Raw genomic sequence first — 71,061 nt, forward strand, 5'->3', positions numbered from 1 at the left:
GAGGTGCTTACTTAAAGATAATGATGCTGGCAGACCTTTAGTTTGTGTAAATTAATCTTGGCATCCTTTAAGCTGTTGCTGAATGTTAGTTAGGTATCTGGTCTATAAGCAACAAGAATAAATGATTCAGATCCTTGAAATGCTTCCCATTTCTTCTACTCTGGCTGCTAATTCATGTAATGGTCTTGCTTCTTCTCTCGGCATCAGTTGGTAGCAGTGCTATTACTGCACTGTAATACCAAACCAGTCTGCAATTACCTGTCAGCACCGAAGTTGCCACAGCCGTATCTATCGCAGCCCCGGATCTTGTTGGTGGGGTTCCCACTGCAGATAGGGGCCCAGTGTCTGTGTTGTTGTTGGGGCGGGTGTGCATCCAACTGCTTGGCGAAAACTGCATGTGCAAAAGAGGAAAATGGGGAAAATTTAACCATATTCTTTGCATAGCACAAAAGAAAGCGTTAAGGTGCAAAACAGGCTGTTTGAAGTGGAAGACATGAGCTCATCGGAGTTTATAATTTCAGTACATAGGTAAGAGAACATTGTATAACCTGCTCTATAGATCTGATTGTTTTTCTTGAGATCTTATTTTAAGGTACACTAAAACCAAAGCAAAGCTGTGGATAAATGTTTTGAATATTAGTTTGTGAAATAAGCTATTTTCACTTTCTTCATAAAACCTCTCAACACATCAATGTAAGACTCTAAAGGCACACCTAATTCAGTGTTTTATAATAGTCATAACTGTGCACATTACCATAATTCTTCATAAAACTACATTGAAAGCCCTGTAGAATTATTTATGTTTGAGCAAATGTCATTAATTCTTTAGTGTCTACCTAAAACCAGTCAAGATCAACTGCAACATAGAGATCTCAACTCACCAGTGGACACCAGGCTGACCAGGGCGACCAGGCTGAGAGGTGGCATCGTGTGGCTGGTTCACCAGTGTTCTTTGATCGGGTCAAAGACGTTGAGCACTTGCTGCCTGGGGTATTTATGTGTTTTTGAAAGCCCAAGTCTGTTGTCTTGGCCAATCAGTCTTAGGTAAAGTATTACAGCTCTGGGCAGATGCTGTTGCCATATTAGGCACTGAGGATGTCTACAGCCAGCTGTTAGAGCTGGTTGGGAAAGATGGATAAAATAACTGGTGTCTTAGCACACAGTAACAGATGGAAACGAACAGTCCCACATTTCAGGAAGCTCTGGGTGAAATGTTTCTTAACACCTTTTCTTTTCCCTCTTGAAGAAAGGGCTCATTTAGGCCAAAAATGGTAGGAACCAAGAATATGGTCCAGAGGATTGAGTTGGAGGGAAAAGATGGGCAAAACTCCATAGTGGTGGTAAGCCCTTCATCCTTCTCTGCTCATTCCAGTACCTTCTCCCAAGGGGTATGTGCCATTAGAGCTTCTAACAGTGACAGAGAGCACATGAAGATGTAATGTTTGCTGTAGCATAAGTATTCATTGAGGCTGAGAAATACAGACACTTCTACATGGAAACATGTCTTTTTTTCCCTGTTCAGCTGAAATCATCACCTAGCCTGGACTTAAATCCAGGAAATCCATGAAGGCTTTTCACCGAAACCATAGGTTTTGACAACTAAATTCTTATTAAAGCATCTCCAAGTTCTGAAACAAACAGTTGCAAACCCAAGTTGCATAGAATAAGGTTCTGAAATGATTGATTTAATATCTGCCTGATTTCAGCTCTTGCACTATCAAACAGGCTCCTTAATGTCTCTCTTAATCCTCCAGTTTGATTTTCTACACTTCTTGCAGAAAAGCATTGGGTTTCCTTTACAGACATGTCTTAGTTAATATGAAATTTAAATGAATCATGGTGCTTTCTGATGCTGTCTGATGTTCCAAGTTACAGAAACCTCTGGAAATCCTGCGGGCTTTATTTGGAGGACAAACAGATGTGTCCCTGCCCAATTCCAGTTTGCAAAGAGCATCTGTAGATTGTGTCTTCTGCAAATCTCCATGGAATAAGCAGTTGGAGACAAATTTTCTGCTTATGGTTCCAAGTTTTTTTTACTGACAGCCAATATTTAACCCCCAAACAATCATTTAGCCCTCCCTGGGGTTACTGCAAGTGGCTTGGCTGATTTTACCCCTGCTGCTTTCTCCCGAATCCTGCCAAGAAAGGGCTGCTGTTATTCACACTCATATTTATATATGAGTCTAGTTTTGATGGGGATTTTGGTTGTAATTTGCTCAATGTAACAGGGTCTAGGCTGACAAAGGTGCTGGTAAGAGCTCTTGACTTGCGGCACCTCAATCCGCTCTGCATCGTCTTGCCAAGGAAAGGCTGGGTGTAAAGCCAGCCAAGCTGGGAGGCAGGAGGAGAGCAACTCTGTTATAGGTGCAAAGCTACTGAAAGCTCTTTTGAGTTCTGTTTTGCAGCGTGGTGCTTTGTAAAATGGCTTTAAGCTACCTGTTCTTTACCATTTTTATTTCATCTCATTTGTGTTAGAGCTGACTCCAAATGTCTCATAGCTGTGCACAATAAGAGATCTTAACAGCATTGTTTCTAGCTCTTTTCTCTCTAAAACTTGTCAAAATGTCATTTGCTACTATAATATATCTAATGCACTTCTGGTAAAGTATTCTTAACAAAATAGTTTTCAGGATATTCCATTCCCCATCTTCCCTGGGCAAGCTGGAAGTTGCAGACCTGCTTGGTGAAACATTGGAACAAAGCTGGTGGGATTTCTGTGTGGGGCAATGGGGATGTTAATAGAGCAGTTGGTAGGTGCAGTTGTGAAAGACCCAAACTGGCTGCTGAGCACATTCTAACAGAAGGATATGGGACAACCAGCCGGTGTTGCATCATTTCCTTTCCTGTGGTGGGGAGTGGATGAGGAGATGGAGGGAAGCCAGCACTGCAAGGAGCACAGTGAGAGCAGGTGAGTGCACTTGGGAAATACTTATGTGAGTTCCCCATTTTGCCCTTTTCGTGTCAGTAGCAACTTCCCTGGCTGTGTTAAATCCATTGGAGGTCTTCTCATGGACCAAGCAAGAGTGCAGCAGGCAAATGAGTGCTTAGGGTCATCTTAACAGGCAGTGAATGAGTGAAGCCTGATGCTGCCCAGGAGAAATCCCTACTTTGCTGTTGAGTCTTTCCAAAGGTGCTGTGATTGTGCTGTGTAAATGATGTGGTGTTTCATGAAGGTATGCTGCCAGTTACCAGTGCTTTTGGATGTATGGTAACTGCCATGTATGTGTCTATAAACCTTGCAAATGTCAGACTGGACCCTCTTATTATACTAATTATCTTAACATTATTTCTTAATAAGAAAATTCAGATGGTAAAATGATGGAACAAGGGTTTTGGAGGAATAGAAGCCAGAAAACTATGAGACACACCTGGGCAGTGGCAGTGGACCCTTGGAGTAGAAACATCAGCAAAAGACAGGGCCAAACCCCAGCCCCAAGGCCTGTGGCTTACTTCCATCTTACTTCTTTACATCTCTACTTGCCATCCCCCTTTGATTGCCCACAAGGGATGGCTGGTTTCTCCATCATTTTCTTTACACATGTTCAGCCAAAGTCTAAACCCTGATGATTTGGTCCATAAAGTTCTTCCTCTGTGGGGCTGCAGCCCCAGTGGATTGGATAAATAGGTGCTGCACATCTTACTTCTTGGTCATATCATTACTGTAGGTTGGCCAGGCTTGTTAGCAGGCCATTGGAAAGGTAAATCCTGTTCCTAAATGTATCTTACGAAGTAATTGACTTTGTCTTCTTGGCTAGTGCAGTGTGTTCAGTGTGGGACACGTCAATGCTGAGTCCTCACCTCCCAGCTGATATGTGTGCAGCTTTTAAAGGACCTTAAAAGGTTTCTCTGAAAAGCTAGTAATATTTGTGTTAATTATTATAAGGCAAAATATGCTCTAAAACTTAACTGTAGAAGTATTCACTCCTGCAATTAGCAGCACAGGCTTTCATGGTGAAAATCAAGCTGGCACAGCGTAAGCTAAGCTGCAGTCTCTATTTACTCAGGCTTCTGATGATGGACAAGGCTGAGTGAGAGGAATTTTGCCTCAATGATTGACTACGCTTCGTGTGCACGGTTTCTATTGTAGCATCGCTGGAAAGACAGCAGGTTGCGCTAGCTGATCAGCCAAAAGGCATGGCTGGGCATGTCATTCCGAAGCAGGTAGCAGGCTGTAGGAGACCTGAGTATGTTGCCTTTCTCCTTTGCAAAGTACGAGCTGAAGATGCAGCTGAAGTTGTGCTGGTGCACAATTCTGATTGAAGGCTCCATCTCGGACTTATTTTGCCTTTATTAACATCCTTGCTAAGCCTGAGTTAGGCAGGTTTTAATGAGGATTGAGGAACACAAAATCTGTTTGCTACCTATGTCCTGTCTTATGGGGAGGCCAAAGCTCTGGCTGAACCGTTCAGGAGTCCTTTAATGCTTGGTGAAACAGAAGGGAACAGTGGAGGTTTGGGTTGCAGCTTTAGGCAGTGGGACCTTGTGGTCCAAACTTATAAAATAGAAGGGATAACAATGGGAGGATCCCTGCAGAACTGGTGCAGAAGCAGGGCAATTCTGCATGGCTCTTCCTTGAAAGGCCTTGTTGCACAGGTTACTTCCCCAGCACCCTCTTCCCTCACCCTGATTATTTCTACATCTGTGTATTTTACCAGCCCTTTATTTCCTTTCCAGAGTCAGCTACAAACTGTCCTTTCCCTTCCTCTACAGCCAGTGTTTTACTAGAGTGAAAAGATAAAGCAGGATTTACTTATGCTGTTTGCCCCAACTGCTCTGTAACCTAAACCAGTGAGTGTATTTGCTTTTCCCTCCCAGCTAAACTGGAAGCTTTAGTGTTTGCCCTGTACCTCTTTCACTAGCATCCTGCATCCCAAAGCACTGCACCTCCCTGTGCTGCTGCTGGAAAAGCTCAGGTTAAATAATAGCTCCCTGCAGAAGGTTTGTGAAACCAGCCTGTGGGGAACACCACAAAAACACTGAGCTGCTGTCCTTAATGTACAGGAGGAAATGCTTCTGAAACCGAAATGTTTCTACTTTCAGTGTAAGGAAAAGTGCTTTTTCACTGCAAATTCAATTGTATTGACTCTCCTGCAGTGATTGGTTGCTCTCTGCCCCTGCAGTATATTTATAGGGACATGCTGATTTTTCACTCATAGCAAAATTAAAGTGGTTCCTGTGGGAGGTGAATGGGACATGGCACATTAAGCACTTCTCACAGATGCAGTGAGTATCCTTCTGTAGTTTCTTAGGAGAAACAAACCTGCTGTCAGGACACACGCAGCTCCCACTGAAGCAGCTTATCGGAGGCTGCAGTTGTGATGGTAAATACACGAGCCTGCAGCACTTGTAAAGCCATTTAGCTCTTGAGACTCCCAGTAGCATGTTGGTAGTCTCGGCCTCGAAAGCCCTGTCCTGTTAACAAGAGCTTGTTGTCCCGGGAAAGTCTCCAGCTGATTTACTAATGGAAAGAAATGCCTCACTTGGACAAAAGGCAGCACGGGTTTGCCAAGGCAATGCTGAAGCAGGAGTCTGGGGAAAAGGAATGAGTTACTTCATTAATGGTGGTTTATGTTTTTGGTGATGGGCCCCAGGAAAGACTGAGGTTTCAGCTTTATACATGGGTTTTTCTCCCCAGCTGTATTGAAAAAGCAGAACCCAGCCCAAACTCTGTGACAGCACCGAAGAAACTCAAAGCCATTTGTAGTGAAGCAGCCCTTTAATAATGTGATTTTCCATATGTTAGTACAAGTGATATTTCTGGCTTATTGAAGAAACCTTCGTGTTTGGCTGCAAAAAGAGCAGGGAAGTCCAAGAGGAGAGAGCTGCAGCTGAGCATCAAGGGTCCATCACCTCCCAGCCATCCCGTTCCCCACTGCTTCAGCCTTCACCTGTGAGTGCCGTGACATGCAGTATATGATAACAATGTTAAAGCATGTGTTATGCCTTGCTCTGAGTCTCTTTATGTTCAGATGACCACCAGCATTTTGCTCATGGATAATTTTTAGGTGGAACATCCATTTGAGGCTCAGTGGCTTCCACTTTACTAGAGTGGCTACCTATGCCCAAGCAATTTAATGAGTACAAATAGGGGGCTGAAGGCTTTGCCCATGATGTGCAGCCTCCCGTTTACAGGTTGGGAGTAGGATCTGTTGAGTCACAGTTCTGGATGTGGACATGGGATATAATTCCTCGGTAGACCCTCTGCATGGGCAGCAGGACGCCGATTTTCTCCCCCTTCCTGATGGGGCCGCTGTACTTGATGGGTTTGATGTAAAACATCTTAATGCAGAATCCTGTTAAAGGGAGAGAGAAGAGAGAGAAACTTGCTCCTATGAAGTGGTTTAAGAGCCTGGCAAAATCATGATGTTCAGTAGCAAAATACAAACGGTAATAAAATTATACGAGATTGAGCAGCAGGAAAAGTTACAGACAATGATGCTCCTATAGCATCAAGAAGAGAGAATAGGAAAAGAAATAACAGGGAAAGGGAATTAGGTTGGGTTCCTTTAATTATCCAAAATGTGCAAAGGGACCAGCTTCATCCTTTGACTTTTCTAACAGAGGTGGCATGCTGTGACCCCTTAAATCAATTTTCCTGCATTAACAGAGCTTGGATTTCCAAGTTAGTTTTCACATGGATTCACTTTCAAGCACATGGGGTTTGGGTTGGGGCCGTGATTTTCGGGTTGGTTTAAAGCTCTGTAAATGAATCGAAGCGTTTTGCAGTCAGACTTTGCAAGACACCTGTTTTAGCTCGGTACCTGATCCTGATAGCTGGACTCCATTGTCGATGGTATTGTTGTTTCCATAGGGCCTGGCTCGCTTGTCAATGTTCCCTGTGAAGGGTGCGTACACCTCCGAGCCGTCCTCACACACCACGTCCACTCCCTTGTGCTTCCTCCCTCCTCTGCAGAAGAAGAGCAAAGTGGTTAGCCCACAGCAGAGTGCTAAAAACCCCCTCTTGCCCATTTTCTCATGCTTGTTCCTATTTGAAGGAAGCTTTAAGCACATCCATCTCCCATCATCTCATCCCAGGACCTGGGGTGGTTGTATCTGCCACAGCCATGGGAGTCGCAGCCTCTGATTTTGTTTGAGGGTTGACTGGAGCAGATTCTGGCCCATTGTGCTGCAGTAGCTGGAAAAGAAGAAAAGAGGAGAACAGAAGATGAAAGCCACAAGCTAGAAAGGGGATTTTTCAGCCTGTGTTGTTTGCTCAACAACAAGGTCCCTTTGGACTTTGCTGTAATCATGGATCAGGCTTCTGGGAACATTAAAGTTGCTCATCTTTTAATGTAAGTTAATATGAGGGATGCAATGAAACAGCATTCTTTTGTTTCATGCTTTTTCCAGTGATGTTTGAGGGTTCTTAAAGCAACAACCTCAAAGCAGAAATGCAGAACAAATAGATCTGGAGGGGATATCACAGGGTGACCCACTCATCTCCTACTGCCCCATGGCAGATGGGCTGTGCGGCACTCACAATGCCAGGCATGAGGCCGGAGCTATGGGATCTCTCTGCCTGAAAGGTGAGCTGAGCCACCAGGATTTTGGGATATTGAACTGTAAACGGGGCTGAGGGAGACCCACCAAGTCCATTCCTATTCCCTAACATGGGACCCAGTCAAAAATATGAGCTGTCATCCACCTTTTACTAATTGCATTTTCTATCTCCCAGTGTTTCTGTATCACTCTTTCGAAGTAGCAGTCAGTAGGGGATTAGAGGAACATCCTTCTAGTGTTTACTGCAGACTCCAGCTATCACCACCCACGGTCAAATCCATGCTGATGCTACAGCCCTGATGATGTCTGACAGATGGAAGACACAGGAGAGAAGGGGGGAAAGGCAACCCCTGCCTTGGTACCTTCTACAAGCATCTGACAGCCCTGCTCCCCTCCCACAGCTACCAAGGCTTCCCATGGGATGCTTTAGCACGAAGGGGGCTGGGAAGAAGAAGCAATGAGTTGAGGCTTATTGGTGTGCATGGACAGCTTGGCTTGGGAGTACACACAAACAGGAGAAACGATGTGCTGGCACTGAAGGTCTGGTGCTACGAGGGTGCAGGAAACCTCTAATGCCTTCCTCAAGCAAAACAGCCCTTTGTTCTAGGTCGTCTTCATTTAGTTTAGTGAGTTGTGTATTCTTTGTGAAATCAAACGTGATGACATTAAACACTGCAGCATCTAAGCTCAGCGGGCTGACTTTTGAGGGGAAGGCTTGTGAGAAAACATGCATGCTGTTAGTGATCGATGTGCCTCAGCTGATTCTTTCTTAGCCATTCAGCATTATTACTCCAACAAAATCTTGCCACAACTCTTTACCTTACCTAAAAAGGATTTTCCCATGGAGGTTTCTATGCAATGGGAGCAGGGTTGTTTTCCAAAGCAAGAAAACAGCAGAGAACAAATCAGTCCCTAAACCCTTAGAGCTACCCCTCATTAAAAGCACAACAAGGAGGGCAGGTTACAATGAGCAATGTTCACTACAACGCAGGCAACTCACCACTGGAGATCACAATCACGAGGATGACTGCTACCACTCTGTGCATTGCCATGTTGCCTCGAGAGCTCCGCTTTCAAAGTGAAAGGTCCAAAATACTCTGTTTTCTATTTATACTCTACAGAGGCTGTATCCAAATCTTTCCAGCCAATCAGGGAATTTATGTGGCCTCAGTTCTCTTGTTTGCAGATGCAGGCCAAGAGCAAGAAGTCAGAGAGGCCCTCGAGGTGTGCCACCAGCCCCGCTAATCAGTGGGGTGGAGGAGCCAACCTCTTGTGCAATAGCAGCTGCATGTTTTGTTTGTCTTTCTTTGCGATGAAACCATGACTATTAAACCCAAATTTAAAGCTCCGTTTGTTACTATTCCTGCCTGTTGCACAATCCTGACGATAACCTGGGGGGAGAAGGGGGAAAGAGCCTACATGAACTTAACAACATATCTGGGCAGATGGAGACCTTGCCCTCCCACCATGGCTGTTGCTTCATGGAAGGAAGGTGGACACAGCACTTGAGCATCACAGCCAAGCTCCTACTGGAAACCTCTGATTAGGCAACCCATGAAATGAGACCTTTGTACCCCAGTTTTATTAGCCAGCTTCATTAATGCGTCCCAGATATTGCCGTGTGCTGCTGCTGACCCTTCAGGATTAACAGTGGGAGAGGCAGATGTTTACAATCTTCACTGGGCCTGAACAGAAAGTGTTATAAAGCCTATAATGTTGTGGCTAAGGAGGATTACGGGAAAAAGGAGAAGAAGAGAACACTGGAGCATGAACAAGGCCACCTCGAATGTTGTTTCTGGGAAGGGAGGGAATGTGATGCCCTGGTTTATAGCCAGGAGCTGGAAATCCTTTGTGTTCTCTGCTCTTTGGCCGCCCGGTCTGTGCTGCTGGGAGCCACTGACCGCTTTGTTTCTCTGTGCAATTAAAAGCTGGGAACCCAAGTTAGATACAGCTTTGGGTCAGGGCTCTCAGCCAGGATGCTGTGCCCATGCTATCTCTCTTTCTGGGCGCTAGATGGGTGAAGACTGGTTTCACATCCCAAAGGAGAACCAAGAGCAATTCTGTTCCACAGGATTCAAACCTCCTCTTTGTCATAGAATCCCAGCCTGGTTTGTGTTGGAAGGGACCTTAAAGCTCATCCAAACCCCTGCCACAGGCAGGGACACCTTCCACTGGAGCAGCTTGCTCCAAGCTCCTGTGTCCAACCTGGCCTTGAACACTGCCAGGGATGGGGCAGCCACAGCTTCTCTGGGCACCCTGTGCCTCAGCACCCTCAGAGGTGTTCCCACCACGCTGCATTTCATGGGGTTTACAGCGTTGTTCTGTAAGTGAACAACAGCCCAAGGACTGAAGCAATGCATGGGACCTGCCAATTACTTCACATTTTGCTTGTTGCCAGCTGTAGCCAAGGGTGGGTTTTTTTCCTTGGCAGAAACTCAGGCTGCAGAAAGGTGGCAGCAATTTGCAGTTGGTTGATTTTGCATTGATGGCAGGTGAAAGAGTTAAAGCAGGACAAGGGGAGAAAAGCCAAGGGTAGAGTTTGTTTGATGCACGTGATGAAGGGCTCCTTCCTTGGGCAAACCATATGGGAGGTAAGTGAGGCAGGGGAGAGCTCATCCTCATCCTCTCCCTCCCCATGGTGCTGGTAAACCACTCAGAAATAGAGGTACAGTGTGTGCATTAGGCAGTGTGTATGTCTGGAGGGGAATAAACCCCACAAACCCACCCCAAGCACTGCAGCTTTGCAGGATACCTTGTGGCTTACAAATAACTATTGTGCTGTGTAGGAATGATGCTGGGGTTAGGGGAGGTCTTGCTTGCAAAGGGATGAGTAAGTAGCAAAATGGTAAAATGCAAGTAAGCGCCACAGCACAATCAAATTAAATGTGGTTTGAATGAGATGGAATTGAAAAGACAATGACTTAAATCCTAGCTCCCAAACTCATCAAACTCCCTAAAAGCAATTTCCAAACTTGTGCCCATGCTGGGATCTAATAAAGTGTTCATTAAAGAGGAAGTGTTTGACTCAGCCTGTCACTCTGCAATGGAAGGGGTTTTTCCTCCCCCCTGTTATGGAAGGGATGCAAATAGCTGTAATATCTGTAATAGTTTCCTTTCTGTTTTACCAAGGCATAACTGAGTCTGCTGGCAATCCTCTAAAGGCTGTGAATTCCTAACTGACTTAGGCAAAAAGTGCTTTTTCTCCTCCCTTCCACCCCTTCAAATTTGAGCTTTTGCTAACCCAGGTATGCTGCAGCTCACAGCCTGCTCTCGTTTTTGCTTCGCCAGAATTACCCAACACATAAACACAACAGGAGCTTCTCATGTTCTTCTATTCTTCTGTTCAGATGTGGCTGCCCCATCCCTAGCAGTGTTCAAGGCCAGGTTGGACACAGGGGTTTGGAGCAAGCTGCTCCAGTGGAAGGGGTCCCTGCCCGTGGCAGGGGTTGGAACTGGTTGAGCTTTAAGGTCCCTTCCAACACAAACCAGTCTATGGTTCTATTCACCAGTTAGTACAGCCTGAAACACCTAAATATGCTTTAAAAGCCTTCGGATGCAAATAGAGTGAAATCCCTGGGTACAGGTAGGTTGCAGTGGAGAGGAGAGCGCGGTTTGGTTACTGAAATGTCAGGTTTTGGAAGCATCCAGGTTTTGCAAGATCCCACTTAAATTTCTAACGTGAAATTAAAGGAGTGAGCCCTGAGGCACAGTACTGCAGATGTCTACTGCCAGCATCTTGGTTTCCTTCTCTTTTGTTGATGGTAGCAAATGCCACACGTGAGCCATTTGAGGAGGGGATGAACTGTAACCCCATGTGCCAGCATGCTTTCCCTCTTGCTATGCTGGCTTGTGTTGACCGTACCCATAGAGATGCTGAGTGCATAAACCAGGGCTTGGATTAGTTAAAAAGCTGTTTGTGTGGATGACAACTTATTGCTTCTGTTCATTATGCTTATTAAGAGCAAATATATTGGAAGAACAGGGCATTCTAGAGAGAACTGTGGTGTCCAAAAGCAACTTTTCCATCTCCCTCCCCTTCTCCTATAGCATCCCAGACTTTTAAAGATATAGGAACCAGTTTATCACCAACAATTCCTTTTTTACATTGTTCTTTCTATTTATTTTAAGAGGAAACATTTCTGTTGTTAGCATGTAACGGATTCCTGAAGTGCAGCACCCAGCTGGTGTAATGGGCACTGAGGGAACGTCTGCTAATGAAACCCACTGTAAGTAATGAGTGTAATTTAGAGACTTTATTGCAGAGTTTCGGGGGGGGGGGGAAGTTTAGAAACATTCAGCCTGTGGAAAAGCAGGGCTTGTGGTTCCTCAAAGAGCCTTGCTTCAATCTGTGGAAACACGTAGTGGGTTTTTATTAGCCAACGTGAGCAACTGAAGATGCTGTGTGCAATCATAAACACACACTTATCTCCCAGCGCTTCCCGAGCTGATGGAGAGCTGTCCCACAGGGTGCTCCTCTGTGTCACTCTGCACCCAGCCTTTAATTTAGCCCATTTTTAGCTTGAAGCCCTGCAGTTTACTGGGCAAAGCTGCCTGTTCGCTCGTGCAGAAAGGAATTCCTTTGGGTTTCTGGGTCCCTCTCAGTGTTGGGATGCGCTGGGAGGAGCCACACAGCCCCATGTCCCTTCCTTCCTGATGCAGTGCATCCCTCAGCATGATGGATGCTCCTCATGCCCCAGAACAGTGGTCACTCTCTGTGTATTCTCCATCACTGGCCTCTGCTCTTGTTCTGTTGCTGGGTTTGGGAGCATTTTAGGATGTCTTTTCTTGCAAAAGAAACTCTATTGAGCAAGAGCTGATCTTGGCACAGCTGGAATCATCCTGGAGAAACCAATGGAAACCTGGTGCCAGCCAGGTTTTGGCTTTGGACACCTTAGAACCAGGGAAGGGCAGTGTTGGCCCTTCAGAGCATGCAGGTGTTCACAAGATGAACTGGACTGTGCAGGGGATGGTGAAAATGCCACTGCTCTCTGGTGGAAAGCAGGTGAATATGGTCCTACCAAGCAGCATGTCCTTACCTTCCTGGGTCTTTATATCTGTGTATATAGATAGAGATAAAACATCTCTGTGTGTGTATATTTACCACCTGTACTGCTCCTTCTCTCATGAAGGGAAGCCCAGCTCTGTGGTGGGTTTTATGGGGATGCTCATCAGCATCTGCCCACTGGGACTGAGGTGAGCTGGGGTGTGCAGGTCCCCAGGATCAACCCACAGACAACTTCTCAGTACTTTGGCATTAGCAGCACGGAGAACTGCAGTGTAGTGGGTCTTTAAGTATAAAAGCACATAAAGATGACTACAGGATAAGTGGTACAGATGCAGCGGTGATTGCTACTCCTTTGTGTCCAGCAGATCTTCTTTTACCCTGTAAGAGGAGCTGTTGTTGGGTTTTAAAACGCAGCAGGCAGAAACTGTGGTGCAGGCTTGAGGCCAGTTTTGCTGATAGGCAAAGGGTGATGCCCCCTCTCCCCCTTACCCTGCCCTCACTAAAATAAAGACTGTGTGGGAATGGTCTCTTGGCAGGTCTCTGAATGGAAACCATATAATTATAAACCACTGTCTAGCCTAAAGTACTGCTCAGTGTTCGAGCTATCGTATTTCCAGCGCTCATGCAGAGGTATTTTTAGTGTTGGTGGAAAAAGTTGCTGAGTCCGGGTCAAGTCAAACCCCTCCTGAAGCCCATGGTCCTGATTCGGGAAATTAACCATGTGCTTAAATGGTGTGAAGCAGCCTCTCTGCCCTTCCCCTGCCCAAGCCCAAAGCTCAGAGTTGAGCTGAGCACAGCCAGGGTCCCCCTTTTTGAGGTGTAATACCTTAAATCCCACTTCCAGCAGCATCAGCCCCATGCTGCTGAGCACGTACCTCAGGTTTGATAACCGCGCTGCACTTATTAAGAGAGGGTTTGTAAATGACTCCTCTTTGCACCATTAAATCCCTGCCCTTATATTTTATTGCCTGGTTGCTGATCACTTTCCTGTATGGCTTCTCTTGGAAAACAGCCTTTCCTGCTAAGCATTTCCTTCCGTTGGTGCAGGGAGTTTAATTAAATCCTCCCTAGGATTTGCTGCTTTGCAAGGAGGGAAGCTTTCCTTTGCCTTTTAAGAAGCAATCAAGTGTCTGCAGGTAGCCTGCACACTCCTGCAGTTCTGGTAAAGGAATTCCTACTTGTTTGCAAGGTCCTTTTTGGACACACGTCTTTGTTTAGTCAGTTCTATTGTGAAATGGGGGACATGTGCTTCTGCAAAGCTTCACGGGCTAATGGTTTGTTATGGAAAGCCACTTTATCTCAGGGGCTGGATGATGCCTCTCTGGTTTGCCCCATTGCCCTTCAGAAGTAGCACATGTCCCACCAGGAGATGTGGGCTGAGTCCAGCTCACACAGGGCTGTGGATCCCCAAAACCTGGTGCAGGGGAAGGATGCCCATTTGGGCTGACTGATGGCTGCACATAGAACAGCAAGAGGTGCTTGGCCCCTCTCTGGCCTTTCTGACCTATACCAGCAGTATTGGATCCATCTCCCCTATTTGCTCCTGGATGCTGCTGCAAGGCTGTCCCTGAGCTGCTTTGGATGCCTAGGCTAAACGATGTTTAATTATTGCTGGGAGCAAAATCAGCTGCACACTCACTCCTAGTGGAGACTGATGCCAGCTGTGTCATTCTTGGTACCCAGAGCACAATTTGCACCACTGCTCATCTCTAAGTGGGATGAGAGCTGCTTTGAGCCTTGCTGTGGTTTCATCTGTGCTGTACAACTGGCAAGATACCTCCAGGAAAAACTAATTTCTCTTGTATAAGACAATATAAAGCAGCTTGTCTGAAGGAGTCCTTCGGCAGTGGCCGGCAGAGGGTGCAGTGGCTTTTTGCATCTGCAGAGCTGGCTTTTGGGGAAAGGATGCCCTCATCCCTCACTTCTGGTTGGTTTCGAAGGGAAAAAGAGATTGCAGGGCCCTTTTGCTGCCTGAAAACTGAAATTATTTTATGCCCCCATCCAAAACTACTCAGTTTTGGAGAAAAATATAGCAGAATTAGAGCTCCTTCGGAAAGCACTCTGATAAGCAGCTGCACGAAAAGTTGTCAATATGCAATGAATGGGTGGTTTATAAGCGTCCTTTTGCATTGAATTTTATATGTGTTGTGTTTGTTAACATTTGATAATGGTTTTCGGGGTGTGCTCTTCCCAGTGTTTGTAGCAAGGGCAGGATGTTGCTTTCCCCATGTTACAAGTGCTTGGTATCACAGATGCCACTGGAGAACATAACCCGGTGATCACCTGAATCTTTAGATTGATTCTTGGCTTCAAAATGCACTGTGCAGAATGAGCTCTCCTGGAAATCAAGTACAAAACTTCTCCCAGTGCTCAGTGGCTGCTTCTTCCATATAGGCTGACACGAGCTTTTCCCCCTGGAATAACAATAGCTGGGCAGGAGGAACCTGACGCCACATTTACAAAGCCCTCCTTTGTAGGACTGGGTTCAGAAGTCAGTTGGTTGTGATCCTTATATCAACCAGTTGTGAACAATTTCTCTGCCACAAAGGTCAGCCAAGCAGTGATGGAGAGTCGCCAGGGGCCAAGCAGTCGCTTTGGCCAGCAAAGTCTGGTTTTGGGGGGTTATTTTAAGCAAAAACCAACAACAAACCCAGCACTGGTCCTGCAAAAAGCCAGCAGGCAGGAGCAGCACTGGTGTGAGCTGGGCAGCCTCAATGCACCTCTATATGCTGACACCCAGTGAGGAGAGGATAATTTCACTAGATTACAGCCCAAGGCTTGATGCTGAAGGCTGAGTTGATCAAGGCCTTGTTATTCCCATAGCAATGAGCTGTTGTGCCAAGTTCACCCACTGGTGAGCAGCACAACACAAGTGCCAAATCTCCAGAAGGTTCCCAATCTCTTTGCAGAGGCATGGGGATTTATTCATTTTATAGTGCCAGCTATGATTGACAGGAATTGGCATGGGGATAATGAGAGCTGCTGCAAAAATGATCTAAGGGTTTGCAAACCCTGCTCTTTGCAAGCATCCAGCAATGTAAACTGTATATCTCAAATGGGATTGGGCTTTCATGGTCTTTTTAAGACCTGGAACATCGCATCTCAGCACAGCCTAATTGGATTCAGCCTCCTAAGTCAAGTCTATAGTCTCTTTTTAATGAGCTGCAGATCTTGCACAGATTATTGATGGGATATCAGTGACTGTGTTGAGTAAGGCACCAGATTTATTCCTCTTGCAAAGGGAGAGAGAGCCAAGACCTTGGCAATGCTGTGTGCTGGCTGCACCCAGGCTGAGCACCCCTCATCGCCTCGGCGGCTCTAACAGCCATGTGCACTTATCTAATGAGGGCCAAAAAGTGATCTAATTCCTGTGGGATCTGCACTGAGCAATTCAGCTCCCATATATCAGACCTGCTGCTCCCACTTAAGGCTGCGCCAAGGACATCCGCTCAGGCCTGGGTATATGCACTGTCCTGCTCATGGCTGTTTGATTTATCTATTTAATTTGAGCTGTCTCTAGACATCACTAAAGGGCTTGATCATGCGTTTGGAAAGCCCATTATTTCTCTAAAAGGAGAGAATTCCCTCATTGAATTGTGACACTTCTTTGTGTTACTGCGTGCCTTGTTGTTACATCAGGGCTTGGGCAGCTTCCACTGAACCTGCTCAGATGTGTTGGGTTCAGACAATAAGAGGCACAAATGCAGCAGCTTCTTGTCCTCCCCGTAGAAAGAGAAAATGAGGCTTTGTTCATTTCTGCTTCCTCCTTTCCTTCCCAATGAATGGGATGAGAAACTGGGTGGTGAACTTCCCATATCTCTGAAAGAGGAAACCAGCCAGATGCTGGTCAGTATTGCTGCTTCCCCATTACTTGTGCTGTGATCTCTGCAGGAGGATGGTGTCAGGGCAGGTTGGGATGAATTGATGCGGAGGGCAAGACGAGACCATTTCACCCATTTCTCAAACACTTGTATTCCTTCTTTTTCACCTCCCCTGACCCCTTGGTTCAGAGCAGAGCTGTGGTGGATGGGGGTCTCAGCAGCTCCGTTTCAGCAAATGACCATGAGATGCTCTGTGTGATTTGAGCTCCCCCAGCATTTCCAATGGAAGAAGGAACCAACAAGACTACGAAAGCCCCTGAGAAACCTTCCTGTGAGGTTTGTTACAGCCCTGAGTAAACTCAAAACCTTATTCAGCCATGGGGAGGAAGAGGAGGGAGTTGCTAGAGCTCTTCTGCAATGAACTGGAGGTGTGAGTTTGCTCTGGGCAAAAGGCTGCCCACTGCTCAGCTCTGATGGTCAACAGTCCTGAGTAACCTTCAGGCAGCTCTTGCTGGTAATCAATAGGTTACTAATTAGTACTCATAGGTTAGAGTCCATAGTGGGTATTTCCCTAATGATCAAAGCAACCTGAAGAGATGATGTGCAAGCTCTGCATCCTGTACCCACCATCCCTCTGAGGGAGGAAGTCTCTCTCCGTGCTTCTTAGCAGGAGGTTCAGATCCTAACCTAACTGTATGTATATTCTTCAGATATGATGAAGCAACGTTTTCCTATTGGAATATTACTCCACTCCTCCCTGCAAGTAAACCTTCATTTTGGTTCTCTGAGGAAAAGGTACATCTCGTTTCAGCTCTACCTTTGTCCTGGTCTCAATCTTTTGCATTTGCAGCTCATTTCCTACTTCAAAGCAAAACAGAGAACCTCTCTGATTTACTAGATTGGCTAAATCCAAGGTCTTTCCCAGAAGCAGTGGCTCAGTGTTTCCTAACAATAAGTTCAAATAGTTGAATGATATAATTTCCTCACTTCTGACACTCGACAAAAGCAGCATATTGCATCCACTTTGGTCTCCTTCGTATCCCCGTGGCAAGCTGAGCATAGATTTCATCCACTTTAAACAACAGTTGTGTTTGCCACACAGTGTCCTACAGCTTCGAGGTCTGAGTCGTGATACGAGTAATATGCACAGTTGGACACCTACGTTAAGCATGTATGATGAGATCACTTCCAGTAAAAGCTTGAAATGCAGTAATGTGAAAAACATCTGGTTGTTGTGCGCTTGATTTAAAGTTGGAAGTCTTGGACAAAAGGACTATACGTTTATTAATGAGTTCTGTGCCTTATGGAGGTTTCCGTGCAATTTACTCATTAGACTTCAAAAGCAGGGAATTATACCACCTCTTGATTGAAATTAGTTTGTTAAACATCAAAAGTAGGAAAATATATGATTTCTTGGTGGAAATTAATTGCATTGTTGGGGTTTCTTTAAGTCTAAATTTAACATAGCAATTCCCTTCTATTAACCCACCACCAATGCAATGTGTGTGTGCATGTTTACGCCTACATGTGCCAAATAAAAAGGGGGGTGTGTGGAGGAAAGGTTTAGATGTTGGGAGCTGGCCACACCAAGCCATGCAGGTTCCTTGGCTGGTGCATGTACAAGGGGTAGGGCCAGAAAAGGGGATCTTTGGCCCTTGCCAAATCCCTGCCCCATCCCTGGCAGTGTTCAAGGCCAGGTCAGACGGGGCTTGGAGCAAGCTGCTCTAGTGGAAGGTGTCCCTGCCTGTGGCAGGGATTGGAACTGGATGAGCTTTAAGGTCCCTTCCAACACAAATCAGTCTGGGATTATATGAATATAAGAAACATTTAAAGCCATGGGGGGGGGGGGGGGTCTGTGTGATGGCTTTGCCCCAGAGGGAGGAGAAGGCAGGATGAAGCACCATCTCATCCATCACCTCTCACCTGGGTTAGTCCCTACGCTCACCTTTGTGCCCTCAGCAGGGACCAGGGCAGGCTCGGCTGCAGCGCGCTGTTCCAAGCAGCCGTGCAGGAATGACTCTGTGTCTGCGTCTCCCCAGCAAGAATGTGCAGAGTGTTTGAGACGTATCAGTAGCGAGCGGTGGTAGCCATGGAAATCCAGCTGTTTAGCAAATTGTAGGGAGGAAAATTCAACAGAGGTGGCCAAGGGGATGAATTAGAGCTGCCCCTTGGCAAGCGCGGCATAGAAACTAGTGGGGTTGTATTTATTTCTCTATAAAGCATGTACACATGTGAACTCTCCAATCTTTCATTCATTGCTGACTATCTGCTCTGAAACGTGGAAAGTATTTGCAGGGTGTTGCACTGTCTCCCACGTGGCGTTTGTGGTCCTGCTGCAGTGCAACGGCCTCTTCTTGCTCTGTGGGTACCAGTGTGATGGGTGTCCCTCTGCCCCCCCATCTGACATGGATATGCTCTTGGCATCCCCAGATTCACATGCTCTGAGGGAAGACTTCCAAATACAGGGAAAATGTTGCTGGAAGTGCTGTCAAGGGGCAAATCATCATGCAGGGGGCTGAGGGTGTGTGACCCCTTTGCCCATCACAGCTGGAACATCTCTTTCTCTTTGTATTTGAGCTCTATGTCGCTCTCCTGTTGTGCCCTGTTCCTCACTAACACCCAGTTATGGTGCTTTGGTCATTTTTCAAGTGTGGGAGCTGTGGTAGTAGATTGTGTCTAGACTGGAACAATCTAAGAAATGCTGCTTATAAGAGCTATTGGTGTTTCTGAAATGGTTTTGCGCTGCATTCTCTCTGATGCTACTGAAAGGTGCATTTGTTTCTCTATTTTATGTGGTACTGCTGAGGATATTGCTCCATTAATCTTTAGTTTCTTATAAATTGCTATACATAGAGAAAAAGTTTTATTTTAGTCCCTATAACCTTTGCTGTAGAGAAACATGGATGGTAAAGTGATACATCTCTGCAGCAGTCCCTGTATTGTCCTTAGAAATATGGGCAATCAAGCATAATTTAAAGCCATTTATTGCAAAGAACAGCTATTTTGATCTTCAGGCTGCCTTTTTAGGATGCAGATACACAAACCTCTTGGCTTGGGCACAGTGGGGATAAATAGGAGTAGTTTCCACCCAGTGTGCAGTTCCCCACCGCAAGCAGAGAGTTTTAAACCACTTTCTGACCATTCTTTTTTAACACAGTCTATTCTGGCCTTTTATCTTCTGGGTCCAGCAGTGTTTCAAACACAGCCATGGTTCTACCCACTGCATCCCTGTGTATGGGGTGGGGAAATGGCTGGGGAAACCTGTCCCCTGGATGTACAGACACTTACAAATCCCCAGTTACTGGAAATTACTCCTCTAACGAAAGCGTCTGTATGCAGTCTGAGTCACCGAAAGGCAGACTGCGAAGACAAGTCACCTCGTGTTTATACAAACTAGGTTAGCCTCATGCATAAATACTCTTTCCAAGTAGCCCCATTACTCTATACCTGAGGCATGTTCTGAGCTCGCTGTGGGTCGCCTCCCCTGAAAGCACAACCAAGGCACGGTAATCCCGGCTACTACGGAACATCTGCTCTACGTTTTCACATGAGTTATAGCAACATATTGCAAACGTATATGGATATTTGTGTGTGTGTGTATCTGAAAGGATAAGACATTAGCACTGATCAAAAATCCTGCTTATACTCTAATGCCAACAAATGTATTTCTTACAGTCCACAAACCATCCCTTGTCCCAATTCCTCCATGGCACACTGGTACAATAAAACAAGAAGAAAGTAGCAACTCCGTTTGACCTTCAAAACCAACTGCCCTTAATTTTTCTATATGAAAGGATCATGGAGAGATTTATAGACAATACTTCTTTATTCCTAAAGTCACCCAAGGACTAAGGTACTTAGCAGGAGCACAGATCACCTTTGGACTATATAGAATCATTTATCTTTGTGTAATACCATTGAAGGTCTCCAATTATTGAAGAGCCTACAGGATTTACAACATTAGCTCAAGCATGAGCCTCTTCATTTGCTTTGTATTCTGAAAAACATGATAGCCCTTGGAAGAAAGGGAAATCTGAGCTGTGACATAGCAGGAAATTTTCCTGTTGGGTGTCTTGCAGACCAGATTTCACTATTTCTGCACTTTTGGGTTTGCTTCTCCTCACCCTACCTTTCTTTCCCTTGTTTCCTTTAAACGGAAAGGACTTTTTCTTCCTTCTTTTCTGCTTTTTATAGTCTAAGCAGAACCTGAGGCAATAGCAGTGGGGACTAATGTCAGCGCCAGGCTTCTCCCAGTGGGCAGGCAAAAATGGGAAAGTTAAATCCTAACTGTGAAACTGAAAAGTCCTCAGTGAAGATGTCCGAGGGTCTAGGGCAGCGCTTGGGCCAGGTACTCAGCTGCCATCAACGGCTTGGCCTATGCTTGCAGGTGACAATTTGATGTAATAGGTTAACTATAGATATTGCATGGCAATAAGCAGTTGTGATATTTTCCCCTCTCTCTCCTCTCACTGTTCATGTTAACCATGATGATTTCATCTCCCCATATGTAATACCCAGAGCTGCTGCTTCGGGTCCCCTCCTCGCCTCCTCCGGCGGCTGGGAATGAGAAGCAGCCCTCGACAGCAGCAAGGAGTCTACTGTAGGTACCGGGATGTGGATGAATCATGGCCTGCAATTATGTCAGGCTCCACAATGTGTTTCTCATTTGCTGAACTAAGGCTTTTATGAGACAATAGTGCACTGTGTGCTGTGTAAAAGGCAAGGGAGCTGAAGGACAGCGGGGAAACCAGAGCAGCAAGAAAGAAATCTACAGAAAACCTCCCTAGAAACCTGGAGAGGGGCTTTGGACAAGGGATTTAGGGACAGGCCAAGGGGAATGGCTTTAACCTGCCAGAGGGGAGACTGAGATAAGCTCTTAGGCAGAAGCTCTTCCCTATGAGGGTGCTGAGGTGCTGGCACAGGGTGCCCAGAGAAGCTGTGGCTGCCCCATCCCTGGCGGTGTTCAAGGCCAGGTTGGACACAGGGGCTTGGAGCAAGCTGCTCTAGTGGAAGGTGTCCCTGCCCGTGGCAGGGGTTGGAGCTGGATGAGCTTTAAGGTCCCTTCTGACCCAAACCGTTCTATGAAATAGCCCATGGTAGGTATGGACATTGCTGACTTTTCTAACTTTTAGTTTAAATTCAGTCACTTCTATGGCATTGGATTTATCCTCTTTGTAAAATCAGTGTTGCCACACATCCCCATTTCTTCCTTTAGGCTACTTAGAGCCTTCCAAGGTATAAGGAAAAAAATATTGTTATTTAATTAATCATTCTTAATAATAATTGGCAGTCACGTAATGGATTTGTTCATTAATCCAGTCATCAGGACATATGGGCACATCTGGCTATTGCTACTACAGCCGGGGACTCCAAGCCATTTACTCTGTGGAGGTTTTCAGCCCTCAGCAGGTAACAAGATGTGCTTCAAACCTGGGGGCTGTGGTCAGGACCTGCCCCAGGGCTGGCGTTCCTGGTGATGAGCAGTCCCTGTCTCCCCACACATGGGTGCTGAGATACAAACACTTCGCATAAATCCTCAAGTGCTCGCGTGCCATTCTTTTGCACTGACTGCTTTGGTTAAGAGCAGGATAAAGTTACTGGAAAATGAATAACCACTGCTACAAGTGTCAAAGCAAAGCATTTACTGAGAGCTCTGCTCCCTGGTTTCACCTATCTCGTTTTTCACTCTGGTTTTCTGTTCTTCCATCCCACCTCGCTCCCAAAACTGAAGCCAATGCCTGGAGCGTGCTGTGCTTTCTGGACCAACTGTATCATTTACTGGAAAAGAACTGGATGGGGTTTTTTCCTTTGTGGGGAAGGATTAAGGTTACACTCGTGTTTTCCACCACACTTGTCTACACCTCAGGAGAACACTGGGTTGCAATCAGGCTCTGAGATATTTGCTCTCCATCAGCAGGAAGGGAGGAGGAGGAGGCAGTTTGAGGTGTAGAGAGACTGGGGGATATTTGGTGCCAGGTTTGGGTGGGTGCAGGCTTGGGGATGCACAGGGCTCAAAGGAAGGGAAGAGTGCTGTTATATTGGCCCGGGGGGATCCCAACATTGCAGCTTCATGGGCTTTTGGTGGGATTTTCTTGATGTCCATTTGCTGTAAGGAACAATTTCAGTGAGAGGCATCCCCCACGGCATTGAGGAAGGGAACAGGGAGCATGGGGCATGGCTGTGGGTTGGAGAAACAAATCACCTCCTGGGTGGAGAGACGAGGAAGAAGGCTCTGGGAGCCTTATTCCTCTTATTTGGGTTTCTGCAAATTCCCTTTGGGAAAACATGAAGCACCCTACTTCTGAGTGCCCAGTGAATGTGTGTTAACGTGTGCTGCAAAGGAGAGACAGGTCTTGTTTTGGAGAGAGCCTGTGGTCCTTTCCTGGGGTCAGTGATGTGATAGTGGGGGAGAAAAGGGAAATCAACCATCACTGGACCTGTATGAGAGGCAAAGAGCTGAGCCGGTGCTTGTGGTCCTGCTGTCACACACAAGCAATGCTCCCCTGGGCTGGCCATGGAGGGTGCACGTGGATGACCTGAATCTGGGAAGGATTCAGCCTCCAGCTGCGTTTCAGATGGCTGTGATGTGAAACGGGTGGGTTTGACTTTGAATGAGGTGCTAGTGGCTCTGAGGAGACACCTGTATGCTCCTTTACCGCACGTATTTGTGTTGGTTTGCAACCAAACCTCCTTGTTTGGAATCTTTGCTGAGTTGCTCTCTTTTCTGCTTCACCCATAAATGACACATTGCCATAGAAGCAATGCTGATGCTGGTTTCACACCAGGCATCTTAACCCACAAGCTCTGCAGCATAGAAAGGTGAGCAAGGTCTGACTTTCTGGTTTATCTAGCAAATACCTGGTGCTTGTCCTGAGGCTCTGCTCAGGAGCACGGTTCCTAAAGGTGCTTGCTAACCTTCCTCAGTGTTTTGGGTGCCCAGATCGGGCACCCTGTGCCTGATAACAGAGGGTCCCACTGAGCAGGGAAGGAAGGCTTCCACCCAGGCTGTGGGCTGGATGCTGCACAGGTCAGTGCTGAACAACACAAGGAATAAAGCTCCAGGACTTGAAGCTTGCATGTTGTCAACCTGGGAGAGATTTGCCCAGATGACTTACATTAATTTTAATGGAAACTGTGTGCGGAAACCACAAGTTTAAATCAAGAAAAGCATGTCAAAAGAGCAGGCTTTACATTCATAAATTCAAGTGACAGACTCCAAGTGGGTTTTTCTGCTTACTGCAAAGAACCCATCACTATTTTCAGCTTCTTAAAGCTGACACGATGCCCAGCCTTCCCGTGGATCAAGTTTTGAAATGGTTTTCGTAGTTCAAAGGATAAAGGAAGAAATCTTCCCAAGTAGGGCCGTGTTAATAAGCAGCTACATTAAAAGAGCAGTTCTCAGAGACTTCAGCACAAGTTTTGGCTTGGCATCTCACTGCAGTCTCTGTGCCAAGGTGGGACGAGCTGCTGAATATCATTTCCCTGCAGTGGTGTGGTTGGGAGCATGGCGAAGGATGTTGCATCAGACCATCCCGCTGCCCATCCCAGCAAGGAGACTGGCACTTTCCATGGAAGAAACAGCCTTTCCTGGCGAGCTGCACTTATATTCTATCTGTTAACTGAGATGGATGAAAGGGAAATACCAACATCAGGAACCTCCACAGTGGATAGTATGGATTTTCCTGAGGACGCTTTTAGCTTGGAAAAGTACCTCCTGAGGATCTGGGGATATAACAAAATCCAACATAGCAATCCCAGACTGATCAAAATGCACTTGAAGAAGGGTGGAACATTTAATGTATCACAACAGGTTGAGAAAATCATGACCATGTCTTTGGGCAAGCAGAAAGGAAAGGACCTGGCTTCCAGGAGCCAAAATCCTGTTGCATCCTGTGCTTCAGAGAGCTCCTTGACCTTCTCCATTAGCCTCTGGCCTTCTTCATTAGCAAGACAGGAACATAACCACTGGCTCTCCCTGCTTAGGAGAAAGAAGTAGCCAGATGATTTCCATCTCTTCCATCCTGAACTGCTTCTAAAAAGCCCTTATACCTGCTTCTTTCTTCCAAAGCCATCCTGACCTTGGCATCTGCTTGAGTTCATACCTGGCTCCTTGTGGCTGGCAAAGCCAACGTAGAAAAAGCACTTTTTGATGCCACCAAGCTTTTGGAGAACCTCATGGCCTGGGGTTTGTCCAGCCCCACTGGCTGCATCCAGGCCTGGCACTTGTTTCTTTACAGACCCTAATATGATGCCTTATGCCCAGTTTTCTGTTGTCAGTGCTGGGCGAGCTGAGAGCAGCTCTCGATGGCAGTTGGGATGGGGAGCTCCTCATAAGCCATCAGATCTCAGCCTTGATTCTGGGTGAGGAAGAAGAAACCCTCCCTGCAAAACCTGCTTTCAGAGGAGGGAAGATGAAGCTTTTCTGCTGGGAAACAGTAGCCAGCACTAATGAACAGGGAGCAAGCTGTCATTAGGCTCATGTCAAGGACTGACATGTTTGTGGCTGTGGACATCTGGAAGGGATTTAGCAGAAAGGTCTAGTTCCTGTGACACCGCTAATCTCCCTGGCTGGTGGAGTCAAAGGAAATGAGGTAGAACGAGAAAAGAAAACTGAAGATCTGATTCTTGCCACATGCGAAATAAGGGACCTGCTCAGGGAAGGTAAACAAGCGGCTCTGCAGCATCAACCACTTCTCTTGCCTTTCTCTTCTTATTTATCAGAGGTGACTACGATGTGCTGAAAGCAAAACACACTGGGCCCTGCAGGGTCTGGGTTCCTGCAGGGTGATGGGGTCTCCCTGGCCACTTTCCCCAATTGGACTGAGCACTGGGGGCTCAGCGATGCTCGTCCTGGGGAGTTGGTGAGCAGAGATTTAACTAACCCCTAAACGACCACCCGGTACAAACCCTCATCCAGATCTGGGCAGTACCTTCGAGGCTCAGCCTCTGACCCTGCCTTTGCCCCAGTAACCTTGTGCATCTGCTCAACAGCACAACTCAAGCAGACCCCATCACTGATGTGAGACAAATGGGGGAGTCCTCCCACTGCTGCAGACATGGGGCAGAGACCCCGAAACACAGAGGTTTTAATGGCGGGTTTCATTTTGGTGTGGTGTAAACCTCAAGACTTCTGGAAAGAAACTGTTCAAAGAGACATTTCCCAAAGCCAAACCCAGTGTTAGGTGTTGGGGCTCACCTGGGCTGTGGGAGACCCAAGCTCCCCTCTCAGGATTCACTTGGCTGCAGCTAAATGGGCTGCTCCACATTAGCTGCGCTTAGAAATGACTCAATCTGACATAAAATAACAAAGCCAAAGGCTGGTTCAGGACATAACCTGACTTTCCAACCTCCTTGATTATTTGGCTCTTGGATTCTTCTGGGAGTGACCCAAATCTCATCTTGTCTGAAGCCTGGGAAGCCTTCCAGCCGTAAATGCAACACTCACTGCATTGATTGTGCTCTTTCCTTGGGTTCAGCCCTGCTCCAGATAACTCATTCCTATACATCGTGTACTGATGAGCAACATATTTTAAGGTATTTCACTTAATATTCCAAATATTGTGTGCTTTTCTCATATGTATGGCATGTTTCTCTTTATGTAAGGAGAAAATGGAAGGAATTTAGCCGGTCTGCGTATTTAATGTGCAGTCCTAAAATACACCATTGGATGTCTTATGGTTTTGAGATGGTCTTTTTTAAGTACCATCTGGGCCAAAATAAGGGTCTGTCCAGGAGCCATGAGCTAATCTGTTTGCTCAGACCTTGGGAGGATTCAGATACAATTCCTAATTTGGACAATTCCTGATCCAAACAGTCCCTGGAGGAAAACAGCCAGGGAATTCCCTGGTTCTTCAGTTTGAAGTGTAAATCACCAAAAGCAAGTGAAAGGTTAATGAGCAAACCAAAGATACCGCAGCCACCTGAAAAAGTACTCCCAGCAGTAATCAGCTTAAAAGCCCATTTTATCTTACTCTTTTCTTCACTTTTGAGAAGGGTTTTCATTTAAAGGGGCTTTGAAAGAGTTTGACAACTGGATTTTGACAAGTTCTGAACACTCAGAGCAACAAGTGCCCAGTGTCAGTGCCGGAAATCAAGCATTGCACCCTGGCAGCCCTGTCATGCTCTGGAGCAAGTCTTTGTGCATGTTCATGGATGTGTATTTGTACATCATGTCCCTAAAGCCCTGTGGTTGGCTCTGGGCAAGCCTCAAGCAGGGTGAAGCGCGTTCCATCTCCTACCTACCTGATCCGGCCTCTAGAAGAGAAGCACAGTTTGGGATGAAACAGCCATGACCTCATCCTGGGAGTCTCACATTGCCGTGGGGATTAGGACCATATGACTGGAAAGCCTGCCTGATAAATGTTTGTTCCTGCTCATGGACGCAGCATCTCTCCTGCAGCACTTGGAGCGAGGCAGCGCTGCCTTCCCGCTCCTCCCGGCGTCTCAGGACTCCTGGTGTGAATTAGCCCATCCCTCTGCTAGAATAAAAGAAGAAAGCAAACGTGTCCACTTGCCAGCTTCAGAGTCAGAGAGTGACGGGTGCGGACGGTGCCAAACCATTGTGAAGAGCAGACGCAGAAGAATTAAAAACTAATAATGAAGAAATTAGCCTGTCTTGATTGCGCTACGACTGCCAGGCTAATCCCGCTGGAACCCTCCCAGGCCACAGCATCACTTATTCACTTCTCAGTAGCTGGCAGCTCTGCTCTTATAAAAGTAGTGGTGGAAACCAGTTGAGTTTTAAGAAGCTCTTTATTTGTAGTGAGGTTTCACTTCATTTGAATTCCAGATTTCCAGGCACTTGGGGCTAATGCTAATACAAAGTCCTATTATATCACACTAAGGAAATGGCTTCTCTGATTCTTCCCATAAAAGCTGAGTTTCTGTTTACCTTGCCCGAGTGAGGAGTGCCACTGAAATCAAAAGGTCAGTTTGTCTAAACAAGAGGACCTGGATTTGACCCAAGATATCTTGCTTTACAATGTGCTGTGTCTCCTATAAAGATCCCTGTCTCCAGTTTCTCTCTGCTTTGGATGTGCCAAAGTCTTGGTGCATATTCAGACATCCTCAACTAAACCTATTCCCACACCTGTATCTCTTGTAAAAGGCCATAAACCTGCATGCATCTCAACCTCAGAAATGTGCATATGCTTTGCTGGACGAAACAGCACATGCCTGTTTCAAACACTTGATTGAAACCTGTAGAAAATGCTGCTCCTTCTATTTTATGGAAAATAAGCTACGTGGACCTGGCTGGTTGCAGAAGTGGTTTATCCAGGAACATGTCTGTACATTGAGCTTGCAGAATGAAGGCAATCATTTTCCATTCAACCCTCCTAACACATATTGCAACATTCGTTTTCAGCAGCGGCGAGGAAATGGATCCAAACTGTTCCAGCTCTGCCTGGCCCTTTATCAAGGAGGGAGGTAGATTATATTACTAAATCATTCCCTCTTATAAATGATTACTAGCCTTGTCATGTTATCTACTCAACTGGAACTAGAAAACCACTGCAACTAAATTAAGCCATATGTCCCCTATAATTCCTCACAGTGGTGATGAACTTCCAATACCTTATTGAGAAGTGTCTGTATGGGGTTTGTGTTTGCATGTATGCAGAGAGAAATACTCCAGGATCACGGGCTTGGGTGAAGCTCTGCTTGGGCATAAATCCCTCCCAAAGTAGACAGTGGTGAATGGGATGTCTCCGAGTTTTTTAGCCACGAGGAAGCAGAAGGAAAAGGTAAAATCCAGATATGAAGGAGTTGATGAGGTATATAATCACCTTCAGTGCTTAGAAACTCAAAGCTGAAGGAAGTATTTTGCCAGTGTCAGCGTGATGCCCGCAGGAGAGTCTATAGAACGGGGTTGTTTTGCTCTTGTATCCATCATGGTCCAGCCCTGTGGGTATCAGTGTGGAAGTGGCCAGTGCAGGAGAGCTGGGGCAGACACAGCCTGCGCCCATGTCCCCTCTCCTGCTGGGGCCAGTGGAGGCAGAAGAAGAGCTGGCACATGGGGGAAGGAGGAGCATCCTTTTTGGAACAGGTCAGCTGTAATGTTGAACTTTACCCGGCAGAAAGTGGTCCAGGAGTGTGTAAGTGGATCTAATCCACGCTGACAGCTCAGGTCATCCAGTCCATCTCCCCATCCCTGGCTCAGCGCTGGCTTTCCCCTCCCTGCAGATGTCTGAGCTAAAAGCATGAGAGGTTGCTCAGCTTCAAGGATGGTGGTTGCTGGGTCCGAGTGCTTGTCTGATGCATAGTAGGAGAGGCTTGTGCCTCCTTGGTGGTGGCCTGGGTTGAGACATGAATGGGTGTGTTGTGAGATGTCCCTCTGGTGTCACTGATGTTTGTTCTTTCTTCATTAAAAGCAGAGACTTTTCCTTATTAGGACCTAGTTTTCCTAAACTTTATTACTGCTTGCTTGACCTTTTGTCTGGTTTACGTACCTGCTTCACCTTTGTGCTTGAGGAGGCTGGTGTCTAATGAATGGACTAAGCAGAAAATGTACTCAGCACTTGTATAACTTTACAGAAGTGGCATATAAGTGATGCACAAATGCTTTGTGAAACAGCTTCCAATCGTTTCTTAATATGAATTATATTTTAAGGCTATTTCTCTTTTTCTCTTAGATACAGCATCTCTTCCTGCTGATGAGGGCATGAATGAAACAAGGCATGGCAGCCTTCAGAAATGCGCTGCTGTTCTCCAAGCAGTTTCTTGTCTTCCTAGCACTTTGTGATTCTAAATACTTTTAATCCGCTCCTAACTGCAAGATCCCACAGAGTTTGTATAAACCCTCGTGTTTGCTCCAGAAATATGGATAGCGTGTTGGAAAATGAACTGTAGGGAACATGCTTGTACTTTCACACTCTAATGTCTCTTTCCCTTTGCTTCATTGAGATGACGGTGCGCTGTGGTCCATAGGTCATGACCACCTTGTCACGTTGGGTGTAGAAGATTAAAATCTCACTGAAGAAATTATTGTGTTGAGCTACAGAGGGGTTTTGTTGAGGTTGGTCTTGAAGTCAGAGTTCTGCCACGCTTTCAGTGAGCTGAATTGCATCCTTAGTCTGTAAGCTAACAGAAGCAGCCTTCTGGCAACGCATCTCCAGTTTCGAGATGGTCTGTTGACATAATGTAGTTTGTGTATCTCTTTGGCAGGCCATGGTTTCTTCTGCCTCTTCTGGTTAACTGCAGTTAATGAGTATCTGCTTTTTTTTTCCCTAGGAAGTTCCAATATATCATCATAAACTGAACGAATTCAGATTTCAAGGCTTAGCATCCCAAAATAACAGTCTGTTGTCATTTGGCTCAGGACAGCCCAAAGTTTGCTCTCTTCCTGCATTTCAAACTGGCCTGCGGCCAGCCTCAGCAGATTACTGCACTGACGTTTGGCGTCTATCAGACCTTTAAATCAGATGAAGCAGGCCAGAAGAAACTTGCTTTTATCCATTTTAAGGTCTGTAGGCTCTGCTCGTCAAGTGGTTTGCTCTCAAGTGAAGGCACAGACTTTTCCATGGCTTATACAGCTTGCGTGGAAATGAATACTCCCCAGAAAGATATGTCAGAATAAGATTTCTTAGGGGTTTTCTCCTTCACTGCTGGCTTGCTGAAACCAAGAAGATAAATTGCAGGATAAGGAATAAAATGAGAACATGCGAGTGCTAGAAATGCCTTGTGGGAGCTGTTTTCTGTCTGTCTTTTTTCTTTTTCATGTATGGACGGTATGACTAAGCGACACTGAATTATTCCCTGAAAGTTGAATTGCTACTTCATGTCACTTCCTGCTCTCTAATTTTACTGTATCATATATCTGCAATATGGGGCAGGGGGAAGGAGGGGAAAATAGGAAACAGATGAGGGGATATCAGCTTGGCCTCACAGCACTACTCATGGTCTTTGGTGGGTTTGTTTTGTGTGTGTGCCTGTCGGCGTGCGAGAGAGAAACAGCAATGGAGAAGTGTTCCTAAAGAGATTTATCTCAAAGTATCTAATGTGGCAAGATAATTACAAGCTTGAACGATGAGGTAAGAGAATTGTTTGGTTTATAGCAGAGAAGATAAAGCACATATTTCTTCCATCACAATGATATAAAAAAAGAAGCAGAATATAATGTATAATTCCTTTTTTGGCCCCCCAAGGACAAGATGATGCAGTGCCTTTAAATCTCATGAGCTGACTCAGGGCAGCTTCCCTGGATCACTGGAGGTCTAGTGTGAGATACCCCTGCCCAAGGCAGCAGCATTGGAACTGAATGATCTTGAGGTCCTTTCCAACCCAAACCATACTATGATTCTATAGGGGGGCTTGCCTTTTATCCTGAATCTCCACCGTGTGTCACATCTCTCAATGGCTGGACAGGCTTTTCTGAGCCTTCAGAGACAGCTCATGCTGCCTGCCTCTATTCCAATTGCTGACCTAGATCGTACTGTACATAATACTAACACTTTACACATACAGAGGGACTTTGGACACAGTTTTGAGCAGAGCTGGAACATAAATCCCGTGAATTTCCCACCGTGTGTGGCGGAGGCAAGCGGGATGAGTTCTCTTCCTTTTTCAGCAGGCTCTGGACACATCAAATGGAGCTGTCTACAAAGGGAAATGATGAGGATTATGTGATCTTTATCGGGATCCTTTTACAAGACTGATGTGTGAAACCAAGAGTGTGGTGTGAAGGAGCATCTGCCACGTCGTTAACACATAGGACATGGAAAGAAGACCCAAAAGCGGAGAGCGTGAGCATTTGGGGTGCAGAAGTTGTTCAAAAATGACCTGAAAAGGCACAGAAGGGCAATCTTTTCCCTTGATATTAATACTGATAGTGAAAACAGGGAGCAAAGAGAGAATGTGGGATGAGTTGGGGTATATTTCATACCAGTATATTGACAGGCTCATGGTTGAGGTCATTTCCCACCAGTTAACTGACTCCTCTGCTGAATCCCAACCGGGCATGAACCCTCTGTCTGTCAGTGCTGCTGCTGCCAAGGAACATTGTCCTGTGATATTCTGATTCCATTTATCTGGATTATATATTTGCTCTTCTGTGATTCAGCCCCTTTTGTGCTGGAGCTGCTCAGGCTCCCGTGCAGGGCTGTGCCTCCTGACACAGCAGTGATCTGTCTCATAAATGCCATGAGAGTAAAATGAAGAGCACAGCAAAGATGCCCACGGCAGGGGGTTGGGACCAGATGATCTTTAATGTCCCTTCCAACCCAACCCATTCTATGTTTCTATGCTACGAGCTATTGTCAGGGCTTTTGCTCAGCCTGTCAAAATGAGAATAGAGGCTGGCGTGGGGAAAAAATCCAACCTGAAATCACCATTAACCACAGCTGGAAATGAAATGGAGATTCAGCCTGTTGCAGGGATGTGGGTTTTACCAAACAGCACTGTAACTGTTTACAATGGGAATTATTGCCTATGCTATTAGGCACCGGAATGGGTTGCCCAAGGAAGCTGTGAATGCTCCATCCCTGGCAGTGTTCAAGGCCAGGCTGGACAGAGCCTTGGGTGCCATGGTTTAGTGTGAGGTGTCCCTGTCCATGGCAGGGGGGTTGGAACTGGATGATCTTAAGGTCCTTTCCAACCCGAACTATTTTATGATTCTATTATAAGGATAGTAGACATTTAATATGGCAGGCAAATACAAAACTTCTATGAATTCCATGCTCTTGATTATTTCTGATGAAGCTATTCCTAGATGTGTGGCAAGGTGGTTTTCTCTAGAATCTCTCCTTCTGCCCTTTCAGTGCAGCTCACAGAATAAAGTAATAAATATTCCTGGTCTTAATGATTCAGTAATTTCAGCCTTCAGATTTGTTCACAGAGGAAAAGCTTTTTACATAATAGAAGTTTATTATTGCTGAAGATTTCTTTGCTTGGCTTAGGGCACATCTTGCGATCCCTCCCTTTCGGTGGAGCTGTTATTTCTGCTTCTTGCTTACTCTGAAACTTGTCTATTTGTGCAAGTGCTATTTTCTACGTGACTGATTCCCGAGTATTTGTATGAGTGTGCAGAGAGTCCATTTCAAACTAAACATTGGTCTGAAAGCAGAGAGCAAAACAAGCGCAAAGCAAAGCAGTGGTCATTCACAAACAGGTTTGTCACAGCCTCATAGCCTGCTGTATTTGAGTGTTTCTTTGCAGCAGCTGAACCGCTCTTAAGCAGATCCACAGACGCTAATTGAAGGCTGGGTCAGTACAGAGAGTCCTGCTGGAGGGGATTAATGAATAAGGATGCACTGGAGAAGAACGAAGGGGCAGCAGGGGCAGGAGGGAGAGATGGGGAGGAAGGAAACCAGCATGGTAAGTAAAAACAGTGAATTTGCCCATGGGGTTTGCTGGAGATGATGTTCCATGGGAGATGATTTTCCTCCTGAGCTCTCTGCTGCCCTAATGGCAAATGCACCAGCTCTGCCCCCCTGCCATGCACTGAGGGTTTTCCCATCCTACTGTGTATCCCAGCACAACTGATCCATGCTTTTCGGGGCAGGAAAAGCAGCGTGTCCCCATTTTCAGCCCTGAGCCCCCGCAGCGGCTCGTCCCTCCTCACCCGCTGTTTGCCTTTGGAGGTCTCCGGGAAAGCACTTCACTGCGGAAAACAAAGATTCATTTCCAACATCTTGGGTTCAACAAACTTCTGCTGACTGCAGTGCGGGGTCTGGAGCATGTGAACCCTCGCTTGGGAAGGTCAGAACAGGAACATGGTGATCCCAGTGAGCTCATCCCAGGACAGGCAGCCCTGTGCTGCTGGGAGAAGGATCTGAGGATCTGGGGTTCCTGCTCCTTGGGGCTGAAGCTCACAGGTCTATAAATCAGTTTGTGAATGGCACCATGCAGGACCTTTGCTGCTCTTCTTTGCAAAGAGATTGCAACCGGCTATTGAATTCGGAGGACCTGGCTGTTGGCAATGGCTTTGCTGTGATCTCCCTCCTCTTTTTAATTCACTTTTTAGGAGCTTTTAGCTTTTTCCTGGCAAAAAAAATATGCTGGCTGGTGGAGGAGGGGGGAATTTTAAGGCTCATTCCCTTCTGGGGTAAAGGGGTCTAACTCTGGCCTGGAAAAATGCACATCCATCAGATGAGGCTTCGCAGCTCTAAATCTTCATCCGGAGCCAGGGAAGCAAGTTACCCTGCTCTGGGCAGAGCATAGATCGCTCGTCCCTTCTGTTTAAATGGAGCACTGGAGGCACTCCTATAATACCTCTATTTTACAGGGGTGCGGATGGGAAAGGCTTGGGTTAGGCAATACCTAAGAGGGTTCTAAACTCTGCCATTGCCTTGGGAAGACCTAAAACCTCTATTTCTTGTCTTTAGGCTGAAGCCATGAGCCTGTGCAGGTAAGGACTTCATGATTCACCTACTTATATGGAGGCAGCAATGAGGCACTCCCAGGGAGGGGAAACCCAGCTGGTTTGTGTATTCTACCCACGAAGCACTGATGCTGTTTACAATAATCAGATTTATTTACTGTGGGGGGAATAAAATCTGTGTAAATCCAAAGTGTTTATTATTGCTTAAGACTTCTCCTGTCTGGCTCAGTGGCTGCTCGCAGGATGTGTTCTAACTCCCATCCCTTGCAGAGCAGCTGCCCTTTCTGGCCACTGCCCAGCCTGCAAAGCCACATGAGGCTTGTGCAGGAGTCTGTCCCAAGGGTAAGTGGCCACAAAGGACCCCTTCTGCTTCGCAGGAGGATTTAGGGAGGAAGGAGCCCTTCAGCTTTGGTGTCAGTCTGGTCAGAGCAAATCCATTGCAATGTGGATGTGGCGGTGAGTCAAGTTAGACAGACTGAGGGCTGGGTGACTGGAATCTCCCCTGCCCCTTTGTGCATGGCATTGCATGAGGAACCTCAGTTTGCTGCGCTTTGCCCACAGTTTGAGCCCTTCAGGACTTCTGCAAGGGCTCTCTCCTCTAAGCCCATGGTGATGAGGACAGTGAGAGCCTCAAGTGAGGGTCTAACTTCTCTGCTACCATCACCTTTACAAGCACCAACACCTCTCTCTGCCCTTGGCTGGAAATGAGGTTTCCATGTGAGCTCTTCGGATGGCTGCGGTGCCAGGGCTGGCTCTTGGGTGCCTGTCCCATCAGCCACAAGCACCTTTGTGACCTTTCAGAGCAGTGGGGTTGCTTGTGCCAAAACTCCCTCTTAGGCTTCACCCCAGAGCCGTAACAACAGCAGCCTGGCCAAGAGGATGCTCCGATGGCACCCTTACTGCTCTTGCTTGGTTTAAAAGCAACCAGCAACCTCTCAACACGTGTGATCCCTGCCAGCACTAGAAGATGCTGGGAGTGAGGTGTGATCCCAGAGCGCACTAAGCGGGTCTCAGCATGGGGTCGCATTCAAACCAGTGGTGGGGCAGGGCCGCGCGGCAGCCAAGAGCCCACCCCGGGGCTGAGATCCAGGGGACCCCGGAGCGTGTGAGCCCAACCGCCCCAGCGTGAGCCCCGAACGGGGGTACCGGACGGACGGACGGACGGACGGACTCCATCCCGGGGGGCGGCCCCCTCTCCACTCCCTTCCCCTCCCCTCCCGCCGGGCCGGGCGGTGGCTCCGCTCCCCCCGCGCCGCCGCTCCCCGCCCCCGGCCGCCGCCGCATTTAACGGGGAGAGCGGCCGCCGGCCCGTCCCGTTCCCGTCCCCGTCCCGCCGGCTCCCGGCCATGGCGCGCCCGCCGCTGCCGCTGCTGCTGGCGCTGGCTCTGGGTCTCGCCGCCGCCGCCAAGTCCCCGTACCAGCAGGTCCTGCAGCACAGCCGGCTCCGCGGCCGGCAGCACGGGTAAGCGCATCCCCGGGGGGAAAGGAGGGGACAGGGAGGGGGGAATTGTTTCTCCCCACGTTTGCACAGACCCGGTGGGCGGTGGAACCGGCCCGGCTGCCGTCTCGCCCGTCCCGGTGCCGCCGTCGGCGCTTTGAGCGGGTGCGGAGGAGCCGCGTTGCCCGGGGCCGGAGCGGCACAGCGGCAGGGCGGCCCGGTCCCCGGGGAGGCAGCCTCGGTGCTTTCGGCCCCGAGAACGGCTTTTGCTTTCCTTATCCCTCGGATAATTACTGCTTTCATCCTCGAGCAACTTCTCTCTTCTGGGTAACTTTCCTCTCTTCTCTCGGGATGCTTAACATCACAGATGTAATTTTAGAGCCGTCAGTGATTCCTTATCAGTCTATCCCTGCTAAGGGAAAAGGGAAAAAATATCCCCAGATTTTGAAGGGTCAAACGCTTTGTGGAAGGGATCCAGGAATTCTCATTTTCATGAATTTATAGCAAAAGAAAGAGAATTGGTTCAATGGCAGGGGAGTGTCTCTGTGGAGTTAAGCAGCAACTTCCTCTTGGAGGGGAACCCCCACTCAAAGTCTGGAAAGTTTTATGGATGTCTTGAAAAGTCTTGGAAGTTTTCTGGATGAAAGTGATCACTTATTCACTCATAAAGCTTCCAAGGTAAGGGATATCCAAAAATGTGTATAGACCTCTTGTGCTAGATGGACAGTATCTTATGGACCGAGTAGCTTGAGTCTTCATCGACAGGCAGAACACTAACCCAATGGTAACAGTTGTTCTCACTGTGTTCAAAATGCATTGGGAATTAGGGAGGTGAAGGGATGACAGACTTTTCAGCTGGCTTCCGTCGTGCAGGAGGATGACATTGATTGAACTGCAGCTTCCATTTAAATGGTTTGCTGAAGGCAGGGTCATAAAATGCTTTTAAAAAGCCCCCCAAGACTTAACTATTGCAGTTTGACATGTTCTCTGGCAGGGATCCAGCTCAGTGTTTATGAACAGGGGTGTGCTGTTTGCGTGTCTGATGAGGTACAGAATGCGCTAAGTGCTGAGCTGATGCCTCTTTGTAAGGTCTCCATAACGAAGGGATGACGGCGACTTACACACAAATACTGTGAGTCTTCCGCTTCATCTCTGTGTGATGTGAAACGCAGTAAATACCCAGTTCTGCTGATAGCCCCAAGGCAGAAGTTTGCTCAGACTCAGGAAGTTAGTCCTGATGTAAATCAGTGCACTCATCTCTGCAGAGAGAAGCCCGTTAATCCCTGTACAATCAATAGTCACAGGGTAAGATGTGAGTGCTGGTGCCTGAGATCTTTGGAATACACAAGGAATTAGTATTCCAGACTTTCCAGATGAGGTGAAGTAATGCTGAGATAAACCCAGTGTAGCTGACCACAGCACTGCGCTCACTGGTCCCTTTGATGGAGAGAGCAATTTAGACCAAGTTGAGTGTTAAACAGTGATTAATGATGTGCCAAAGAGATACAGCAACACAAAACCAGCCAACAAGCCATGGGATGTGAGGCATGTTGTTTTGCTTACAAGAGGGAGCTCAGGAGGGATGTGGGACCAGGATTGCCACCCTTTCTGCTGCGAGCATCCCCCACACCATCAATGCCCCTATTGAGCTGAGAGCGAGTTGGGTGGCAGAGCTTGGCTCTGCAGCAAAACTTGTACATCTTAATGAACCTTTAAAGTGAATCAGCTCAAGTCCAGTGGAGGAGCTGAGAAGTGTATCAGGAGAATTAACATTTGAAGATGAAAACCTAGGAGCACCCACCTGGCCTTGTGGGTACTATGTGATGCTGGGGAGCTTCATAGGCATAGTCACGGCAGGTAGCTTGGGCCATATGGTAAATCCTGCCCTTCTCTGCCACTTCCAAAGGGCAGCCGCGGCTCCAGCAGCTCCCAGCTGCTCCTGCCAAGTGGAAGGCTTCAGCTGCAAGGGAACAATAGGCAGTTTTATCCTGGAGTCAGCGCGGCTGGCTGGGAACGGCATGGCAGAGGTGATGAACTCCAACGAGGAGAGGGGAGAGTGTTGACAAATTCATTTTAAGCCAGACCGGGCAAAAGACCAGAACACGCACCGCAGGGAGCCGCTACTACAGCCTGCCTGCAGGAATCATTGATAACACGGCCCTGGAGGGGGATTTTCCACGCTGGTGGGAAGAAGTTTTCCCCCATAAGTCATGGAGAGAGCAGCAGCCCCACAGAGCTGCAGTTCCAGGCAGGGAGGAGGGAGCAAGGCAGTGCTGGGTTTGATGCTGCCCTGAAGACACAAGGGTTTTCTTGGCGGGCTGCTCCCAGGGATACAGGGGAAGTGATCAAACAAGTGCTTCAGTAGCCAGGCTTGTCAAGATGAATATTAGATGGATTGTCCACTGCCGTCAGCCAGACGCTGAAATCAAGGCAAGGCTTGGAATTTGGATGTAATTGGAACCATATTGCGGCGTGGCGGGGCTGGGCAGCCGAGGTGGGCTGAGTCAGGGAGCACAGACGGCTCTCTAAGAGATGATGTGGTGTGGAACTTACTGAGCCCGGGCCTGCTTGACCAGCTGAAAGTTTGGCTTTGTGATTTCTAACTTCAGTACCGTCTTTCTCCTAATCCCTTGCCTTATATATAGAAAGGGAACTAAACTACCATTAACTGGATATGGCAGTAGCAAGGGGAACGGTGAATCTAATTCCTCCAGGTCCCACAGGCCTCCCCTTTCCCCTTGGGGCAGGACGGAGGTGCCAGCGCTGTGCAGGGTCGGATCCTGCCTCTGAGCGCCCTGTGGCAGCCACGTCAACAAAGGCTCATTGAAGGCAAGCCAAGCTCCTGCTGAGACTGGCACTGGACTTAGCCAACATATAGGAGACCCTCACGTTAATTCATGCTAATGATGGGCAGGCTGGCCTGCTTTGGAGAGAGCTGAATTTGGGACGCTGGTGAAAAGCAAGCACGGTCGCAGGAAGACTTGGTGCTCAGGCTGCAAGCTCTGCTTTTGTTAACTCTGGTAGGCAGGCAGGCAGCATCCCAGTCAAACTCAGCGTGAAACAGGCTGCTGTCCTAAACAGATCAACAAGACCTTTACTCCAGGCCCATCCTGAGTTTCGTTTGTGCACATGAAAACTCTGCCTTGAAGTTGTCGAGCACTTCTGATGGGCTGAAGTGATGATTTATGGATTTTGCTTAATTGTTTGTTTTCCCTCCATCTGCCTGGCAGCCAACACTGTGCATACTTTTGGAGCCACTGCCTCAACTGGGGCATTGTGTTGGTGTTAGGAATCCAGCCTCAGTTGGGCTGAGCATCCTCAGCTTGCTTGGATGTTTGCTGCATCTCTGGCTCCAGCACAGAGGCAGGCAGTGGCCTCACAACCCAGATCCATAAATCATATCTCATGCACTGATTGTGCATTGCTTACATCCATGGCCAGGGCTGCTGGCCATAAACCACAAAGCCAGGCTGAGCAGAGAAATGCTGCGCTGGCCAAACCAGCAGCAAGAAAACTCCCAACTCCTATTTGACCACATCTTTGCTCGCAGTGATATCACTTCTTAGAAAGCTGAAAGGCTGAGTTAGCTCCCAGTGGGGTTAGTTACACACATAATGCCAACCGTCTGCTCTCCTGGTAGAGAAGGAGCCCTCAGTACTTTATCGGCTGGTAGAGTCACCCTCAATCTGTGCTGTCATACCTGGTGTGTTGAAACAGGAGTGGGCAGTGCCACTGCTCATTTTCCCATCAGCAGCTCAGCATCCGTGGCCAGAATTGGCTGAGTCTATCCTAGAGCAAAAGCACCCGTTCTGGTTTTGGTGCAGGTTGGTCCCTAGGCTGATGAATGTCTATTTTTACATCCTAAGCAATGAAATGATAGGGGGTTTTGGAAAGATTTGAATTATTTCATAACTTTTTACTATGAGGGTGCTGAGGCGATGGCACAGGGTGCCCAGGGAAGCTGTGGCTGCCCCATCCCTGGCAGCGTTCAAGGCCAGGTTGGACACAGGGGCTTGGAGCAAGCTGCTCCAGTGGAAGGGGTCCCTGCCTGTGGCAGGGGGTTGGAATTGGAGGAGCTTTAAGGTCCCTTCCAACCCAAACCAGCCTGGGATTCTAAGATCCCAAACTGTGAGTGCTGTTCACTATGGAAATACTAACCAAAGTATTATTTTTGACTTAATTTCTTTGTATTTTGGTGAGAGGTGGAACGTGGGAAAAACTTGGGGTTCAGTGAAGATAAAGATGCCCTGGCAGAGTGAAGATCTCCTTCCCTGCTTCCTCCACCTCACGATAGTCATTATACACTCCAACTGAGCAAGTCGACTTGCAGCTCTCAGTTTCCTCCCTTGCAGCCCCAGCAGGGGTTTTTGGGCACTGTCAAGTGGGGTCTGGCTCCATGTTGGGGGTCAGCACTGGAAGGAGGGAGCCTTACAGGACCCTCTTCTGCTTTGTCTTTACCTTTAGCCCCAACGTGTGTGCGGTGCAGAAGCTGATCGGCACAAACAGGAAATACTTCACCAACTGCAAGCAGTGGTACCAGAGGAAGATCTGCGGGAAGTCAACGTAAGTACCCGAGTGGTGGCCAGGGTCTCCCACAAGAGCCCGTTGTGGAGGTGGGTGCTGGATGGGAGAAGCAGACGGTGTGACAGACATGGAATGTCGCAGCCCACGGCGTGGGTTTAGTGTGCGTATGTGGTAGGAATCGGTTTAGCCTTTTACTCCCTAAGCAATCTCAGTGTTTTCCTCAAATGGCAATCATCATCCTAAAGCACTTAGATGTTAAGAATGGAAAGTACCGTGTAAATACAAACCCTGATGGTTTATTCTAATTGCTTTTCTATATATATTTATATAGCTCTCAGTGCTGTAATGAAGTGTGTGCCAGATGTTTTCTAGTATTTAGCTCTGGCTCCATACTCAATGCTGCCTAGATTTAAAACAAAGACAAAGAAGGGAAAGGCAACCCAGAGCTGATGGATATTGGAGAGAACATAAAATTCGTCTATGTGTGTTTGCTTTGGAAGGGAAAACAGAAATAAGGGGAAAGAGGTGTCACTTTTAGCCAACACTCTCTGATGACTCCACCAGGAAAATGAATTAGACTCGCAGGCCAATTCCATGTCTGAAATGGCAAACAATAATATTCAAGTAGCTGCTGCATCAAGTATCTGTGTAAGCAGCCTCGGGACATTCATTTGAAAGATGTAGTCAGCAGATAATTAAGGCTGTGCATGCCTGACTCTGTGCCAGGCTGTAGATCAGGAGCAGAGAATCCTTCCCCTCAGTGGAGGCCAAGCTGGGCTTTCAGACACGTTTGCTGTCCCGCACTTCAGCACCACTGCATCACTCAGTATCAGTGCAGAGATGCTCTGAACAGTGCTGGATGTGGGCATCAGAGCTGTGGGGCAGGTTGGTCCTGGATCTGCAGGGTCAAGAACAAAGAGCATAAAATCATCTCATGTGTTTCCAATATGGTCCAATGTAAATTGTAGATAGATCTATAGAAATACGCAGTTCTTTATGTAGATTGTATAAACTCTGTTTCTGTAGTCAGCAGCAGACCTTGTGATTTGAACTGTGGTAAGATATATTGCTTTTATTTTGGTTGCCTTCATTGGTTTAATTGTGGTACCTGGCCACTGGGATTCATTTTGTGGGTCTGGTGTTGGTAAAGAGAGGAGGAAGGCAAAACAGGAGTCAACATTGTGCACAGCTTTCGGCCTTCCATCGTGCTACCCATGAATTCATCTAAAAGAGGACAATTCTGTACTTCAGGAGGATGCATTGCAGGGTGACCATATAGTGAGCATGTGTGATGGTTTCCTGTATGTCCAATTGTCTTTACCAAAGTAAAATAAAAGGAGAGAGAATATGGTTAAAAAAACCCCAACTCCCTTCCCTTAATTCTTCAAACCCACCAAATCTTGGAAGACCTCATTTATGGGATTAGAGTTCAAGTTCTCGTCTTGGCTGAATAGTGGCTTTTCTGACGTAAAATGGGCAAGATTATGGCCTGGCAATATGGTATCATCATTGCCTCTTCTGATAACAGAGTAGCTTAGTAGGTCTCCAAAGAAAACATGACTCAGCTGTGGATGTGGGATAGCTTTGCTGTTGTAGTCCCTGCAAGGCAAAGCGATCCAGCCATGGATTCCTTCAGCTCCAAAGCATATGAAAACCTAACCTCACATAACCCAAGTGTGTAGCTGAATTTGGCAGAGACAAACTCATCTGCTTATCTCCAGGAAGAGGTGGAACAAGTGGCATTTGGCAGTATTTTACCATTTCATTTGAGGAGATGAGGTGATCTCTTCTAACCTCTGCTTTTACCCGAGTGTCCAATGCAGTGATGCATCGCTGAGAGAAAAGTGCACAGAGCATTAACCTGCCTGTTAACCTATGAGATAATGTTCCCATTATACATGGAATTTGCTCACTATTCTTCGCTTTGCATCACCTCCACAATGGGTGTTGTTGTCTTCTTCTTCTCTCTTCCTAGTCAGTTTTGAGCCTTGCCCTACTTTGCCCTTTAGCAGTGCTTGTGCAGAACAAAAGGCACGTGCCTTGACTCAGATTTTCGAGAGGACCCCAGGACAGCTCTGATTACAAACCTGTGCTGGTGATGGCTCCCACTGGACATGGTGTTCCTGGCATATGGAAGCAATCAAGAGTCATTTGGGCCATAAAGGACATGATGCGTTACACTACGGCAGTCAGAGTCTTAAACCAGTGTGAGGGGTCTGATGCTGCGCTGTGCTCAGTGCTGTGTGGACACAGTTAATGGTGCTCAGCAGAAACCCTTGAAGCTGGCCTATTGTGTGGGACTGCGCTGGTCTGGGAGAGATTTTGGGAATACCAGATGCCTTTAAATCCCAGAAAGAGTCAGGATTTGGCGTGTTCCTCTGCATAACTGGGTGGATCCAGCGTATGCTTGGGATCTATAGACAGAAGTCCTCTCCTGTGTGCTCGATCCTCCCATTGGCAGAGGGATCCACTCCATCAGCCCAAGGAAAACAGTGGAGCTGGATAAGCATGGTCATTTCTCTCCTCCTGCTAAGAGCTTTATCCCACTTGTGAGAAGAGCAGTCCTGGGATAGGAGACCCTTGACCCATCTCCCCTACTTCACATTTGACCTGGCTGTTATCCTCCTTATTTACTTAAAGGTCGATGGTTCCCCAGGTTGGATGTGTGGTGCAGGTGCAGATACATGGCTCTAGGAAGACAGTTTTGACTGCTTTAGTTCCTTTTCCTCCTTTGAGCACTGTTTCAAACAGGTACTGTGGAAGGAGGTCAGTGAGAGACCAGGTGCTGCAGGGAAGCAAAGCTGAGCTCCTGCAGCATCTTCAGGTCCTCAAGGGTGGAGTGCTCGACAGGGGCTGGATGTGCACGATGGAAATTCCCACTCATGCCTCAGAAGAGGACTCTTACCTCTTTATCTGCCTCATTTTAATTTGTTTTTCTTCTCTTTGCTGAAGTGTTGGCTCACATGGGTGAGGGAGAAATTAGATAGAGGAGTTCTGTACATTCTTCATCGTTGCTGATGAAGTGAGATAAGACAGTTGGCAAGAAGTCTGACACCGCTTTGATTTTAATGAGCACTGAAACAAGATTGTTTTGGTAATTAGGTAATTTTCCACTCTTGCTTATTTCAAAGCCAAAGAAATAGTTTATTTAGAGTATATTCTCGTCGTTGTGCCTGTGCTTTCCATCCTCCCTTATGCACTGGGCTCATTCTTCCAGGACTGGGGTTGCAATTGAACGCGTCCCCACACACTTTTTTGTCTTGGGAATGAAAAGACAGCTTGCATACATTTCAGGTTTGATTATTTTTTGAGGAATAACTGGTGGCAGTCAGTTACCCCTTACTACATTTCTTCTTTAACTTTTAATTTAACTTCCCTTTCCTTGTCTGATGCACTTTCCTGCAGGAGAGAAAATGACTCTCTGGCACTTACTTTGCAAAAACAAAACATACGGATTTTATTACAGGAAATGATTACAAATGGATCTTTATTCACTAATAGATGCCTAAGCTTATTTTTATTGCCTTGAAAAATGCACTTGAGATTTAATTTCAGATCCTAAGAATGCAACAGCAGTGACACAAAGGCCAATAAAGCCAGGGAGCTTGCTTCTGCACCCAGACACTGATAGACATTTAACAAATAGAATGTTTCAAAGCCAGAAGCTGACGAACTATAGACTTGACTGGAAATTACTCAATGGGGAGGCCAGGAAATTGTGGTCAGAGGCGTTGCAGAGTGGATGACAAATGCTCTTTGTGTGAGGGAATTGGTTTTTTAACCTACATCAGTGGCATCTGCCATGTCCCAGTGTGGTGCTCTGCAGCATGGAGCAGACACCAGAAACAGGGATGGACTTGGCACTCCAAAGGCTCTTGTGCAGAACCTGTGGTGAGGTGCAGGGGAGGTGTTCAGTGTTTTCTCCCATGGGCTGTTTGCCCCTGGCCATGTAAGAGAAATACTCCTTCTGGGCAGCAGACTGGAGGAGAGCATGTCAAAGGAGCAGCCTTCCTCCCATATGGATGTATAGAGTCCAGTAGCATCAAGATGCAGAGTCCACCATGGCTGTGCTGCTGCTCTCCAGGGCTGAAGGGGCTGCAGGACCATTTGTGAGGGTGCGCTGTGCCCAGCCTCAAGCTACCCCTTGAATAGTGCCCAGGTGCCTTTGAGTGGTCTTGTGCTTCCATCAAAGCCAGCAGACACGGAACAGCAAAAGGCTGAAGCTGAAACTCTTGTTTGCAACCCACATCTCTGGCTCTTTGTAGGTGCAAACACTTGGCTGAGCACCTCTGTGTTCACCCAGCCCCTTGCAGAAGTTTTTTTGGTACTCAGCTCAAAAGGCTGGCATGCAAAATGCGTACCAGGTGATGCTGGCAGGCCACCTGCAGTGGGTGAAGGGGACTGTGGGGCTTGAAGGAACCCCTGCACGCATGGAGCTGGCCCTATGCCCAGCCTCAGTGCTTCTTGTCATTAGCTTCCCTTGTGGAGCGGTGCTGGAGATGCCTATGAACCCTCTGAGTTCTTCCCTGTGAGGGTGCTGAGGTGCTGGCACAGGGTGCCCAGAGAAGCTGTGGCTGCCCCATCCCTGGCAGTGTTCAAGGCCAGGTTGGTTGGAACTGGATGCTCTTTAAGGTCCCTTCCAACCCAAACCCTTCTGTGATTCTATGATATTAACAGGGCAAAAAAAAACACCAAGGAAAGAATCAATCCAGAAGTTGTCCATTTATTTTCCACAGGGGATCCTTTCTCCTCTTGCTCTTACGCTTGGTGTGAAAGGAGCAAGGCCATCTGATTGATGGGCTAAGCCTGCAAGGGAATAGGTGCTCCTCCCAAAGACAAATGCTTCCTCTGTGCTCCCGGTTGGATTCGAGACAAGTAGGATGCTGCACTGCCGAGCCTCAGTGCACTCGCTCACAGGGAAAGGAAAATCCTCAAGCTTCAGATATTTGTCATCATTTTAACACTGTTAACAAACACTGGAAATGCCTGGGGCTTAACAGAGAATTCTTCAGGGTAATTAAGAGCCAGTAAGTGAAACAAATACCTGCTTTTCTGTGACAGAAGCAAATAAATTCCGTGTCATGGTTTCCTAAGAGAATTACAAAGCAAACCCAGACTGATTGTCTAGACATTATATATTCCATGTGGGAAAGAGTTTGCCTAAAGCAATCCCTTCCTTTGACTACCGGAGATCTTAACACCCTGCTGCTTTGCTCTCCCCAGTCCCCCTGTCTTGTGTTCATTAGAAACACACACTTTCTCCCCCCACCACTTCCCTCCCCTACCTCCACTTTTTCTCCCTAGAAACTAACTCCAGTCTAGACAGTTCCCTTGGTTCAGACCTGTAATCAAAGCTGAAGAGCTGATTAAAGAGAAATCATTCCAAAGTTCAGCATAAATAATTCCTGAGTGCTGACGTAGGCTTTAAAAGGCTTATTTATAGATCGATCGGAGATTAATGAGCTGTGACGAAGGGGCAGGATGCTGATGCACACAGCGTGGGGCTCACTGGCTCAGGGCTGCCCCAGCAGCCAGATGCCTGCTGGGGAGGGATGGAAGGACCACACGCTCATAGAATCCCAGACTGCTTTGTGTTGGAAGGGACCTTAAAGCTCATCCAGTTCCAACCCCTGCCACGGGCAGGGACCCCTTCCACTGGAGCAGTTTGCTCCAAGCCTCTGTGTCCAACCTGGCCTTGAACACTGCCAGGGATGGGGCAGCCGCAGCTTCTCTGGGCACCCTGTGCCAGCGCCTCAGCACCCTCACAGGGAAGAGCTTCTGCCTAAGAGCTCATCTCAGTCTCCCCTCGGGCAGGTTAAAGCCATTCCCCTTGGCCTGTCCCTACATCCCTTGTCCCAAGCCCCTCTCCAGGTTTCCTGCAGCCCCTTTAGGCACTGGAGCTGCTCTCAGGTCTCCCCTTCAGGAGCCTTCTCTTCTCCAGGCTGCCCCAGCCCAGCTCTCTCAGCCTGGCTCCAGAGCAGAGCTGCTCCAGCCCTCGCAGCATCTCCACGGCCCTTTTCTGGATTTGTCAGCCAGGGAAATCCCCCAATCCCATGGGAAATGTGCCCAAATGAACCAGCACTTGCAGTGCCTTGCATAGGTTATCTGTTGGAACCACGGCATCAGTTCCCATCCCCTGTTTGTATGAATTCTCCTGGAAAGTGTGGTATTGAAAAGAAATTTTGTCTGCTTTTTTCTGTGGTGAAACTGGCAACACGCAGCCCTGAAGGAGATAAAAATCATGGTTTGCTGTTGTTCCAAGTCTGCGTTTCTAATGAAGAGTTTGCTTAGAAACATCACCAAATATGGATGGATGCAGAACTATAGCAAATAGAGAAACAGCAGTGAGACGCCATCCATTAATCTGCTGTGTCCATCTCTTATTCCAGAGTCATCAGTTACGAGTGCTGTCCTGGATATGAAAAAGTTCCTGGAGAAAAAGGCTGCCCAGCTGGTAAAAACATGTTTGATGTTTTTTTAGACTCCTAAAGCTGATACAGCTGCCTGGTAAGGGGAGATGTCAGGAAATTGCTCAAAGTGGATTCGATCTTTGCCATTTGTGCACAATATTGCCATGGACAAGTCAGAAATGGACTCGGCAGAGCACCAGCCGAGGGCCAGATCAGCTCCATAGCATGCAAAATGTTCCAGACAACTTCAAACCTTGGATATAGTTAAGCTTAACTAAGCATGAGAGGGCCGTAGGGAACTAGTTGGTCCAACATAGCTGTATTGGAACTGCGGTCCTGAGGAATGATCGAGTAGCCGGCAGCTCTGCCAATCTCTGCTCATTGTTTTGGCAAGCATGAGGTTAGCAAAATTGCCTTCGGGAGGAAATACAGTTCAACCACTGGTGAATTCACTGGGTTTATTGAAGAAAAGCATATTCTGCCTTTGCTTTCTGAACACTTCCTTGATGCTGCCCATTTAAGCCCGTGGGCTGGTGTGGATGGGCCAGTGGAGACCGAGACCGGCGGCGAGCTGCCAGCTCTGAACATCAAAAGCCGCCGTACAAACAAGGATTAGGTGAAAGCAATGAATGTCATTGCTTGCCTCAATTCCCATCCATATAAACCCAGAGTAACTCCATTTAAACCTGCAGAGATGCAGTAGATCCTGGATTACTCTGCTGTAATTGAGGCTGGAGCTGTCAGGCTATGATTATTTATTATCTAATTAATGAAGAGATACGAGTTCCGTGAAGGGCTTCATTTCCCCAGGTGTTCTCACCAGCAGCTCTCCTTTAATTCAGCACAGAGCAGGAGGGATGAATGATGTGTTGGGAATATAACCTTCTCTTCTTTCAGCGCTGCCGCTTTCCAACATCTATGAAACCCTGGGAGTTGTTGGGTCTTCCACCACGCAGCTCTACTCTGACCGCTCCAACCTAAGGCCAGAAATCGAAGGACCCGGAAGCTTTACGATTTTTGCCCCAAGTAATGAGGCCTGGGCATCCTTGCCTGCTGTAAGATCCAATTCTCTTCTTCCTCCTCTCCCTCTGGCTTTCTGTAGTGGAGATCCAGCTCTGCAGGGGCCTGCATCCAGCCCCATCTGGCAGAATAGACACAGTCCTGATATAGGAAGGACTATGATTTTCCAAGATGGGAATCACTGAGGGGTCCATCAGCTCCAGAGCTTTGTTTCTGAAAGAGCCCAACACCAGAGATGTGGATGCTCTCCAGGAGGTGGATGTAGAAATCACCTCATTTAGTTTTCCCTGCCTCTTACCATTAGAGATGATGTTAAGAGACTTTCCATCCCTTTTATGTTTTCCTTGTTGACCCTTACTTTACCCCTCTGGTTGTTCTCAATAATTTACACAGGATATGTATGAACAGCTATTGGGGCAGGGAGGGGGCATCTTTTTGGCTACCCCCTCCAACAAGCCTCTACCCAAACTTGCACCTGTGGAGCCCCTTGTAGGGATGCTGCTGCTGGGAACGTCTTCTGGTGTATTTGTCCTTGGCCCTGAGCGATGCCTTTTGTTGCCTCACTGCTCGTTTCCATGCAGTAATCCCGCACTGGAGCTTGCTGCCATCATCCCTTTTTCTGCCAAAGAGGAGGGTGCCAGAGCTGCTGTTCTAAGGCAAAAGATCTACAAAAGTTAAAGCTCTTAATGTGCACAGATGGTGAACACATCACTCAATATACACACATACACACACCTTGGGAGCACCCTGGATGCAGCCAGGCTTCTGGCTCTCTCTAACAAATGCCTTAATTCCACTCAGCACTAAAACCTGAATTCTTCTGATATTCAGGAAACTCTGGATTCCTTAGTGAGTAACGTTAACATTGAGCTGCTCAACGCCCTCCGCTACCACATGGTGAACAAACGAGTCCTCACGGATGATCTGAAACATGGGACAACGCTTAACTCAATGTACCAGGACCTGCCTATCCAGATTCACCACTATCCCAATGGGGTAAGACGTGCATTCAACTTACCCATAGCAAGCTTGTGTTTCTGCTGCTTCCTACCACCTATGCTGTCCTTGGACCTCCAGGACTCTGTAATGCGCAGGTTGGCAGCTCTTAATTTAGGATCCATTTTAGAAAGAGCTTGAAAAGAATATTAATATATATATAATATATATTTTTGTATATATATTTATATATATATATAGTCAATAGTTTCACCAGTGCTATTGCAGGGAAGTTGCCCACGTTGCCTAAGTGTTGGTTCCTGCATATTTTCTTAGTCTTGATGACTCAGGGGAGACAAAACCACTGATTATTTTCAAAGCTCTTTACACATCAAATGTTCCAGACATTCTGGATAGTGCATTCTCATTCTTTGTGTGTATTTTTTTGGGAAGCCACATTTGTGCTCCTGCTGATTCAATATTAAAGCACTCGCTGTGTTTGAAACAGAAAACCAGCAGTGCTTGCTTTACTTTCTTGTTTTAGTGCATGTAACACCTTGTGGCTCTTTCCCTCTGCAGATTGTGACTGTGAACTGTGCCAGGCTGTTGAAAGCTGACCACCATGCCACCAACGGAGTGGTCCATGTCATCGACAAAGTCATTGCTACCACTACAAACAGCATTCAGCACATCATTGAGACCGAGGAAAGCCTGGAAACTCTTCGGGTGAGTCCATCCCACACGTGCTCCAGGCTCCTGAAAGGTGTTCAGTCGTCCCACCCCGGTGAATTGTCATGAAGAGCTTGCCAGTGTCTATGGGCTGTGGTTCTAAAGGTGCTGATAAAATTCTTGTGCCAATATCTTATTTTGCTTTAGGAAGTGTTTGATATCAGCACAAGTCGGGTTTTATGAGGGTAATTGTCACCCTGCTATTGCTGTCAGTAAAGTGACGTAGGCTGAGTCTATCTCCTCACTCTTCTATGGCAATATAGGGAATATTAACTGCTCGGATTTGATGAGTGCCAATTTATGTGCCTTGGTATTCTCCAAGTTAGGGATAACTTAAAAGCACAGGGGTTTTGTGGTTAGCCAGCTGTGGGTTCTGATCTGAATTATTCACTGGAATTTACTGTGACCCTTTCCAGGCCTATCAGGGTATTTGAATTAGCTCTCAGTCTTGCCAAAATAGGGCTCTTGTACTCAGATTTCTGGAACACAAGAGAGCCATGGGCCAGGTCAAATTTATAAAGGGACCAAAGTGCTGAAAGAAGCTATTCAGGATTTTTTTATAAGTCTTCTGAAATTATAAAAGCCTCAATAAATCTGGCCCTGGACAAAGTTGCTGACCTTTGTGTTCTGGCTGAATGTGTTTTACCCTCTCCTAATTTCTCTGCAGGCTGCTGTGGCTGCTTCTGACCTCAACAGCTTGCTGGAAAGCAAAGGCCAGTACACGCTCCTGGCTCCAACCAACGAAGCCTTTGAGAAGATCCCACGAGAAACACTGAACAGGATCCTGGGGGACCCAGAAGCCCTGAGGGGTAAGTGCTTGTTACTGAGCCCAGCGAGAGACTGATGGGTGGGGTTTGGTGCTGAATTCCCTCTCAAGGACATTTGAGTGGCTCCTTGATGCATTCTGACAACAACTGCAGTAAACTGGTTCAACAGGCTCCAGCTTTTTAAACCGGGCAGCCCAGGCTGCTTTGGATGTAGATACGGTAGATGTGTAGATGTGGCAGCAAGAGTGGTATCCAGATATGGAGGAGAGGGCTGAAGCAGTCCCTTTTCCAAGTTTTCCTTTAGCACTCCTGTATGTGATGGTGATTTCCATCAATCCAGCAAGACGCAAGAAAACTGGTATCTATCTAAAATCTAATCTGGCAAATGACCACATGAATAACCACACGAAGCCTTTTAAAGCTGGCAAAGATGTATGAAAATTACTCTTTTTAGGCACTTCATTTCACAGGCAGCCAAACTAAAATCAGCACAATCTAAAATGATTGTGCATCTCTTGGAGTGGAGCCCATACAGTACAGTACAGACCAGGATCCCTAAAAGATGCCGTTATGTCACAGCTGATTCCTGCAGCTCACTAAGACACTTGCCTCTCTTATAGACCTGCTGAACCATCACATCCTGAAGTCAGCCATGTGTGCTGAGGCCATCATCGCTGGCCTGACAATGGAGACTCTGGAAGGAACCACCTTGGATGTGGGCTGCAGTGGGGAAGAGCTGACCCTCAATGGAAAGCCCATCATTGCCAACAAGGATATCCTGGCAACCAACGGCGTTGTACATTTTGTTAATGAGCTGCTGATCCCAGACTCAGGTACTGGTGCCTCTCTGCATCTTTCTGTTGCCTTTCTTTCATCTCTTTTGCCAAGGAAATACTGGATTTGGAGGACGTAGCTAATTCGCAGTGATGCGTGGATTGTCTTTGACACAAGGTTACGATGTGTTCCTTTTCTTTTCAGCTAAGACTCTGTTTGAGTTGGCACAAGAATCTGAAGTTTCCAAGTCCATGGACTTCTTCAGACAAGCTGGTCTCAGTTCTCATCTAACTGGCAGCGAGCGAGTGACCCTCCTTGCCCCAGTGAATGATGTGTTCAAAGGTAAACTGCGGGGAGTAAATCCCTTTCTTCCATCAGTTTGGGCCACAAATCTCAGTCTTCAGCCAAGTTTCAGTGCACAAGTATGCAAATCCTCTTGTGAATGCCTCAGCTATAGGCAGTGCCATCTCGCATTACAATTAAAAACTCCTGTGGGTAATACTCTATTGAACACTTGAGTGTCTCAGTGGTCGTTTTAAGTGAATCCCTGGCTCTTCCCATGCTTTTTTCTGCAGATGGACTCCCCGTTGTTGACAGCAACATGAAAAACCTGCTTCTGAACCACATTATTAAAGACCAGCTCTCCTCTAAATATCTTTACCATGGACAGAAGCTGCAGACTCTGGGTGACAAGGAACTGAGAGTTTTTGTGTACCGCAATGTGAGTTCTTGCATTTTGTGGTGCTCTGAATGATGGCTGAATGATGCTCGATGGCTGTAATGTTATGGCCAGCATGTTGAAAGTGTAATTGAGCACTGTGGAAAGCATAAAGATCTCTCTTTTGAAGCATATGCTAATAAAGGCGGTTTATCTGCAATTTGTTTCGCAGAACCTTTGCATTGAAAATGCCTGCATTGCTGCCCATGACAAGCGAGGAAGGTTTGGGACCCTCTTTAGCGTGGACAAAATGCTGACTCCACCATCTGGCTCAGTGATGGATGTTCTCAAGGCAGACCATCGCTTCAGGTGACCTTTCTGCTCTGCCTAAATGCTGGTTAGGAGCAGAAGAACTGCCAAAGCAGTTCCTATTTATTATGGGTTGTAGTCATGACTATACATATTTTGTTTAACATGGAAAGAGCATCCAAACCCATGGTCTCATCCCTAAATTACAGGGAGTGAGACTTCAAATAACTCGTCAATGAGTTGTGAGCCAGGAGTGTGTGGTCCCCCTTAATACAGTAACAAGCTGGCTCTGAAGCCTTCTCTGCCCATCCAAGCCACTGTGGCCAGTGTCTCCTCGTTACCATTTGTTCCCCAAGGAGTCAGTATTCCCAGGTTGTCTTTCCCATTTCTCAGATGTTCTGGTTGGACCTCACAGGCTCATTTCCTGCTTAATCAACTGTCAAAGCCCAACAAAAGTAGTTTATAGCAAAGCATTTCATGTATGTTTGTTTTGCAGCACGTTGGTGGCTGCGATCCAGTCTGCAGGTCTCACGGAGAACCTGAACAGGCCAGGTACCTTCACTGTGTTTGCTCCAACAAACGAAGCTTTCCGAGCCATGCCCCAAGGGGAACTGAACAAACTCATGGGTGAGTGTTTTTAGAGCATTTCAGTGAAGAGCTGCTGTGTGTTATTGGCATGAGATGGGGAGGAATGGCTAAGTTTCTCTGCCATATCTCATTTCTTAACCCTGTCTGTTGGAAGCGTGGGCTTCCTACACAAGTGGTTTGGATAAGCCGTACCCAGCAGAAAGCTGAGGATGTGCAGGAGAGCACACAAAGTGTGAACAGAGGCTTATACTTTCCTTGTGCTTGGGAGACATGTTTGTAGTGTGTGCTACAAACTTACTATGACTTTAATTTTGCTGTGCTGGCTGGTGTAAGCAAGATAACTCTAAGGTGTTTCTAGAGGAACTGATGAGGTCCCTGCCTCTCTCAGGGAGGACGGAGGTGACAATGAGGCTGTCAGGGATCATCAGGGTGTCAAAAGTGAGTTTTGCAGATAGGAAACATGGTAACATGGTCCACATTCAGCCTCTAGTTACACTGAATGACATTTAAGCAGTAAAAGAATGGAGCTGTTGCTTTTATCCATGTGGACAAAGTAGGAAGCCCAGTCTGATGCTCAGAAGACAACAAATATCCCCGTCTAGAACAGATGAAGACCAATATCCTGAAAAGCACAGGTGTGCAGGCTGGGTGTGGAAAAAAGCATGGGAATGTTTAGGAATGCTCTTCTGGATAAGCAGCATGATCTTTTACTTTGTTCATGTTGAAAGCCAGCTGTGGTTGGAAACAATGAGAGGTATTTGAGTGTAATGTCTTCTTGTCATCAAAGCCCAACCAAACATTGACATCATAACTTGGGAAGCATCTCCCCGTGGTAGCTGGTTATCCTTTTAAGTGCAGGGATGAGGAACTGGTGATTCCACCCTGCGCATCCAGTCTAGTGCTTAATACATAAATACTTCACAACTATTGTAAATGGCTGCAGGACTGAGGTATCCCAGATGCACACACTTCAGATGTGCTTCTTTTTCACACAAATCTTTAGCATGCATTTCTAATGAATCATAGAATAGTTAGGGTTGGAAAGGACCTTAAGATCATCTAATTCCAACCCCCCTGCCATTGGCAAGGACACCTCACACTAAACCGTGTCATGCTGGTGAGGAGCTGCAGTGTGCACTGCAGCCGCCCTAGGGAATCTAATAGAGAAAAAAGCTTGGAGCGTGTTCAGATATGAGCATTGAAAGAAAGCGTCCCCTTTGTTGAAGGAGCTGCTCTGGTTTTGTAGTTGGAGGCTATCTTTTTGCACTAGATGTTCCCCATCGCCAGTATGTGGGGTTTGTCACTGATGCTGCATCCTCTAAAGGAGGAGATGGAGGAGAGCTGCTGGCCTGGGCTGTGCACATCATTGCCTCTTATGGAAAATGGATAGTGAAGGGGAAGCATCTTATCCTTCTAAAATCTGTTTCAAAGCACGGTCAGATGAGTACAGACTCAGTGGGGTGGGGATCAGGCCAGCAATCTGTGAGCCACTGGTGACATTTCTCCTGCACTTTTCCACTTCCTACCCAGGAATCCTGCAGTTTCAGCCATGGAGATTATTGCCAAGTGACGCTGGTGCTGGCGAAAGCATCGACATTTCCAAATACCAGAGTGCTCTATCTGCTTCCTTATTTCACGTGGGTCTTTTCCCCTCTGCAGACTTCTTTGGGAAGTGAAAGCAGCAACAGAAGCAGGTTCATGCTGTGCACAGTGAGAGAATGTGGGACTGAAAAACCAAGAGATAGGGATTTCATGTGTGAGGTTTGGTAGGAACCAAGGTTGGACACAGGACTCGCTGGGATCCTAACCTGCTCAGGCAGGACTGGCCTCAATGTTCTACCCAGCTCTAATCAAGGTCCTTCTTCCTGCTCTTTCCAATTTCATGTTGTTTCCTTGCACTTTTCAGGAAATTAGGATATTTTCCATGAAATCTCATTCCAGCACACGGAATATGGGAACCCAGCCCTGATGCTGTTTCGCAAATGTACGTGTTTTCTCCCCCCCCAGGTAATGCCAAGGAGCTCGCCAACATCCTCAAGTTCCACGTGGCTGATGAGATCCTGGTGAGCGGCGCAGTCAGTGCCCTTGTGAGGCTCAAGTCCATGCAGGGAGATAAATTAGAAGTCAGCATGGTGAGTCACCTTGGATGGGGTTTTGTGGTCAGCAGGGCTGTGGTCTGAGTTTAGATGTCTATGTCAAGGACCAAAGTATGTCTATGCTCATTTGGATGGTGTGGGAAACTCTTCTAGTGCATGCAGACCCACCAAACAGTGTTTTCTGGGCTTCAGCTCAGGGACCATTGCCATGTGTTCCATTCGGCGAGCTGGCAGTCTTGAAATGTGGTTTGCTTCAGCTTTCTCCCCAGAAGACCAACTGTAAATGATTTGCAGGAGCTGTTATAAATTGAACCCTGAGTCATGGGGGAAAAAAGCATAAATAAATTAAACAAATAGCTTGTTCAGCTCACACGTCCTTTTTTAGTGTAACAAAAATGATCTCTGCATGGGCTCCCTTAGCACAGCAGGGTTTATTTAGATATGTAATTTCATTTCACAAGCTCTGCACTGCGTTAAGAGAATGTGGGGTCCTCGACTGAGCTGAAAAATATGCTTCAGAAAATAAATAACCGGGACCCATGCTGTGCATAAGGAAGAAAACGCAGGATGAAATGGAAAGGGCAGTGTTTCCAAGTGCATTGAGTTGGCATCTTGCATGCTAGACTCGTTCTATGTCCAGTCCTATTCTGCCCTCTCCTGATGCCATCCCTCTTAGTGTGGCAAGGGAGCTGGTGGACATGCTCTGCTGCCATGGGACAGCATTCTCAGCCAATACATAGAGAAAGTCCATGTTCCAAAAGCCTGCCAGCACCTCCAGGACAAACTGCTCAGGCTATAATTTGGTTTTATATTCTTCTTAATTGGAAGAGGAAAATGCATGCAGCCACCCAGTAAATGAATGGATGGAAAGAGAGGGCTTTCTTAGTAAAACCGATGGCAAAAGTTCCTTATTTTCTACTTTTGAAATGTTTTTCTTTTCCTGACCAGAAAAACAACGTAATACACATCAACAAGGAGCCCGTTGCTGAAAGTGATATCATGGCCACGAATGGTGTGATTTATGCCGTGAACTCTGTCTTGCAGCCACAGGGTAGGTCCATGGTTAGAAGTATCTAGAGCCACACCACTGCAGGCAGCAGAGCTGCTTTGGGAGGGCGGTGATTGCTTCAGTATAGTGAGTATATTAGCCTGTTATGAGATTTTCAATACAAAATGATGGAAGGAAGCAGCCTATGTGCTTTGAAGAGTATTTCAGTGCTGTCTATGTTCCACCCTTAGCTTTCAGGCCACAAGAAAGAGGTGATGAGCCTGCAGATCCCGCATTAGAAATCTTCAAACAAGCGTCTGCATTATCCAAGGTAAAAGGCAAATAAATCTTTCACTGTAGATCTGTTGAAATTACACTTTAGTGATAATGATTGGCAGATAATGGCACATTCAGTCTTTGGCTGAGAGTGAGCATATGTATGGAATTCATGGAATTCCACATTCATGGAATGACCAATCCTCTCTTCTTGCATGATTTAATTATATAAAAAAATAATACATTTTGCAATATGAAGCCTACAGTTTGCAGTGCACTCTGAATGTAACCTTGGCATTGTACTATCTATGTCAGCTTCCAGTAACAGAGAGTCATCCATCCATGGTTTTCGGAGAGGAGGGATAAATATATTGACATGCAAACTCTTCTTATACCTATCAGAGATTAGTTGTGTTAATGCAGACCTTTTCTTTCCATGCAGGTTTCTCAGAGGAATCCTCGACTAGGTAAGACAACTTCCCTAGTTTGTTCCCAATTTCCATCATATGTCCCTGTCCCTTAAAGAGAGGTTTATTCCTTTGTCTTGCTCCAAGCAAGACGCAGCATCACGGGGAGGGACAGGAAAAGGGAGATGCTGTGTGTATATCCCACCTAACTCAGTCTTCTCCTTGGCAGCACCCGTCTACTCCCGGTTACTAGCGAGGATGAAGGAGAACTCAGGTCGATTTTGAGCCATGTCATGAGCAACCACAGTCAGCACCTCCATCCCATCCGCTCCGGCTGAAGAGAAGGACAGAATTGTTCTTAAAAACCAAATATCACCCTGAAGTTTATTTGTGTTTCTTATGAAATGGATAGGGAAAATGAAAAGCCATATATATATGTATATATTTTAAGACCATTTTTATTTGGAGTTTGACCTAAAAAGTTCCCAGACTGAGGATAGGTTTTGTCTGGTTTTGTTTTATAAAGTAGTCACTAATTTGCAGTTTTTAACATACCCAGTTTGGGGCTTGATACATTCATACAAAGCAGGTGCTTAATTCTGCCCTGGTTCAGGAGCTCAGATTGATGCTCAGAGCTCACCTTGGTGCTGTCTCACTGGGGGAGACTGAAAGGGGCTGAATTAAAGCCCCTTTTCCAGGCTCCCAGTGGTACCTACTGCCACTGCAGACTCCAGGCTCCCGGAGTGGGAAGCCAGGGATAATCTCACTGAAACCCCCCTCCAAACCAGTGCCAGAATTGGGACATTTGGGCCAGGATGACTTGGCAGGAATTGTGTATGTTCAAATACATCACCCAGGGCCAACTGTATGGCTGGGCAAACAGCGATTGCTTTGGAGGAAGTAAATTTACTGAAGGAATTAACCATTACCCAAGCAATTTCGTTTTCCTGTTTTTTTGGGTGTATTTTGTGGGTTGTTTTATTTTAATTTAATTCTTTTTTAAACGAGCATGTGTTTCCTTCTTCCCTTGTGCTTTAAAAGTCTCCCCTGGAATTCTGACTTAAAGGCTTTTAACAAAAGCCCCTCTATTGACATTGAGGAAACTGCATAATTATAAGCTATAGTTTGAACCGTTCTCTTTATTTTCATTGTTTAACTGGGTTTTGTTTATGCCTATGGGGTTTAACCGTGCTGCCTTTTGTTCACAAGGTTGAAATGAGAGTTCTCCCTGGCTGATCATATTAAAAATGATCCATTTTTAATAAAGGTGGGAGGTTTTTTAATAAAAAATAAAAATAAAATCAAAAATGTAAATATGAAAAGTGATGAAAATGTTTGTCTGGGGTTTTGTTTAGCTTGAATTGCCTGGTGGCACTGGGAAGGAGGGGAGTCAGATCTGGCTGTATTAACGGGTCTAATAGTTACTAGAGTGGAATGGCAAAGCATTTCTCCCTGCTGATCCTGGCCTGCCATCGTGATGCCATCATCATTTTGGTGGTACTTTCAGGAGCAGTCATTGCCACACACTTCAAGGAGCACAGGGCAGTGTGCGCATCCCTCCCATTGGATGCACACATCCCCAACAGCTGGAGCTCAGTGCCTCGTGCCATGATGCTGACAGCACTTCCTCACCCCATGAGGACTTTATATTCATTCCCTGGGCAGTTATTACCTTGGTGAAACCAAGGATTATGAGGAAAAGAAAAGAAATAGGGTATCTATCAAGTGCAGAATACAAAACCCCAGATTGTTTTGGTCGCTCTGGCTGAGCAACACACTGATAGTTCTTGTATTACAAACCCCAGTTGAAATCCCATATGCTGTGAAATCTCATCTGCATAACTCAAATGTGTGAGAAATAATGAAGCTTTTCTTTCATTTCCCCTCCCCAACTTTCCATCTCAGCTTTTCATTTTTCTGGCATGGTGCAGAGCTGTTCTTTAAGGCTGGAATGGCGATGGGGAACCCTCTGAGTCATCTATTCCCAGCAGCCCAAGGAAGAAGTCATATCAGGGGACTGGCTGCTGGGGGAGGCTCAGCTTTTTGTAATTAGAATAATTAATTACTAGCTCCTACAAAAGCCTGAGAGAGAGGGAAACCCACTTTGTGTCTTCCTTAGTAGTAGCACAGGCAGTTGCGAGGGTATAGTCTTGCCTCTCTTTGTTTTGCTTTGCCTTTCTCCCCACCTTGGTGCTTCGTGACTAAGTGACATAAAGCCCTTCACAACTTGGGGAAGTGGAAAGTAGATCTGACCCCCATGGAGGTGAGTGCCCCATGTTCATACCTTCTTGGTCTCTGGCTTGGTGACTATTTGAGCCTTTCTTTGCAAAATGAAACCACTTGAACAGATAGGAGTCAGGGAAACTTTGCTTAGACGTGCTTATTAACTAGAAGATGTCCCATCTGCTGAGAGAGCAGTTTTCACCTCCTGGGAATACAGCCCTGGCTTTCCACTGTGTGGTTTATGGGCAGGTGTTGGGACTGGTGGTGATGCAGTGATGGTCTCCTTTATGTTTTGCATATGGCCTGACTTTGCTAGGCTTGCTTTGAGGGGAATGCCTGGTTTAAGACACCCAGCAGAGTTTAGAGTAGATAGAGGTGCTTTATCCTTTCAATCCAATTCCCTTTTTGCCCTCTCCCATTGTTTATCCTCCTTGGGGCTCTGGCATTATTCCCTCCTTGCTCCCCCTGCTGCCTGCTCCATCCTCTGAGCTGCTGTGGGTACCAGCAGCATCTCCCCATTGCGCTGCGGATGCAGGGCTGGTGTCCCTGTTGCATTGCCTCTATAATTTCCCCAGGATGCCACATCCTGGGAAGCTATCCCAGGGTGCCTTCCAACAAGCTCTCTGCTTGGAAACCCCCTGAGGGCTTCGTGTCTCCAGATGATAGTTCACATTGGTGTAACCTCTTGAGATGAGTTAATTCCCCCCTTTTCCCTGCTCCAAGTTGGTTTCTAATCCCACTGTGCTCAGGGAGGGTTACTCAGATGGCTTAGATCAATGGCAACGGTTGAGCTGCTTTAGCTGATCAGTAGGGACTGCATCTCTCACTTGGATTCAGTGACACTTTGGGGATGTTTTCCCCCATGGATATCCATGCCTGTGCAGTGAGGGTGGATACTGGCAGTCATCCCACCAGGAGCACCACGATGTTATGGCTTCAGCCTTCAAGGGATGCAAAGGGAGGAAGCAAGAGGAGAGCAGCTGAAAGATGGGGAAATGAGGAGTGCTGAGATTATGGGAATATGAAATTTATCATTTTCTAAAGAAATCTTTTCCTTTTTTTTTTAATGTGGCAAAAGGTGGAAGTGAAAGGAAGAGGGAAGTTGCTGGTGCTGGGGAGAAACACAACTCCTCTGGGGAAGTGCTGACCAAGGGGCAGAATGCTCCCATCAGCCTGGCTGGGTGTGGGAACCTGAGGGATGGAGAAGCTGGGGCTTCCCTGTGTACCCATCCATCCCACTCTGCAGCTCCAGGGGGGGGAAGCAGCAAAGCTGGATTAAGGTGCTGCTGGATGAGGGTCCGGGCTGCTTTTGCTCCCTTCAGGGCTGAGGAAGAAGGAGCCAAACTGAGAGCAAATAAGAGCCTTTTGGAGGAAAATCCTGCTTTTTTTCCTCTTTTGGAGTCAAGAGTGTTTTGCTATTGAAAATTTACAAGAACGTGCAACCACCCTCAGTCACTTCTTTAGAATAATGAATCCTTCATTTGCAGTGGCTGCAGTTCAACAACATAATTAAATGTATGCAGAAATCCATTTAGGAAAAATACAGCCTTTAAGTGTGCGCTGTGAGTCCTGGCATCCTGCTGATGCCTGGTGATCACGGCTGGGGTGATGCTGGTGGGCAGCTCCTGTGCTGGCTGAGCACCAGCGCTCTCCTGGGTTGAAGCAGTGAAAAAGCAGCACCTCTGAAGGGGTGGAAAAGCAAAAGTTGGATGTGAAATGCTGCGTTTTGGGAAGCTTCATGTGGTGGTTTTGCTCATTTACATCTTGAGACGAGAGCCAGAGATGCTTCTCTTCTAGAAAGTTCTTTTACTTTCTGGTGGTCTTCCGCAAATGTATTTACAGTAAGAGCAAAAGCAGCGCTGTGCTTTGTCTCAGGAGGGATCTCACATGCGATGCCGTAGTGGAAAACATGAGCTCTCCCAGCACCATGGGAATCCTGGAGCACTGTTTGCTCGGCTTGTGGAAAAGGTTTGGAGTTGACCTGCCCCAGGCCATGGGGCGCGGGGGGGTCAGGCTGGGAGTGCAGTGATGGCAGCTCCATGTGCCTCATTACATGAAAAGTGGAAAGGGAGAAGCCTTTCAAGTGTCAAAGACCAGCAGAGGCTGGGATGAAGCCACAGCATCGCAGCCAGATGTGCGGCAGAAGGATGACCCCTGACAGTTGAACCCAAAGGCAGGGGTGAAGCCACCCACACGCCAGCACTGGAGGGGATTGTACTCCCTGCTTTTCCACTGCCCATAAATCCCTGCTCCTACATGTGATTTATTGGAAAGTTGGACCTGTTAGATGCTCTCAGGAGGAGCAAAAGGCAAAGCTAAGGGTTATGTTAGTGCTGGTGAAAGGCAGGCCCAGAGGAGCAATGGTGTTGGAGGCATCCAGCTGTGGCTCAGGCAACCCTTGTGTTTTTCTTCTAAGTCCTTTTTGGTGATGCATTTGAGAGATTTTGCAGAAATCTATAAATTCCCCAAGGAAAAACATTGAGGGGGACCTTCTTCCACCCATGGATGAATGGTGCCTCACTGCTCCGTAATATCTTTATGGTATCATGATGACTTTGCAAAAGCCCACCACTTTCCCTAGGAGAAGTCATTTGGTACAAGAGCAGATGGATATCAAGTGGGCAGTAAGCCACGCAGCGCACAGTGCCCCATGAAGGGCTAAGGTGGAATAGCTTTACTAAGGATCGGTATCACCTTCTGGAAAAGAAGGTGGGAGGAAAGGTTGGTTGGTTGGGTGATGCCATTCAGGATACACTGGAAAATTCTTTACAGGATTGTCATGAGTTGGTCCAGGCCCGTCTCTTTCTTGGTACCTTTACCTTTGACTTCTCTGTTGCTTTTCAGAGAGCTTGGCTACCCCTTGGTTGAGCTTTTGACATGCCACTTGTCTCTTCTTTCCTTGTTCAGCCTATCTTTCCAAAAGGATATTATCTGACTTCTGAAGTAACACCTTCATTTTCTTTATGTGCATCAAGTCCTATTATCTGGCAGTGCAAAATGCGTTATATTTTAACTGTTACTTCTGTGCCAGAATCAAGATCTCCTGTTTTCGAAATAACTGAGCAGACGCTGGAGGCCTCCTGGGGGTATTTGTTGAATTGCTGGTTCTGTGGAGGCAGGAGGATGAATTAATAGATTTCAGGTTTTCCACCAGTGCTTCTGGGTAGCTCTTGAACCCCTCTGCCCTTTGCTTCCTAGTTTACAATTGGGATAAGTGACCATTTTCAGCAATGATTTTGCAGAAATCCCACCTAACTCTCAAGTATTACATGCAGCACCTGAGGCATTATCAACCTCCATGAAAAGCCTGATGGTTCTTGAAGTGTCAAGATGACCATGATAGCAGTTGTGACTATATAATTAAGGCTGACTTTATAACACTAATCTGAAGACATCCATTTGCTGCATGCATCTTAATGCCTGTACCTGGCATGGTGTGAGTTCTCCTAACAATGCTGTCTGTGCAGTTTGTGGCTTTAGACACTGGACAGGCTCATGGTGATGTGGTGTTTAGGTTGGAGCTGGCATCTTTCTAAGGAAGACATCCTGTACTATGAGGGTGCTGGGGCACAGGGTGCCCAGAGAAGCTGTGGCTGCCCCATCCCTAGCAGTGTTCAAGGCCAGGTTGGACACAGGGGCTTGGAGCAAGCTGCTCCAGTGGAAGGGGTCCCTGCCCATGGCAGAGGTTGGAACTGGAGGAGCTTTAAGGTCTCTTCCAACCCAGCCCAGCCTGTGATCTTGGAGTTCTGGATGGACAGAGTGGCCTGCCAAGTCTGGCTGTGTCTGTTCCTACTACTAGTCAGGTAACAGATCCTTACCCTTCTTGTCATGCACTGCCCAAAGTGCTCAGATAGAAACCTTTACAGCCTCATGTCCCTGACCATGCTACATCCATCCCCACACTCACGCTGAAGGGACCCGAGTTTGCAATCTCTGCTCACATGAATGGCAGTGCCACTCCCCGTTAATCACCCCATGGACATGCCCTGGCACCAGCAAGTGATTAAAATAGCAGAAGTGGCTGGTTCCCTTCCTTAGCTCGTAACGAGAGAGCAGGAAAAAGTGGAATAAACAAACTAAAGCTGCAGAGCAGTCACGCAAGCGAAGGGAACCAAGGAGCATCAGCAGAAAGGGCTCCAGGACAACACCATCTGCGAGCACTTGAGGTTCAGGAAATGCTGCTCTTTAAGAAGTTCATGGTGTTGTTGCGTACGGCCGGAAACAGGCTGGGGGTGAGGCCGTGCTATTATGCCTTTTATTTGCTCAGCATATTTTGCCTCTTTTTAAGTAAAACCAGCAAAAGAGGAACTTAAAAGTCACTTCTCCCATAAAAGCTTTTCACTGCAGAATTGTTCATGGGTTTTCTTCTTTTGGGCTGTTTCTACCTTACATTCTTGCTGCTGTTACACTAAAATGTAGGGGAACAATAGTAAAAAGGCCTGTGCTCCCAGCTCTTCTGAAATGCCTGGGAAGCTACCAGAGACCCATGAGCTGCAGTCCCAAAAGATGGGATGCTGAGCTGGATCAGCACCGAACTGTGAGCACAGGAGGACTAGTTGAGCTGTGCAGGCTCACACATAGTCCTGGGCTGCCCAAATTGCTCCTGGTTCAGATCTGGGAGATGCCCTCCATGGATGTATGGACAGGGGAGGAATGATGTTGATCCATAGCTGACTGCCTGGGCTTGGGCATGGGAACTGTGCTTGCCATGAGGCCCCAGGTGCCCCTGCCTATGTGACTGGGGTCACTGGGGCACAGTGGAAAGGCTCTGAGGCTGTCCTGGCTTTACACAGTGAGAGTGCAGGGCATAGCATCAAGGAGGTAAAAACCAGAGAGCCTGGGGGAAAGCAACTGAGTGGCATATGTGTCCTCTGCACCTGCCATTCCTCTGAGTAATCTCTCCCCTCCTAAGCACCTATACAGTAAAAGGGCAGCTCCTGCTCCAGGTTAGTGGTTTCTGAGGCAATACCATTGTCTCATTGTTTATTGGGTTTCCTGACTCTTCAGGGTTAGCTGGCTCATTGGGAAGCCACATTCCCCTTCTCTGCCCTTCACTGAGGGTTGAAAGCACATCCACACACAAATGCACACAAGTCTTGCTGATTTCAATGAGATGTTTGGAACCTTTTCTTTAAGGACCAGAGCAATCCAAAACATATCAGAGTCTATCTTAAAAAGATGGGAGGAAATTGCCCCTGGGAAGCCCTGAAACAAGGTGGTGGCTGCCTGGGGAGAAATAACCTGCCTTTGGTTCAGCAGAGGTGATTGCTACAGAAAGCTATGGGCAGATTTGCCTGGGAAATGAAAGGGTTGTCTTCGTCTAGGCTATTCCTTTAGCTCTTTGCTCTGGATTGCTTAGCTTTAGGGCATATTAACAAGAATTGGGGGAAACTGAGGCTGGTGCACCCAGGGAGAGCATGAAATGCTGGGATGTACAGGGCTGATGGGCAGGGGGAGATGCTTAGCTTGGAGAAGCGCCTTTCTGCACTGCACAACCTAAGGATGCTCGAGGGCACTGGGGACCGCGATGAGTAATGCTCAGAGTAGGTGGTCCCAGGCCTGCTGACCAAATGTTCCTCCCGAGCTACTATATTTGGATACCACAAGTGAGTGATTTCACTTTCCTGTTGAATCACAGCCCCCTAAAGCTACATGACTGGCTGCTAAGGCTCGCCTTGCAGCACATACAGCTCCCCGAGCAGCAGCCCCTCGTCTCGCACAGGTCACCTCGGGCAGCACTAGTTCTGCTTGGGAGTAGAGAGCTGCATCGCTCGATGCTTAATTGCAACCAGATTCCTCTAGAAATGCCTGCTGGAATATTTATAAACATCGGAGCCAGCAGCTGCTAATGCCAAACAGGAAACTTTAAGCTGAACAAACTTTTCCACGTTTCTAAGAGGGAAAAGTAAACCGTAGCTAAGACCAGTATTTAATAAAGAAGTCTAAATAGCAACAGGCTTCCAGTGTTCCAGATCCTGGGAGAAGTTCGTGATTTCTTCCAGTCTTGGTCCCTTTCATTTAGCCTGTGTTCTATAAGGACTATGCCTGCACAGTGATGTGACAGCCCTGTGTAATGGTACAGCCTGTGCACTAGGGCAGTCTCACAGCAGGAAAGGGCCATTGGGAAGCTTACAGTAATGGTACATGTGCTGCACATGCTCTCGCTGGAACTATCAGTCTCGGGGGACTGGCATTTTAACCTGTGGGTTAATGTCATTTCAAGGGAAAACAAGTAACGCAGAACTCAAATGGAAAGCAATGAGCCAGGGATGAGGCTGGTGGGAGCAGCGGGCACCCGAGGGAAAGGAGCCCTGTTTTGGCTTGCACTTCATGTTCTGGGCTGGTTTTACCCCCGCCTCTCAAGCTCTTTTCTAGGAATTTCATGTTTCTGCTCATTCATTACTTGGTATTGAGGCAATATTCTGGAGCTCTAAACCACGGAAAAAATGTAGCACTAAACCTTTGGAATTATCTGTTTTAAACAACTTGTGCCAATTATGAATTCACTGAATTCATCTTCAGGCTAAAGGCATTATTAGGCTTTTAAAACCTGATTCGTGTCATTTTATAGTCAATTACACTGAAATAGAGGTGCAACTTCTGGCTGTTGATAACAAATCCTTATCTGCTTCTTGATGTGAGTTAATCTTTTAAACAAGTCAATGGTGTGTGGTGAGCTTGGCTGTAGAGTCCATAGGCTGAATTACACTTCCCTGGGTGGGTTTTGGTGAGCAGCATGCATTTTAAGAGGCAAAAATGTTGTAGAAGGAAATGAAGGTTTAAGGATTCCTGTAAATTTTAGCAGCTAATAGCAGTAGGATCTCAGGAAGGGTTTATTACAGTATAAAATGTGGAATTCAGCAGCAAATTTATTCATAGCTTTTCTACTTGAATGGACTTTATCTGGTTTAATTCCAAGTGGGAAATAAAGCCCCCAGGTGGACAGCCCCGTGAGCACTTGATTTTATCATGAGGCTGGGAGGAAGGAAGGTCTCAGCCTGGTGTGGAATGAAGAGGAGTGTTGCTGGATGGAAGGTCAGAGACAGCTGTGGTGATCAGAGGTCTCTGCCACGCTAGGAATGTGGTGCGCTGTATTGCCAGCTCACTGTCCAGAAATCCATTCCATGAGAGAACTACAGGACACTACCAGCTCAGTGGGTTGCTGCTAAACGCTCTGTGTTTAGGTTTGGTCTTTCTCACTTGTTACTGTATTCCGGGTACCCTGCAAAGGTGCAGATGGGGCAGAAGAAAGGGTTCAGCCTCCATCCTTCCCCAGCAGGTGGTATCAGCAGTAATCCTGCCTGTGCTTCCCTCATGCGTAAAAGAAAATATCCCTTGACAATTACTTCTCCTTTGCTCACGCTGTCACTGCAGATACTGTATGGAAAACCAAGCTGAATTTTTCAGCAGCTGGAAAGACACTATAGCAGCCAAAAAGAAAGGTGGGGAACCTTGGAGAGCATCCACATAAATGTTCTCTATCAGGATTATCTCACCAGTTGTTTGTCACCCCATAATCAACCCTCTAGCTCCCTTTAATGCTGAATCCCTCCCAGTGAACAGGTTTGCTAAGGTACAGTTTGCTGTGCTTGAGTGACTTCTCCCTTGGGAATAGCTCAGAAGGGTGTGTTTGTCCTGTTGTAGAAAGTGCATATCCATCCTAGACCTGCATCACCTCTGCTTGCAAGTCCTAGCTGAATATACCCATGATGAGCAGACTCCTTGGCAGCTCCCAGTTGCTGCAGCACCCTCCTGCCATACCCTTTAAGGCATCACTGGGTTTTCCTTCCCCTGGGTCATGGTTTAAGCACCAGGCTGCTCCCCTGTCCAGAATAGGCATGATGGAGCATGAGTCACAAGTTCTCCATGTTCTGGTATCTGGAACAAGTTTCTGAGTCTAATTTAAACCAGATACTGAATAGGAAAGAAATGTACTTCTGAAGCTGTGCAGATGTATAGGCAGGCAGGAGGGACACATCTAAGCAATGACAAATGCTTTGTCTCACTCCTAGTTAATGCTTAAGAGCCCCAAGGGTCACCAAGTGAGGCTTGAAAAGGCACTTAAGGCATTTCACTGCCACTGGGTAAGTCTTTGAGCTCTCTGATGCACTCTTAGCTACAGATCTAATTGTGTAAGGCTGGAGTGCTCAACTGGTTGCTCTTCCACACTTACCTTCCCTCCAGAGGTATGGCTTTCCAAAATCCTTACTGATGGCTCTATCCAGTGGCTGGCCAAAGCCCTGATATTGCATGCGTAGATAAGGAGATGGCCTCAGGTCTGTGTTTCTCTGTCTTTGCGCATCAGCACTTTTGGAACAGCCTCAGCTCTGCACTGTTTGTTGTCCTGTGACTCTTGTTTAGATTCAGATGTCTCCATGGCCAACGTCTTCCTCTGACCACAGCAATTCAGCAGCATCTTAAACATGCAGATTCAGGAGAAAGCAATTGAGCTGCGGTCAGACACTATTGCTATGACAAGGAGGTCTATTTACAAGTCTAGTTCTGAAAGGCCAGCAATTAAAGCCATTTTCTGCACAACTGATGAGAAACTTCTGGCTGCCCACCACTAAGCTCTAAATCAGAACATGGCTTAGAAGGAACTTTACTCTTCCTGGAATGTGGTGCTGTATAGTTTTGGGCTGCAGATTCCTGTTAAGTCTCTGCCCATCAGCTTGGATGGGCTCTGCCTGACTCCTACCCAATACTTTAAATTTAATCTTATCAGAAATAATACCAAGGTGCTATCCTGACATTTTTTTTCCCAGCCTTCATGTAATTCACAGAGAATGATGGGAACAGAGTGATGCTGAGATCCCCTTTTGCAGGATCTGGGGGAGAACACCACATAAGAGTAGATAACCACATCCTAAAAGGCAAAGCTGATTCCCCCTAGACCAAGGCAAACACTCAATCATGAACACATTGGCCTGCATTACCCACTGCCAGACACAAGATCACAGACAGCTCAGAGATCACCACGTCAGCTTCAGCAGCAAGATACATAACAAAGGAGCAAGCTACAGATGTAATTACAGCTGCCCGCTGCAGGTAGGGTTGTTTAAGGTAAAGGCAAACTGGAATGTCCATAAAGAATAAGAGGAAAGTAGCTGGCCAAAGCACCGGGTGCCAGGTCCTGCTGAGGTGGCATCACTCCACCTTGCCTTGAGCGAGGGAGCTGCAGCACTTGAGGATCTGGCCTGGAATTTTTATTACATTTAGGAGCAAATTTGATCCGGTTTAGGAATTTTCCAGTGAAACCCTTTTTGCTGGGAAACGATTCACTGAACCCAGTACTTGGGCAGTATAATGAGAAAGCTTTCTTCTTCTATCCTGGGTGGGATTTTCGGTAAGAGAGATGGATCAGAGCGTAGTTCACGCTTGGGCTTAAGAAACTGAGGTTGGTGTTTCAGGCTGTATTTAGGCTAAGAGAGGAGCTCACCCATACCTCAGGTGCAGCACCTTGTATGGATTTGAGCAGTGAACTAAACATTGGGGGGTATCCAAAGTGGCTCCTGGAGACTGGAGGAGAGGCTCTCCCATCTCCAGCCATGCAATGCTCGATGGGCTGGTTGTGAGGCATCCCTTGAGCACACAGAACTTGCTGGACATTTCCAGTGGGTGAAGGTTAATGGGTTCACATCTGTTCTTGGCACCACAGTGCAGGGAATTAACTTGCCAGGTTTGGGCACTTGCCATCTCTTACAGTTCCACAGCCTCTTCTTGGCTGCCATAGGGGAAGAAGAAATCAAGCTTGATTAAATCCACCCATGCATTAAAATGTACCATGCCTGCTTACACTCTGCTTCTAATACTTCATCCCCAAAGCAAAATCCCCATAACTTACAATTTTCTTTCCTGACTTCTGGGACTGTACCAGATGCTCACCGAGGATGGCAGCTGATTAGAGAGGGATGGAAAAGAGGAAGAAACACTAACTCCTGCTTTTTCAGCTGCTCTGCAGAGGATGGCATTCCTGCTCTGTGTTGCTGAAAACGGGACAGTCCCTAGAAAGAGTTTACTCTGTTGGTTAATCAAAGTTCTCATCAGACTATTGAAACAGAAGGAATAAGGCTTTGCTGCAGCTGGAGGCTGCAGTTGAACCTACTCACATCCATGCAACAACATACAGCTCAGGCTGTATCACAGGAGGATGAGTATAGCAGCCATCAGCCTGAGCACTCATGTCCTGGTGATTCTGGGCTTGTTAGTTGTATGGATTGTGGCATTTATACCTCCTGGGCTGATTTAGGCCTGATAATCACACCTTTTGGTGACTTGTATGTGCCACATACAGGTCCAAAAGCAAAGACATGTATTAGTGCTGCTGTTCCAAGAGATCCACCCACTGTGGAGCTATTCATAGATGTACCCTGGAGTTATGTTCCAGCCCACTCCTTTATGGAAATGTGTCTTTACCTTCTGTTCCTCATTAATTTTAACCAGGGTCAGAATTCAAACAAGGACATACAGACATGAGATGGTGAGAACCACCTCCTCACAGCCCTTCCAGTGATGGCCCTGGCCCTACCTGTCTCAGGTGGGTGTGAGACAGCTTCTGGATTTGTCTCTCCCTATTTCATCTCACCTTTGGAGACCTCAGTATTATGCTTGAGATGATGCTGAAGCTCAGCTGCAGTGCTTTGTCTCTGTCAGCCATGCAAATCTGCTGCTCCACTTAAATAAACATATTAAGTAAATAGATGAGTACATTAATGCACCCAATATACATTACTTCAATACATAACACACTACCATAATACCACAGCTATACCTATAGCAGCAGTGGCTTCATACAGTGAATAAATGCATGTTCACATTATTGCGGCCTTTCAAACCATGGCATGAGGTCTATTTGTGAACTATTACCTGTCCTTTGGCAACAGCATGCCGATGGGGTGCAGACATCTGTAAAGTCTGGCTCTCCAGTGGCTGTAATTGCTGCTAGCTTAACACTGGCAAAGGCTCTGGAATTTGTTCTGCGTTTCATCTGTAGGACTTTAATGAGGATTTTTCCTCCATCACTCCCCATTTTGCACATACAGATGCCTTGCATTTTATAAGCCTTATGTAGAAAACATACCACTTATGTAAGGTAGTAATATAATTATGTTTATAGTAAACTCCATCCACATTCTTCTGGCTCTAGTAATCTGGTTCTGGTGACTAGATAGCCATGGCTCTGGCATGCAAACAGATCATAACTGTGTCGCACAATTACTATAGCAGCAGAATCACTGTTGCTTGCAGCAAGCCTGTGTTTGTGCTTGTAAGAGGGTGACTGTAATTGGAACCACCAGCAGTCACTGAAGCCAGGAACCTTTTGGCTTCCACACAGGTCTGCTGAGAACACTAGTGCAATTACTCACATGAACTAATCCATAAAGGATGTTTTTCTGTTGTCTCTGCATTAATTGTTTCCAGCTTATGGCTTGGAAATGTTGTTGGCCCTGGGAGGCCAAGGGGAGAAGGGAAAGACGGAATGTCAGAAGGCTTGGATGAATGTAGGAGGTATTTGAGGTTTTTCCTCCCACTCCTACATTCATTAAATCATGGGAACAAAGGTAAAACTATTTGATTAAGTCACGCTCGGTCGAGCTGGCCTTGATGTGCCATAGGGCAGCTTTGAACCATTCTATAGTTGCAAAACTTTCTTACTGGGTCATTCTGGTCCCCAGGCACCTCTTGCTGCTTGGCAGCAGGTCCTTCAGCCTCCTCTCTGTGCCCACAGAACGGGGGCACCAGCTTTGAGCCCAAATACTCAAATCTTGGGAGCCTGTGGAGCATCTTTGCAGCTTTCTTCCTCCTGTGGCTGCTGAGTCTGCGTTGTTTGTCTTTGGCTTCCTCACCTGTGACTTATAAATGTCAGCCCTTCTGCCTTCTCTCCATTGGCTCTGTCTCCTCATCTTTGATCTGGCCTGTTAGGCTATAAGAACATCACATTAAGCCAGTCTGGCAACCAATCTTCAGAAGAGCACCCTCCCTGCTGGGTTGTCAGAGCAGCTTTGCCTTGAGAGAAGCATCTACCAATATATCTCTTCCATCATTCCACCTTTTTGCAACATCCATTCCTTTCTTCTTGTCTTCACCTCAGAAATCCCTGCTTTGTAATTTATTTTTTCTCTTGGCACAACTTACTGTCCCTCCTTCATAGTTTTCATATTTTCCCTTCTCTGTTCCAATCCCTCCCTTTTCCACTTGTGATCATGCCAATATCCATCTTGTTGCATATCAGTTCTGGAAAATATCCAGTGTACTCCCTCTGTGTGCTCTTCCATCGGTCTCTCTGAGCAGGACTCCTCCAAGGAACAGCTCACTACCAGCAGACACCCAGACATCCAGAACCATTCAATCACTTGGGTTATGAGCAGAGCCAGCGATCTCACACTGAAGGTGGCTTCCCAGTTTGTAGGAGGTCACCTTCCTCATGGGATGGTGTTGAATTCTCCAGTTGAGGAGCAGCTCCAATGCAGTCAGCTATCTGACCATGGCACTGTAAGGGAGGAGTTTGGAGGGTGGCTGAGCTTCCACTGTTTGAACACCTCTTCTCTGCATATAGATGCCTAAATCCTCAGCTTTACACAGTCAAGTATCTAAGACACTGAATATCCACAGTAATTGTGAAAATTCAGCTTCTGTGTGGGGAACATCTGTGGATGTGGGTATTTTTGAGGAGAAAAACATTGCAGGGAAGATTTGGCCATTTCCAGTACTGGTGCCACTTGGGTACGAAGGCTCCGTACGTGGAGCCTGATGTTGGGAGCACTTGAACTCCCTGTTCTTGAAGGCGGTGTTGGAAACAGTGTCTCCTGTCTCTCAAGACTCCAACCGTGCATGTCAACACTCTGATCTGAAGGCAGCTGTACTGAAGAAATGTTCCCACATCAAAATGACTCATTAGCAGCGGCTGGGCTGAGGCTACACTATTCTGAGTCAAGCTCCCCTTGTCCCATCTCCAGCATCCAATCCGTTCCAGAGAGGCCGCATGGGCTAGACGACCTTTGCTCATTAACACATGAACATCCCTTCCCAGCAGTAGCTTCCACATGCTGATATTACTCACTTGACGTTGAAATATTGATGGAAAATGTCGATTTAATAGTGGAGGCTATTCCTTTCTTCTGTTCATTCCAAACTGCAGCCTTTTGGATGAGGTTCTGGCATATTGCTGGCTTCTCCAAAGCAACCATCTCCTGCAAATGGTAATCAGCTAATGGAAAAATAATATCCATCTGAAGCACTTGGAAAGAGAGATCATGAAGGTGCTTCACATAAACC

General features: G+C 46.9%; 3 protein-coding genes across 3 annotated transcripts in view; 1 reads left to right on the forward strand and 2 right to left on the reverse strand.

Annotated features, from left to right (window-relative positions):
• Nucleotides 1–927, reverse strand: part of LOC308225989 (myeloid protein 1-like) — a gene marked incomplete at both ends in the record, with an annotated part of 4,105 nt that extends 3,178 nt beyond the window's left edge. Inside the window, 2 exons of the mRNA XM_080627267.1 lie at nucleotides 259–391; nucleotides 882–927. Coding sequence (XP_080483393.1) covers nucleotides 259–391; nucleotides 882–927 — 179 coding nt within the window. The remainder of the gene's footprint in view (nucleotides 1–258; nucleotides 392–881) is intronic.
• A 5,199-nt stretch (nucleotides 928–6,126) lies between these two features.
• LOC308225990 (leukocyte cell-derived chemotaxin-2-like) lies at nucleotides 6,127–8,552 on the reverse strand (the record flags this gene model as incomplete). The annotated part of the gene is made up of 4 exons (XM_080627268.1): nucleotides 6,127–6,293; nucleotides 6,762–6,907; nucleotides 7,039–7,135; nucleotides 8,501–8,552. 4 exons carry the CDS (start codon nucleotides 8,550–8,552, stop codon nucleotides 6,127–6,129), a joined length of 462 nt encoding a protein of 153 aa, XP_080483394.1.
• A 26,428-nt stretch (nucleotides 8,553–34,980) lies between these two features.
• TGFBI (transforming growth factor beta induced) lies at nucleotides 34,981–55,848 on the forward strand (the record flags this gene model as incomplete). The annotated part of the gene is made up of 17 exons (XM_080627500.1): nucleotides 34,981–35,105; nucleotides 39,546–39,644; nucleotides 45,995–46,059; nucleotides 46,913–47,070; nucleotides 47,867–48,031; nucleotides 48,551–48,697; nucleotides 49,368–49,509; nucleotides 50,088–50,300; nucleotides 50,446–50,583; nucleotides 50,817–50,962; nucleotides 51,132–51,268; nucleotides 51,705–51,835; nucleotides 53,804–53,928; nucleotides 54,841–54,943; nucleotides 55,132–55,211; nucleotides 55,599–55,623; nucleotides 55,793–55,848. Exons 1-17 carry the CDS (start codon nucleotides 34,990–34,992, stop codon nucleotides 55,846–55,848), a joined length of 2,046 nt encoding a protein of 681 aa, XP_080483626.1. The 5' UTR covers nucleotides 34,981–34,989.
• Between the last annotated feature and the right edge of the window lie 15,213 nt (nucleotides 55,849–71,061).

The sequence above is a fragment of the Psittacula echo genome, assembly GCF_963264785.1.
Source record: "Psittacula echo genome assembly, chromosome: 11".
NCBI classification, from domain to species: Eukaryota; Metazoa; Chordata; class Aves; order Psittaciformes; family Psittacidae; genus Psittacula; species Psittacula echo.